The sequence below is a fragment of the Polypterus senegalus genome, chromosome 7 (assembly GCF_016835505.1).
Source record: "Polypterus senegalus isolate Bchr_013 chromosome 7, ASM1683550v1, whole genome shotgun sequence".
Taxonomy (NCBI): Eukaryota; Metazoa; Chordata; class Cladistia; order Polypteriformes; family Polypteridae; genus Polypterus; species Polypterus senegalus.
The window spans coordinates 43,775,735-43,847,823 of NC_053160.1; the positions used below are offsets into that span (position 1 = coordinate 43,775,735).

The following is a 72,089-nucleotide window of genomic DNA, read 5'->3' on the forward strand; positions in this document are numbered from 1 at the left end:
AAAACATGACCTAAATGAGCTGCTTGTGCATTCATTAGTTTGTGTGCCTCTTCTGGAAACAATGAAACAAATCTCTGAATTCTAGTTAATGTGCGTGAACTGAGCAGTTATTAAATAAATTATCACAGTGCACTGTAGCAGTAGCCTGTGACACACAGATCTTCACTCTCAATGCAAATTCAGCAGGATGGATGAAGCGTGCCTAGCGCACCCTCATTAGGATATTCGTTAGCCTCATTTTACTGCTGTCAGGGATAATATCTGTTATTCAGCTTCAATCAGACCAACAGGAAGGGATTGAAAAGGAAAGCTCCCAGCTGCATTCTGATCAGGCTACACTTCGTAAAACTTATGAAAGCAATTAAAAGCAACTAGACTATGGAGTCAAACATTCATAAAGTGTATGTACCTTTTGCAACTTAATAAGTAAGCAGAGAGTACTATCTTGGCAACTCTCCTCACCCAGAAAAATGCCAAAGGACAAGCCACAAATATCTCAAATGATGTGTTTATTTTAATTTCTAAAACAATTGAGAAGGGTTATATTAAAGAAATACACAAAGCAGAAAAGAACACAAAAAAATAAAACTTGAACAAACCACCTGCACACACGCACACAATCACACACACACACACACTTTGGCCTTTTATAAGCATTCTTTAATCCATGGCAGTTGCAAAATCTGGTGTCCTGTCAGAAGCAGATGTGGGAGTATTCCAGGAAATAACAAGAAGGGAAATGGAATTAATTTTGTTGTTGGTGAGGAACAAAGGAGTGAAAAATCAAACATATGTGTCTCATTATTTTATATGTAATATTTTCGTAATGAGGATGGCAGAATTTGACTTAACTCTTCCAAGGCCATTCTTGCCAGTACCTGGAGAGCTGCTGGTATCATTCAGTTGAGATAATGCAAAGATGGTAAGGACAAAGGCACTTTTTTGGACACTGCTTGTGGGTGGAAGGGCAGCATATTGTTTTAACCTAGGTTGTGACAGAACTTGCTGACCACATCAGCATAGAGTGTTGTCCCCAGTCATTTTCAGTATTGCCAGTGTGCTTAGCAATTTATCACAGCACTGTGTGAGCTTGTGCAACGCTGGTAACTTGGGTCACTGAAAGATGAAATAATAGGGGACCAATTGCTATTGGAACCAACAATAGGGACTTTAAGTAACATCATAGACAACAATTTGAAGTGATGACATCAAGTTAGGAGGTACAGCTATTATCACCATCAAGTGAAATAACACTGCAAACAGCATTTCCTCGTTGTAAAAAAATATTTTGCAACATCAATGGCATTGTCGCAACTGTGGCTCATTCAGAGACACCAGACCGCCAGAATATTTTGAGTTCAGGCTGTGCTATATAAATTATTAACAAATTAGCTTGGTGAAGTCGCTTGGATTGTAGTCCATCTCTTAATGAGACAGCTTCGTCTTCAGCAACTTCAGCAATTAACTCTTTGTTCAGGCCAGAAAGTTCTTTCAAAATGTGTGCCTGTGTAACCGCTGTTCACTGCACACCCTCTACTGCTGCATTCTGGCTTTGAATCTGTTTATTCTACAAAGCTTCTGTGTTGTGACTCATAATGTACCTTGTCATACAAACTGCCACAAAGGAATAAGCCAACAACACTAAGCTCCTTTCCCTGTTAACTTTTATTATCAACAGGCTGAAACATTAAGACAGAAAACACAAACTATGAATGCTCAAGCTCTGTCCACACAATTCCAATCAAAAAATAAGCCATTGGATACTCACATTAACACATAACCACATTAATATAAAAACATTCAAAACAACAAATGTACATTCTCAAAAAGATCATATTACGACTACTGTCACATACAAAAAATTAACTCAAATAATTTAAAATATTTTAATTAATTACACTATACAGAGAGTACATCATGCTTACCTCTTTTCACAGTTACACACATTGAACACTGGGCGAGGCTCATACTGATGACGTAACATAACACAGGTAACAGATTAAGGCAATACAACAGGAATTCAACTGGAAAACATACAACATAGTAAATATTACCAGGATTTGATGAAGCTTTAGATGGCTAAAATTAGTATTTTATACATCTGTTACACCTGGTAAGACTGCTCATTAAGCCAAGGTTTCCTTGTTGAATAAGATGATATACTGTATATTTCACTCAAATCCCACTATAGCACACCTCAGGACCACATGGCAACTTGCAGTAAAGTACAAAGATGAAGAACTTTCTGAATCCACATTCCCTGTATCAACTCTGTTGCCAATCTAATGGGATTGGATCTACTCCTTTGACTTATGTATTGCTACTTAATACAGTGTATAACACAGAGAGTCCACCATTGTCCCACCTCTCCAGTAACTCCCAACACATTCTCTCATCTTCTCGTGAATTGGACCTGTTCTTTCTGTCAGTAACCCTTCAGTTTAAAATCTCTTTCTGACTTCAGACTCAGTGGCAGCTGTTGCCTGAAGCAGATTTTAATCCCCTTCCAGAACCACTTCAGGGACAGGCCCCACAATAATTTTCAGGCTCAGGGAAGGCAGGCTTAAGTCATATTCAGATGGGATTAGTTGTATACCAGAAGATGCAGTAAAGTCAGGGTTTTAAGTGAGCTGAACGCACTGTTACTCTGTATCATCATTTTCTAATTTTTGCCTAATGGGGACAAATTAATGTATGTGTGTAGTTAATGTATGCATACTGGTGTGTACAATCAGTCCAGATCACATTAGCAACTCGTTTTTATATCAATAATATGTCCATCGAATCTCTAATATGAATCCTGCTCCCCACCTACTGCTAGTCAATATAAACTGTGCATTTCCTACAGGTTTTAACGGAGATTCTCTACCCTACTCCCATTATTCTGCACACAGAAAAGGAGAACACTGGCAACTTTTTCTTCTCCATTTTAGGCATTTGGTAAAATAGCTATTTCTAGAGGACCTCTGTAATTTTAATCATGTCCATATCACTCATGATGGAATTTCACTGACATGTTGATTCACATGGGACTAGCTTAACCTGGGTTATTTTTTAATGGATTTTTTGTAGAGGGTAAAAAGCTCATTAATCAACTGAGATGTGAATGCAGTCCATAAAAAGTTTCTGACATAAGCAATACGGACAGGACTAAAATTACTTTAAATCTTGAACTGTTTTCAGCATTTGATTTTAAGATTAATTCTTGGTTAACAGTAATTTCTGTCATTATACTAAAACTCATTCATTTTGACTTTTGTGTAAAGTTCTGGACACCTAAGAAATAAGTGGCAACACCAACTACAAAATGTCACCATGTGACCACCATTTAGGATCAAAGAAACAAAGTAAGATCGTTAACCAGGCAAAATGACTTGAGAAAACAATCAAAATTAATGATAAAACAAACAAAAGCAGTGCAATACATTTGACTGATTTGCCAGAGAGCGAAGAAACTCTGCTCAGCCACAGTTTTGGGCCACCAGAAGTACTCCCGGGCTTTTGACAAAAGGAATAGATATGCTTCATTAGGGGAGCCAGAATCAGGAGGAGGTGGACAAAGCTTGCAGAGAGGAGTGGAGAAAGCAGAAAAGATGACACAGAGAGAGATGACAGAGTTGCAGTATTGCAGTGTGCTTAAACTGTACTTGTAGTTGTAGTGTGGGAAACTCTTCTCTGTAAGAGTTTAACACCATAAAAAAATCTTTGTTCACTGGCAACTTATGTCTAAGCCTGTGTGTGTCAGGTGTTTGGGGAACTGCAGTGCCCCCGGTGACCATATATATATCTATACTAATAAAAGGCAAAGCCCTCACTCACTCACTCACTCACTCACTCACTCACTCACTCACTGACTCATCACTAATTCTCCAACTTCCCGTGTGGGTGGAAGGCTGAAATTTGGCAGGTTAATTCCTTACAGCTTCCTTACAAAAGTTGGGCAGGTTTTATATCGAAATTCTACGCGTAATGGTCATAACTGGAAGCAGTTTTTCCATTTACTGTAATGGAGATGAGCTTCAACGCCGGGGCGGAGTTTCGTGTGACATCATCACGCCTCCCGTAATCACGCAGTACATAGAAAACCAGGAAGACCTCAAAAAGCGCTGAAGAAAACATGCATTATATAATTGAGAAGGCAGCGAAACAATAAGAAGCGAGCGAGTGACATATACAACCATATTCATGAGTTCTGCTACTTCGGAAACAAAGCACGATGTAAACCTACACTTTAAATTAAGTTCATAGACAGGCTGCCGCTGGCATTTGTAATTTAGTGCCTGCCCATATAAGGCCGTCCGTCAGCGGCAATAGCAAACTGCCACGGGTAAATATTCACGGGTGAAGGACTGTGCTTATGGAGAGGAAGATGAGATGGTCAGGGTGGTGTTTGACACAAACTCAGCGAAACTGTGAGAGAAAGTTTTAAGTGCCAGGACTAAGGTAACATTAAATACAGCCATGGACATAGCACGAGATGGCACCAGCACAGCTGGGAACCTTCGATGCATGTACACCGAGCGGCTCACGTGAACTGACGTAGTGCACAGATAAAAGGCAACAGTTCCAAAGAGCTGAACAAAACCAATTACACAATTGAAAAGGCAGCAAAAATATGAAGCGCCTGATAAGCATATTCATAAATCCAGCTACTGTGGAAACAAAGCACACGGTGGAAAAAGTCAATGTCCCGCTAAAGGAAGACAGTGTAAAAAAACCCGTGCATGCAGTGTGTCAGGTCTCAGATAAAGAAGAAGACGAGCTGTTTATTGATGCAGTAAGAAACGAATCGATGAATGAAACCTGTCATCTTTACAACGATTGACAAACACGGAATGTAACTTGAACACAACACATCCTACAAATACGAACCTGATTGAAAGAAATAATGATAATCAAATCCTTGATGACAGCAACACTCAGTAACACTCACAAAACAAATACTGTATATTGACAGTCATGTTACGTTATTTTTAAAATGTTCCCTTTTCTTTTCTAGCTTTTTAACACACTACTTCTCGCTGCGATACGCGGGTATATATATATGTATATATATATCACGATCTACATACTCGAATAATGGATACTTTATTCGCCATCAGTGATTGTTTTGGTAAAGCCATACTCAGTGTATTCATTAGATGAACGGTAAAAAAGTAAGGGCGAGGGGAGGATGACTTATTGAGGCATGCAGGCTGTAGTGCTGCGTCAACTCTATCTGAATTGCGCGATCACATTTGAAAAATATATCTTTTCAAGTTCTATTTAGTCCATATGTGTCAAACTCAAGGGCCGGGCCACATCCGCCCGGCGTAATTATATCCGCCCGCGAGATCATTTTATATACTGTATTATTGTTATTAAAGCCCAGGTATATGAAGCGCTGGTAACACAATAAACTACAGATCCCATAATGCAGCGCTTCAGCTGCCTTGCCGAACACTTACCACGTTAATCAAGTCTACCTTAAGATGCTGCAAGTTATTGCGAAGCTAGCTCACACGATGCTGAAGAGAAAAGTTGATTCTGAAAATAGAGCCTTTAAAAACCGATGGGAGGCTGAGTATATGTTTACTGAACCCGTGTGTCTCATTTGTGGAGCTAATGTGGCTGTAATTACAGAATTTAATCTAAGACGGCACTATAAAACAAAACATCAGGGTAACCTGAAAGACCTGAATGCAATGCAGAAGATACAGAAAGCAGAAGAATTAAATAAGAATCTGACACTTCAGCGGACGTTTTTACCGTGCACAATCACAAAGTGATTTCAATTGAGGCTGCTTTTATGGGAGACACAACCACTTGCCCCACTTTCCCTATTACCAAGTAATGTTAAACCAAGTCATCACTACGGTGTTCCCAAATACGCACTTTGCTGATAAACTGAGCGCACTGAGTTTGCACGGCGCTTTGGTGACTTTGAAGAACAAAAAAAGTCCGTCTACATGCGGCTCGAACCTTGTGCATGTTTGGTAGCACATATCTGTGTGAGAAGCTCTTCTCAGTGATAAAGACTAACAAAACAGCACACAGGAGTCGCCTCACTGATGAGCACCTGCAATCCATCCTGAGAATCTCCACAACACAGAACCTCACACCAAACAGAAACGAACCTGTTGCCAAAAAAAGATGCCAGGCGTCCAGCTCTAAAATGACATATGAGCAAAGACAACTGAATGATTTGATTTGTTATTGCTGAAAGGAACACATTTTATTTATATTTCCAGGTTTTGTTATGCAGCATGTTCATATTTGAATTTGTATAATTTTGACAGGATATATTTTTATGGAGAGCAAAATCTTTTGGGATATTTAAAATCTAAGTTTATTTTTTATAAAATATAAAATTACATAAGAGTAAAGAAATTTGAATGTTTGTTCTTTTAATGTTTACTTTATTTCTAACTTGTATAATTTAGACAGGATATATTTTTATGGAGAGCAAAATATTATAAGTTGTTTAAGGTTTGAGTTGATTTATTCAGGAATAATATTCCTGTCTGTTTTACCATTCCTACCAAAGATATTTCTGTCGACTAAATAAAAATTCCTTCTATTTAAAATTTAAATAGAACTTGAACAAATATGATAGTTCATAATATCCACGCAGACTTGCACGTAAGAGCGGAGTCATCCGTTTTAACAAACAGCGTATTGCACTGATACTGAAATAGCTGTGTGTGTATATATGTAGATATGTATGTATATGTATATATATGTTTATATATGTGTGTGTGTATGTATATATATATATATATGTATTTGTGTGTATATATGTGTGTGTATGTATGTGTGTATGTATATGTATGTGTATATGTATAGATATGTATATATATATGTTTGTGTGTGTGTGTAAATATATATATATATTTATATTTATATATATATATATATATATATATATGACAGCAACACTCATCACTCACAACAGTGACAAAACAATAACATTGACAATCATGTTACGTTATTTTCAAAATGTTTCCTTTTCTTTTTCATTGCTTCTTTAACACACTACTTCTCCGCTGCGAAGCGCGGGTATTTTGCTAGTATATATATATATATATATATACAGTGTATATACTGTAATAAACTATATTGTACTAGCAGCATAATGCCACAGTTAAACAGGATCTACCCCTTTGTACTCAAGCCTACCTAAAGTACATCTAATTAAAATTTTAACTGAGGAGAGAAAGCAAAATGACTAATGCTGTTTTAAAGGAATCTAAAGAAAGGAATCATTGAAATAATTTTAAAATCACTATACTGACTGATATTGGAACTTTTTCTTTAAATTACCATTTAAGGGATATTCTCCAAATGAAATGCTAGTAAGGACATTTAGTCAGGAAGGCAACACAAATGCCCAGACACTGCGTTATGTAAATATGTCTGCCATACAGTAGACTTAAGTCACAATAAAGGCCATTACTCCAACATGATAAAGTGGTGGTCCATTTTAATTATTATATGGTGGGACATGTCTTGAGGCAGATGACATCAAGTAGAAGTAGTCGGTAGTGAAGTCTCCTTGTATGACAATACATTTTTAATTACTGGTTCAGCATGCACTGAGAGCATAATGAAAGTTGAATGCTTGTGTATTATTAACCATTTACAGTCAAATGATGGGATCTTTTTTAAGACATTCATAATATGCTGGAGTTTGTATTAAATGAAACAACATTGGCAAGATCAAATACAGCTGTATATCTATAGCATTATATGAAACACTTAGTGCTTGATTTTGTCATTATATGTAAGTCTGATGAACTGTTTATGCTTTCCTACATAAAGAGTTGTGTGACAACTCTTCTTTGCATTTTGGGTTGTCACAATGTTTCTCACATGAGTACAATATGTAGAAAAAAGAATGTGATAATTGTAGCATGGAATTTATGGTAATAACCCACAAGTTGGGAATAAGTGGTCCTCCATATCTTTTACTTTCACCAAGTGGTCTCACTTTGACAGTCACTGTGTTAGTACACCATTCATGGTTGGTTCCTGTCTAGCACCTGATGTAATTCTCAATTCTAAAACTGAAATAAGTAGTAGTAGTAGTAGTAGTAATATTGCCACCTGTACCAAGTGCAGTGAAAGTCTTATTGCAAAACATAGCTTTCCGGCACCATGATAAACAAAGAAGCACAGTGTTAAAAACATAACTCCATATTATTTAACTGAAAACACAAAAAAGCTTACTTAATGTTAATTAAGTGCATCTAGTCAATGGAAAAACAGGTAGTTTAAAACCTGCATTATTCTGTTAAGACACAAAAATAAAGTGAGAACTTAAATTTCATTCAGTTTGCTCTTGTGAAGTGCATTTTCACATAAGTTGAATGATCATTACACTATTACATATACAGTAGAGTTAAATGGAAATGCAAAAATACGTGCAAGCAAAACTCAAACATAATTTTGAAAATACAACATTACAGTTTGATAGATAGAAACATAAATTTGACAAATGAGAGAAGACCTTGCAGTCCATCAAGGTTGTTTGTTTAGATCAGGGGTCTCCAACATGTCGCTCGTGAGCTACCAGTAGCTCGGAACCCCTTTCCAAGTAGATTGCCAAAGGGTTAATGAATCCTACATAAATTTGAAAACTTGATTAGTCAAATTAGGGGGGGGGGAATCTTTCCAAAAAATTCATATCACGATCCTTTTAACACAAAATCACGATCCAAAATCTGAATTGCAATCTATATTTTCAATGTGGCATACACATAAGAGAATATCTGGACTCAAACTCATCAATACCTAAGTTACACTTTATTTTAAATATCATACAAAGTTCAATTGAATTGTTCTCTGTTATTCGCTAACTATGCGGAGTTAAGGAACATGTCCCGAAGCTGTCGAGTGAGTGAGGAAGGTCCCTCCCCTAGGCCCGCTGTGTGTTTCTCGGATTTGCACAAATAAATCAGTGCCACAAGCGAACTATGATACATAGCGAAATGAGAGAAGTCACAAAATCAACTGGAATGTTCAAGCAAATTATAAAAAAAAACCCGATCTAAATCCATTAAGTAGTTCTCTCGTGAAAAGTGGACAGACATACAAACAGACAGACATTGGATTTTATATATTATATATCGGTAAACCTTCAAAATAATGTGCGTTAAAGTCTCAACAGCATTCTCAGCATTTCTGGAGCTTAGTAGAGCCAGATAACTATAAGAATCTACATCTAGCAGCTCTGAAAATGTCTGCTTTGTTTGGGTCTACATACCTCTGTGAGTCTATCTTTTCTGACATGAATGTCATTTTGGTTTAGATAGATAGATAGATAGATAGATAGATAGATAGATAGATAGATAGATAGATAGATAGATAGATAGATAGATAGATAGATAGATAGATTGCAACAAGCTGCCCACTTTGGCACTTTGAAACTGTGCCATGGATGATGATTTAGGCAAACAATGATGAGGGTCTGGAAATGGGTTCTCAACTGGCCATGACACATTCCACCAAGGTCCTATTTTAAGGTTAGACTATGCAAGTGGTTCAAAATCAGATTTATACATTTGTATCTTTGTTGAATTAATTTGTACTTGTGAGTCACCAACAATATTTTTTTAATACAGAAAGAGCTAGAATTTAACACTATAAGGTTCTCACAATATGAAAACTTATTACTGCCTTTCTGACTTTTGCATGGGTTTAGCTGTTCTCAAAGCTAAGATACATGCTTCACATTTGAGTTCAGGTGGTATCCGCTTGTATTCAAACTATGACAAAACATGTTAATTTGGATATTAGTTAATTTCAGTGTTTAGCTTGTTTTAAAATTTTTGATGTAGTGAATTTATAGCTTTAAGATGGTTGTATAAATCAGTACTGAAGAATCACATCAATCCCTCATATGATTCTATTTCAAAACATCACATGCATGCTGAAAATAATTCAGGCGACTACTGGTTATTGAACTTTGTACTTTAAATTAATTCAGTGCGGTAAGACAGCTAAGTGACTCAGGCTCTTTAATTACTTGTGATACTTGAACTAGAGTGGCGGAATTGAATGTTTCTGTGCACCTGTTAAATTGTAATGCAGGTTGTTGACAATATAGAAGGTCATTGGCATATGCCATAGGAAATAAATATATTCCATTCCTTCAGTATTTTACTTGAATTGGTTCTACACTGTGACCTTAAAGTGTGCATTTAATAAATCAGATGAATATTCATGATGCCTTTACTTAAAAGAATAACCCATTTTATTTACAAAGTATTTGGTATGATTATATACAGTAAGGCTGGTTCAACTAAGCCAAAAAATATTGTTTTAAGAACACAGGGTAACCTTTTATTTGCACCAAAGATACCCTTCATGCCTTTTGCAGCAGAAACATGTATAGGCTAATGCAATCTGTCAAAGTTCTTTGACATTCCTTACTTAATTAAAGACATTATGAGAAATTTGGGACTATTAATTCAGTATTCAGAGTTCTATTTTATCCTCTTCAAGCTTTTCCATGTCAAGTATTATTGTGAAATATAATCACTCTTCACTAGAGAGACGAGGCCCTGATTTGGCTGGCTTCAACGGACACCTGCTGTACAGATTGTAGTTACACTTTTCTGGATATTTTTCAAAATGATTTATTGGATCAAGATCTGTGTGACCTTGCTCGATGTTACAGCACATCTTTTTCTAATAAGTCCATAAGTAAACTTCACGTCAGTTAGTGCAAAATCATTTTTAAAGTTATTATATTTCTCTGTGTTGTATGGGTTGTAACAGTGCAGCTTTGAGAGAAATATTGTAAACACTTTGGAATTTTCCAGATTTCTGTATAAATGGCTCATAAAATGGGATCTGCTTTTCAGTTTTCAAAAACAAAAATAATAAACAGGGGAAAGTATGATTAAAACAAAAAGCATACCAAAAGCTGTATATTTTCATATGATTATTGAACACATTGTTTTAAAAGTCCATAGTCTGCTTGTCATATAAACATGGTGACCACTAGGGGGGATGCAGCACCCCAAACCCCAGACACAACCCCACAAACACAAGTACCAGTACAATATAAATATTTACCTTATAAAGAAGGCTTTTAAATCACAATCCAATGTAGTTCTTCTCCTTTTTTTCTCTCTTTCTTGTTCTACTCCTCCAGGATGCTAACTCAACTGAATGAGGTCAAGCAGCTTCTTTTATGTTAGACCCGGGAGTACTTCTGGTGCTAGGGCATAGCCCAATAGAAGTACTTCTGAGTCGGTTAGAAGTCCCATAAAGTAGGAATGATGACTCCTTGCAGCACCCCCTGGTGGCACCTATGGATCCCGACAAGGCCCCCATACAGGACCACAGTTCCCAGCATGCCTTGCAGGCATCTTTACAGGTAGTGTTTCCCAGGGAGGCTGCCACCTACCCTGTTGGGGGAATGTGTAATCCTGCCAGGCTCTCTTCTCAAGACGTTCTACTACACTGGCCTCCCAGCTGCATATTGTTCCTTGGTCCAACCCTGCTGGCATGCCAGTGCACCCAATCCCATGCAAGCATCTTCTGCCTATCTCCTGGCTGAGGCAGGATGATCTTTGCCCTGTTTCTTTTGCCATTGAAGGGCTGCTCCAAGTAAGGAACCTTGGGATGCCCACCCATGCACTCCATCCATAACAACATCCTTTCATCTATCTTCAAGCCAACTCAATTTAGGATCGCCAGGGGACCGAGTCCCTAACCTGGGCCCAGCCCTTGTAATTATGCCAGTGGATCACAGAGTGTTGTAGTTAAAAAAAATGTTATTTTATTCTTCTTTTTGTAAAAACTTGATTGCTATGTATGGATTGTAATAAAATTAATAAAAAAAATGTTATTTTAACTGCAAATTAGCAGAAAGCTATTCAAAAGCTTCAATACACTAGGTAACAGAATGTAACTTTTATGTTACATGAATTCAAATATCTAAACAGATATCTCTATCACACCTGTATTTTAAGTGATTACAAATTGTAATAAATGTATATTTAACACTACATATAAATGCTGGGAGTGTCTCACCTAAGAGACAGAAGTGTACAATTTTCTGCTATACTTGGCCACAGGAATGTCCCACTTAAGGGTCCAGCAAGCATACTGGGACTACATCTTCCTTGGTATTGTTTGGTCCAGATGGAACCGTTCACCATGCTCATAGCTAACCACTCAAGAAATTTCAAGGAAAAAAGTGAGATGAGAATCCCATAGGTTTTAAAGATATGTTATATAATATACAGTAGCCCCTGCAAGCAGGTCCTCCAACCTACAGGGACAACTTGGGGGATGGTGGCAGGATTGACACTCCATTCCATTTGAACTAGTGTGGTGCTGAGGTGTCACTCATTGCCCAGCTGAGCTTGGGTCCTAATTTGGGATCCTGAAGTGGTTCACCATGTGTGGGTTGCGGCGATGCGCAGTGCACGTTCCCAACCTAACGACATAGTAAAACTTTGTACGTCTTCAAAAGGTCACCCACTATTTCTTGGTTGTTGTCGGCCTTGTGATTCCCCAAGAAGGTCAAATGTGTGCAGCCTGAAAGCTCTTATTTTATGCCCTTCTGGAAAGCTATAAAATGTTCAAAAACAGCAATAAAAACATTTTCATTTTTAACCTATCTTTTTAACACCCCTACATCTTGATAAAGATTTATATACTAAATATACAGCCTAACAAAAGATGTACGTCAAAATGTATCTAAGTACATTTCTGAAATTAACATGAAAAAGTACTTTTAAAACATCCTTCAAAGCCATTCCGGGACAAAATCTTTGTTGACCAGTGATATTTTTTCATGTTCTGAATTTATAGGACAAGCGTCACCAAAGTTGCAAAATTTAAGATACATACAATACAAATGAAAGTGTGTCAAATAAATAGGATTTTGACACCACTTCAGAGTTGAAACGTTACTATAAAGTTGCAAACCTAACTGTTGGAACACATCGGCTAATTCTTTTTGTCAGACTTTTGGTCTAGCATTGTTTTTTGTAGACAAAAAAAAATGTGTTGGTCAAGCTAATTCATGGCACTAATTTAACTGTTCTCACTGTGAACAAGTCAGAATCGGCTGAGCCTAATGGAAAAGGTGCTTGGAAATCAAAGTTGCTTCACACTTGATTTGTTTCTTTGCTTCCTGGATTGTTGACACTAGCTTTCTGTTCTTTGAACTCAGTTTTTGGTTTAACATTTTGTGCTTTGTTTTGTCAAGTTTCATCTTTTTGGTTACCACGTTTTCCATGCTTTGCTGATTGCTTTTTTGCATTACTCTTCATTTTTCAATTGCCTTTTTTAATGGTCCTTTAAAGGACAAGCTTTGCCAACAGTCCTTTTAAAGGAATTCCTTTGAACTGTCCTTTTAAGGGCAAGTCTTCTTTTGAGGCATAATCATTTTTCCCTGTATGAATAACCACTATGAAAGAACATGGAACAAAGAATAAACTTATTTGTGAAGTGAGATGCAGGACAGTAAATACTGTACATGCTTATAAACACAATACAATACAATTTATATTTGCATAGCCCAAAATCACAAGTAGTGCAGCAATGGGCTTTAACAGGCCCTGCCTTTTGACAGCCCCCCAGCCTTGAATCTCTAAGAAGACAAGGAAAAACTCCCAAAAAAACTTGTAGGGAAAAAAATGGAAGAAACCTTGGGAAAGGCACTTCAAAGAGAGACCGCTTTTCAGGTAGGTTGGGTGTGCAGTGGGTGTTAAACAGAAGAGGGTAAATACAATACAATACACAGAACAGAACACAAGTAATCCTCAATACAATATGATAGAAATATTACAAATACAGAGCAGAATTCAACAGTAGATGATATCACATAATATGATTCGGATTTGTTCAGAGTCCTGGAGACAAACACTAGTGTGGGTGCATTTTCTGTCCAGGGTTGCTTCCTTCCTCATGCACAATGTCTATAGGATTGGACCATGAAGTAGAATTGGTGAGTTTGAATATACTATATGCGCCACTGGGATCTTTTGCTAGTGTGACCAGAAAAAGGAGGTTGCAGCAATCAAAACCTTAAACACAGTCCCAGGTTCAAACACAAACATTTATTTTATAAAACTACATTTGGCAAGTCTCTCTCTGTGTATAATATAACACGATATCACAATGTATCTTCTCTCTTCTCCACTTCTCCCTAGCGAGTTTGTCCAACTCTTCCCCACACTCCATTCTACTAAAACTGAGCTGCTTCCTTTATTCAGTGACTCTGCTGCCATGGCACTGTCTCTCAGAAGTACTTCTGAGTTAAACAGAAATCCCATAAAGTAGGGACCATTAATCCTTTCAGAGCCCCCTGGCAGTCCCCATGGAACCTGGCAGGGCCGCCCCACGGGACTACAGTTCCCAGCATGCCTTTTGGGTATCCATAGTGGTACTGTAACCCGGGGATGTCACCATCTAGCATTTCAGAGGAGTAAATAACCCAATAAAGTTGCTTCACCCTCCCTTCCATTGTACTGGCACCCCGGCCAGTTAAGGATGCTTTATCAAGCCTTTCTAGAATCACAGCATATTAATTTTTTTCCATCTCCTGACTGTGGCAGGGACCACCTGACCTAGCTGGTTGTCTGGCCTCCCATTCAGATAAGGAATCTTGAACCAGACTTGCCAATGCCTGCTATCACTTACACTAGTTATCAACTCTCTGTATCAACAAGATGAAATACTATTTAGATTTGAATATTTATTTTCTTATTTAATAGACTCTGCATTCTGCAGTGATGCTTGGTTTGAGATACATAATGCTTTCCTTTAAGTAAACAGTTGTTTTGAATACAGTGTACTGTATTAAAGCTAATTGATTATTTGAAAGTGATTGCACTGCCAAACAGAAGGAATGCAAATTGCATTTATTTAACACATTATTTTATTTACAGAGAGAGGTTGGAAGAATTCGCTGAGACAGTGTGTTGCTGCACCCATCACACAACAAACCACCTCAGGATTCTAAATTAGGACCCGAGTGCATTCATGCAACAGGTGGCACCTCAGCAGCACTCTAGTTCAAATGGAATGTTTCAGTGTGAGGTATTTTACAGTCACTGGAGTGCCAGTCCTACCAACAACCCCCAATTCTCCCTGCTAGTTGGAGGACCTGCTTGCAGGGCTGGATGCAAGTTAACGTCACATCCAGGACAGAGCAATTGCAGGTTAAGGGCCGTGCTCAAGGACCTAACGGAGTGGAATCACTTCTGACATTTACGGGATTTGAACTGGCAACCTTCCGACTGCCAGCGCAGATTCCTTCCTTCAGAGCCACCACTCCACCTATTTTATTTAGGAATCTTGCAAATTTTAAGGAAATTAATACATAGTGTAAGCAAGGCAAACTGATGCAAAAGTACAATTATAGTTTGTAACAACTTCAGTGTTTTGTGTTTTCTACCCTGTCTAAAAATGTCAAAATCATTTAATGTGGTCTTATGGAGAATGAAAGAAATTAATTTCATATTTTTTTAATAAAAATATTTTTACTTTAAGAAATCTGCAGCTTAAGATGATAGCCTTTAATTTTTTCTTTGAAGGAAGTAAGCCAGAACAAATGTTAAGTCCTGAATGTAAAATTTCATATGAATTCTCGTGCTTCAGATCAATTGTTAAGTTGTTTGTTGGAAATGCAAATTTTGTTATTTTGTTGCTTTTTGTTAAACATTTTAAGAAATGAATAGCACTAGATGTAGAATCAGTTTGTGATTCTTTATATTATAAACTATCTGTTATGGGGAATCAACATCGTAAGGCTTAAAAGCGAAATACATAACATGTAAAGCATTATAATGTATATCTGGGACAGGACCATTTAGATAATTAATGCATACCAAAATGCATAAAATCACAATGAAAATCATACGGATAAGCCTATATTTTAGCTTTTTTGTGACATTTAAAGTCTGTATTAAAATTGTTGATACTGTAATTGAGATAAGTAAGTCTTTATTTACCGCAGCTTAAAAAGATTAAGTGTGGCATTGCTAAAATAGATTTTTTTTCACTTAATTCTGTATAAAGGGTATGGACATGTCAGACACATTCATTATATTGTTTCTTGCGTTTTCATTTTTTTTAATAAATGTACACGACAGAAGGAAACACTACAGAGTCAGAGGGTAAATTGTTGGTAAAGGCTCAACTGACAGGAAAAAGAAAAGCCAAGGTGTGAAAACTGAGTAACAGAGAGAGACAGTCAGGGAGTGAGAAAAGGTAAAGAGAGTTTCTGTATTTTATTTTGTGGTGGGCAAGCTTCCTAACTTGACATCACAGGCTTCAAGTCCCTTTATAGCATCATGTCCAGAAAAGGTTCATTTATACTTTGTTCTTCTCTTCCTTTAGTATTTTTGTTATACGTGCAATAGTTTTATACCTCTTTGCAATGAATGGGTTGCTCTGGGTGTGAACGGCTGCCACAAGGGTCACCTTGTACAGTTTCATCATTATCATTGCCAGTTTAACAGCCATTTTCTGGGTTTACCAAGGTCCGCACTTTGTCCTACGCTCTCCACTGTCCTGGGCATGCTTTGGTGTGAGACCAAATCTTTTCATTTCATCTGACAACGTCTTCTTTGGTCTCAATTCTTGGCCTTACCCATTTCACTTCTAAATATGAAATGTTTAAATTTCCATTAAGATATAACTTATACCTGATATATGTTCTCAAAATTCCTTCACAAAGGTGTATGCAGCAGTATTAAAAATGTTTTAGTTGTCACTATTTATTACCATATATACTTGCAGATAAGTTCTCCCACGGATTAGTTGGGACTTGATTTTACCATATAATTTCTGGTATTTTATAATGTCGGTCATATAAATCGAATTTGGAAAACTCACGCTATTGACCCAAGAGATAATAATATGCTAACGCCCACTTGAGAGAGTAGCCACGGAGCACACTGCCTTTTTTGTCTACGTGGGTGTGGCAATGCGCTGTGTCAGCATGTGCTCCTAACCTCTCTCTCTATATTGTGCCTACATGACCACACGGTAATACCCAAACTATTCCGAAGCAATGTTTGCACTGGTTTCCTCCGGGTACTCCGGTTTCATCCCACAGTCCAAAGACATGCAGGTTAGGTGCATTGGCGATTCTAAATTGTCCCTAGTGTGTGCTTGGTGTGTGTGTGTGTGTGTGTGTGTGTGCCCTGCGGTGGGCTGGCTTTGTTTCCTGCCTTGCGCCTTGTGTTGGTTGGGATTGGCTCCTGCAGATCCCAGTGATATAGCGGGTTGGATAATGGATGGATGGATGTTTGCACTGTTTTGTTTTTTTTTTTGTATCTCACACCCTCATACACCTTTATCGTAAGAGCATCCCTTATCTACAATGGAGCGTTCAAACAGAAGAGAATATGAAACTGGTTTTAATTTAAACGTCGTTGAAATAGCAAAAAAACTGGTAACTGCGCTGCTGCAACAAAATTCTATGTATCTGAGAAACTGATGCGAGATTGGAGGAGGCAAGAAGATGTAAAAAAGAAACATTTAAGTGTCGCATTTTTGAACGGGCGTATAAGTCTGGGTCTGATTTTAAGACCCGACTTATATGTGAGTATATACGGTATTTATTAGAAATAAAAAAGATTATGGACAGGATGAGACCATTCACTCCAGCTAGATTGATGATGAGTTCTGGGCTTGCATTCATCAAGAGTCTTAGAGTAGGAAAATGATCCTAACAGGTTCAAAAATTTCAGATTTGTGCAAATTTGGGCTTAGTCTTAGAAACAGTAATAAAAGCGTTTCACTAGCTTTCCTAATTTAGGAAACTACTTCTAAATTCACCAGGATTTAGGAGAGCTTGTCCGCTGTCCTAACTGACTAAAAGCTTCCAAAGGATGGTGTTCAGGAAGAGATCAGCACGCACATTCCAGGAAAGGCTAAATGTTTTAGAAACGCTATGAACTCATAAAAAGATATTAGTTTAATAGAGATGAAATAATATTCCTGACAAAACTTGCATGTTATGTGATTGCTCCATCAATGCTTGAAAGCCATGTGCTGTCAGCTAAAATGATAGTGTTGGTACAAGCGCAAAATGCAGCTTTGCAGCGCGATGATTTGGATATGTCACAACCAAGCATTTCTAAAATTTTGCACCAAACTTTAAACACCCTTACATAGTGTGAGGTAATGTGCAGATTCATAAATTTCCCTACCACTCCACATGAGGTAATGTTAAAGCAAGCTCTATTCATGCAAATCGGCACACACATAAAGACCATTGCTCCAAGTCTGGATGAGCACACATTTATGTATTGTAAGCAATGCCACAGTATCAACACATAGGTGCTCATGGGTGCAAGATGTATTGTAGTAGTCAGGATATTACCCTGAAGCCAGGCAGGACTGGATGGATGGACTGAGCTCTGCATTCCATAATTCCCTGGAAAATTGCTGTTAAATTTTATAAGCCTGTAAATGTTCAAGAAAGCATGCAGAGACTCTCAGGGCATTGGATAAATAGAAACTCACAGAAGATAAGGGGGGATCACGGAGAGGGAAATGGCATGTGTGGTCGAAATTTAACATCTTATTAAAGAAAGAAACATCCTCTAATAGGACAATTCGGTAATCAGACAGGAGAAAAGCTGTTCATTGTATCTTTTAATTACTCCTCAGCAAAATGCCTTGGAGGGAGCATTCTTCAAAAGCAGTCCATTACAGCCTGGTCAGAATGATCACAGAAACAAAGAATAGAGGTTCATTTTATAAACCGTTGAATTTACATACAGTGTCAATCAATGCATACATTTTACTCTGGTTGGTTCATTGGTTTACACCTAAATGATTTATATAAAATAAAAGTATGTTATATTATATTCTGGTTCTTCTTATACCTTTGAGTTGAGCCACCACCCTTGAAATTTCTGTGCATATAACAATTGTCCATTCTCATTTTTTATAGGACATCAGCTGATTTCTTAGTCATCACTTAATCATCCTTCAGTGCATTTTGCATATTGCCGCAACCTTTCTTCTGGTACATTATTTACTTGACCATCTCAGTCTTCTTCTTCTTACGGCTGTTCCCGTTAGGGGTTGCCACAGTTGATCATCTTCTTCCATATCTTCCTGTCCTCTGCATCTTGTTCTTTTACACCATCACCTGCATGTCCTCTTTCACCACATCCATAAACCTTCTTTTAGGCCTTCCTCTTTTCCTCTTCCCTGGCAGCTCTATCCTTAGCATCCTTCTCCCAATATACCCATCATCTCTCCTCTGCACATGTCCAAACCAATGCAATCTTGCCTCTCTGACTTTGACTCCAAACCGTCCAACTTGAGCTGACCCTCTAATGTACTCATTTCTAATCCTATCCATCCTCGTCACACCCAATGCAGATCTTAGCATCTTTAACTCTGCTACCTTCAGCTCTGTCTCCTGACCATCTCAATATTCTTCTTAAACCAATTCTTATATTTCAGTGTACATTTTGTTGTTCATCTGAACTTTATCTGGCTTCTGACACTTATTAAGCCTTTACGCTATTGCTTTAAGATGAATACTATTACTTTACTACTATTCTTCCACACATGCCACAGTGGAAGATGATAGAGAACACTGGAAGAGTGAGTGACAGAAAACAGCGCAAGAATAGCTGTGGGAAGTTTCCGTAACTGTTACTTTACATGGTGTTTCCCGTGGTCATAACAGCAAAAAGGTGAATTATTTGAAAGTGGATTATCCATCTATGTTCTAAACCCAAACCATTTTATCTTGAGCAGGGTCACTGGAAAGTTATATCAGCAAGTACAGGCTACAAAGCAGGAAAAATCCCTGACATGTTCATTGTTTAATAAACATGCCTGCTTTTGGGCTTTACTGTGTGTGTCTCGGTCTTTCCATCTTCGTGCTCACTGCAATATTACTGTTTATGTTGTTATGAAATGGCAATAATTACATGCAAGTTTGCCCGTTATCCTATCTTGTTATTTTTTTCTTCTACTTCATTTACTACTACTTTCCATGTTCTTATTATTTTTTACTATTTTCTTTGTGGTGCAGCCTTAGTGTTAGTACCAGAAAACTAAAAAATGTCATCATGAGTTCCAAATTGGACTTGGGGTGTGGTGAATTTTTGACATCATTCATTCTCAAACATGAATTCCTAATCCTTGTTGGGAGCGGGTGTAGGACACTTCATAACTACTTCTCATTTCTTACTCTGGGGTCTCTAGTCAGACTTTTACTGCAGTTCCTAAGAGTATTTTAGAGACACTTGACAAATATGACTCCTAGCATTCAAGTAAAACCAAGTCAAGTGGGGTTTATTGTCATACGATCTGTATGCATACATTAGTACAGTGGTGTGAAAAACTATTTGCCCCCTTCCTGATTTCTTATTCTTTTGCATGTTTGTCACACAAAATGTTTCTGATCATCAAACACATTTAACCATTAGTCAAATATAACACAAGTAAACACAAAATGCAGGTTTGAATTTTTTTTTCTCCCTAAATCATAAAAACTATCATTTAAAAACTGCATTTTGTGTTTACTTGTGTTATATTTGACTAATGGTTAAATGTGTTTGATGATCAGAAACATTTTGTGTGACAAACATGCAAAAGAATAAGAAATCAGGAAGGGGGCAAATAGTTTTTCACACCACTGTACATTATACAATGGTATGGAAGTATATGTAAAATTTTGAAAATAAATATTACAATATAACAATACAGAGGGGTGAGTAATTTTATATAAGGGAATAAAGAACAAGGAACAACATCTGCACAAATCATCATATTGACAAAACAGCAATCAGTAATGATAGGAGAAGTACAATGGACAAGGAATACAAGTGAATGCAGAACAGAACGGTAATTAGAAATGAGCCTATGATAATGGGGCACACACAGGGACATAGGGTAAAATTGTGCTCAGGAGCCTGACTGCATGTGGGAAGAAGCTGTTGTTCAATTTGGCAATGTTGTTCTGCAGGATCCAATACCTTCTGCTGGAAAAAAACAAGGAAAAGAGATTGTGGGAGAAATTGCCCAAAATGCAGAGGGTCTTACAGATGCAGTGTTTTGTGAACATGTCCATGATGAATGGGAGAGAATTCCAGATGGTCTCAACAGTGTGTTGTGTGGACTTGCAATCAGATGCATTACAGTTCCCATACCAGACAATTGTGCAACTAGTAGGTCACTTTCAGTTGTGCTCCTATACAATATGGTGGGGATTGAGTGTGGAAGGCTTGCCCTCTTCAGCTGGCACAGAAGATATATTGGTAGAACACATCAGGTCCTCTGCCAGGTGCACAGGCTAGCCAGTTCATCCTTGGCCCTTGGTGTTATACAGCTGTTTTTCTTTACTGTAAAACAAAAAAAATATGCAAAATTTTCAAAGAATAGCACATTAGGAAAGTTAATTGTTAAGTAAAAAAAATACTGTACATTTTGAATTTAGCCACAATGCCCTGAAATATGTCTAAATGTTAAACACTAGCAAGCACAGTGCATAAGGGTATATAATAAATCAAACCATTCCTCATTTATCATCCAAGAACAATCCTCATTATTAAAATATCTGACTTTATTAAAGTTCATATTAACTTTTTTCCTCAGTTTTGTTTTTTTTTACAGATTTTTTTTGGACTTTGTTTTGCATAGCAACTAATTCAGTCTAAGCAAAGGGCTCATTAGTCCTAATAAATTCTGTGACTGTGGGTTGTTTCACTGGAGCCTGACCTTTTGCAACGCACTGCCCGTAAAATCTCCTGCTATGATTTTCACTGTTTGATGCCTTGCTTAATTGGGACTGATCTCCTTTTTTTAGTTTGTTGAATTCAGCACAGAGCTAATGGCAAATGTCAATGTGAATTGTAAGCTACATTAGCCCAGAGAGCACTTAATTTTTATAGCAACATATAACTAACTAGATCATTGTTGCTGTTTCCTCATTAATGTGCTACTTGAAAGAGTGCAACAGTTGTGAGCATTAACAAGTAAGGAAAAAACATTATTATTTAGACCTCAGTGCATTCTATCATTACCCTATGACCCAAACATCTTAAAACACAGCTAATGAACACTGTGGGTTGAAGTAAAATTAGCTTGGAAGAGTCAAAATCAACATGTCTATCCTATCTAATTATACCTGCACACGTCCAAAAGCGTGTAGAACATCTGAAAGGTCAAGAGAAATAGGAACCCTTCATCTACATACCCGGTTCTTTTAAACGTCTGTCATATTGTAGGTGAATTATCCTGATGGTAAACAAGCAATTTGTATAAAAAGTTCAATTAACAAAGTTAAACATTTCCTTGGTACAAAAATGACTTGACAGACCTAACATGTGTCTTTGTTATTTACAAGGGATAAAAAAAAACCTTTGTTATTAATTAAAATGCAATTCTGCTTTTTCCTCCATTTAAAACTTAATATTTTTGCTCCATTAGTTTTTTGAAACTATTTCTTTTAGGATAAAAAAACAAATTTTCCTCTACATATTCTATCAATTCATCCTCTTATTTTTTTAGTCTCTTACCCAGGCAAAGGGTCATTGGACCCATGAGCTCAAGCACATCACAGCACAAGGCAGACCCAGACAATCATGAAATGCCAGTACATTTACTCACACAGCTCACATACCTCTAATGTAGAACTTTGAGTCATTGAAGACTTGCCAGTCAAAGTAATCACATGTCTTTTAATTATGGGACAGAATTGGAGTTCCCAGAGGATACCTGAAAAATACAGAGAGATCATATATCTAGCCTTGCTTTTACAAATCTGTATATTCAATTATAGGTTCTCATGAGTAGGAATCCATCCCTGAAGTGAGGCACTAGTCCATAACAGTGTACATTCACATCAAACCCTTACCCACCAAAACCAGGCCAAATAAACTCTTGAAATAGAAAGCATCTTTTGGATGTAGGATGAAAACCAGAGTACACAGAAAAAAGCACTTTCAGACAAAAGGGAATCCATGCAAACTCCCCATTGACAAGTACCATGAGGCAGCAATACCATTTATTGGACCATTGAGTTGCCCTAAATGAGAACACACTTATTCATATGAATCTATATATATAAAAGCCAAAAACCACTGACTCACTCATCACAAAATCTCTGAATCCCCAAACCATGAGGACTTGGGACTTGAAATTTGGAATGTAGGTTATCCTTGGCCCATTGGTGCTCTCTAAGAAACGGTTTTAAACATTTTGTGGTCCAAGCGCATTTGTATGTCTGTCCGCTTTTCATGACAGAACTACTTAACCGATTTAGATTGTTTTTTTTTCTATAATTTGCATGAACATTCCGTTGATTTTGTGACTTTCTCATCGCACTAAGTATCATAGCTTGCTTGCAGTACTGACTTATTAGTGTGAATCCGAGAGAGACTCATTAGGCTGTGGGGCGGGGCCCTCCTCACTCACGCGTGTGCCTCGGGATGTAACCTTAACTCCGCTTAGCTAGCAAACAAGAGAACTACTTAATAAATTTAGATCTTTTTTTTTTCTATAGTTTGCTTGATCATACCAGTTGATTTTGCGGCTTCTCTCATTGCACTAAGAACAGGGGATGGCTAGTATTTAATCTATACTAATCAAAGGCAAAGCCCTCACTGACACACTCACTCACTCACTCACTCACTCATCACTAATTCTCCAACTTCCCGTGTAGGTAGAAGGCTGAAATTTGGCAGGCTCATTCCTTATAGCTTACTTACAAAAGTTGGGCAGGTTTCATTTCGAAATTCTACATGTAATGGTCATAACTGGAACCTATTTTTAATACATATACTATAATAGACTTCTTCTCGATGCCCGTGGGAGGCGGAGTTATGCCTCCCACGTAATTTAGTGCCTGCCCATATAAGGCCGTCCCTCAGCGGCAATCCAATAGAAACACTGCCGCTAAATATTCACGAGTGAAGGACTGTGCTTATGCAGAGGAAGATGAGATGGTCAGGGTGGTGTTTGGCACAAACTCAACGAAACTGTAAGAGAAACTTTTAAGTGCCGGGTCTTAGCTAACATTAAATACAGCCGTGGGGTGAAAAAAAAAGTCAATGTCCCGCTGAAGGAAGACAGTGTAAAAAAAAACCCGTGCGTGCAGTGTGTCACGTCTCAGATAAAGAGGAAGACGAGCTGTTTATTGATGCAGTAAAAAACGAATCGATGAATGAAACCTGTTATCTTTACAATGATTGACAAACACGGAATGTAACTTGAACACAACACATCCTACAAATACGAACCTGATTGAAAGAAATAATGATAATCAAAGTAAAGATAATCAAAGCGGAGTTAAGTAAAACAACAGGAAAATAATGAAAAATCTTGGTAATAAATATGAAACAATGGAAAATAATGTTTCTTGGAACACACAATGACAAACCACTATAAAATCATTATTTAACGTCAAATACAACAAATTTCTGCCATGCTTACGTTTGTAAATATTGATGAAACACACCATGCTGCTCAGTGTTAAAGTTCATAAACATGGCCTGTGTGATTACATATTGTTTGATTACACATTGACTTATGTAGCATGTACATTTACTTTCAAAGTTGTACAGCGTCTTTCTATTACATTACCCATTTTACAGCAATTAATGCTTTGATTTTCTAGACATCCTATAAAACAAAAAAAGATTTGGTTTGTCAGAAAACTGAGAATACTCTTTCAATTAAAATCTGAAAAATGAACACACATGCACTGAACTAACAGAAATTAATACGTTTAAAGAAGTAAATACATGACAATATCAAAAGGAGACAAAGACATATACTGTACATTTCTGTGCTCATTAGGAGACATAGGCATTCATCATGTTGGCTTTGCAATCATCAGTTCTCTTTTTCTGTACATCCAGCCCAACCACCCAAACCAAGCCTTTCAGCTCATGGAATGAGGTTGATTAAATTTGCTCGTCTCTGTAACTTCCATACACATAGCCTTGTTTTTTTGTGTTTTTCCATTAGGTACTCATTTATAGCTCAGTGAATTTGGGGACAGGCAACTAATGAGAACATGGGTCAGAAGCTTATGACACTGTGCATTTCATAGCAGCCTCATAATACCTCCTGCTTCCGTTGATTCAAAAATTGGTAGGAAGGTTTTTCTTTGAAATGGTAAAGTCACAGGAATTGGTACAACAAGAAAGAAACCATAATAGTTATAATTTACACCAGAAAAACAGAAATGCTTGTTCAGTACATTTTATAGAAAGGCCAACCAGTCCACAATTTTTATCAACAATAATAGGAAATAATAATTATAATGTCATTGCTAAGGGTGATTTAGCATTATGTTTTATTATGAAATTTAATATCTTCCCACCACCAGCAAAACAAAAATATATATTTTTTAATTTGATCCTCAGAAAGACCTCTAGAAATATCCTAGTTCTAATAAGCATAAAGGCACATCAGTTTCTTATAATACCCCTCAATTCACTCTTGCCAGGTGTGCTGCATGAGCAACATTTGACTTACACCTTCAAGAAGAGAACAGGAAAAGAACTGTAGTTGTCACAACACTTGCTATCATCTAAAACATCCAGCGTAACTTCAGTTATTTTGTATTAGCTAATGTGAACATTATATTTGTTATGGTGAAGGAAATATTTTCAGAATTAGATGATGTTACAAGTGGGGCCCCAAAGGAGAATAACTCTGGGGCCACTGCTCTTTTTAGGGTGTACTCACACTAGGCACATTTGTTCCCTACTGTGCCCAAGTGTGATTGTCCCCCCACTCTGCTCACTCGCTGGCCTGCACTCGCACTGCGCTTAAAATTCTGGGCCAAGGCACACTTTCATCATGACCACACGACTTTGTGTAAAGCCAAAACAAGATCAGAACATGGTGTGGCAGTATGCATGTCAAAATGATTTTACTTATTTTTTGGTTGTTTTGGAGTCATGTAGGGCAGGATAACATTCTACCCTCTTATAGATTTATTGAGTGTGCAGTGCAGTGTATTGCTGTTAATAGTGCTGAAAAGATTTTTATGCTGACAAATGATGTTAAGGAAGCAAATGGCAGCTATTCTTGCCAACTACAATTCACGTTCATGTGTAAGGTGAAAATAAAAACCTGTCTTTAACTCAAAAGATATTGAATGAAATGAGAATTGTTGCATCATTGATGTCATGTCTATTTTCCATGCTCTGGCACGTTTAGCAATCACACTGTCCCCAAATGCTACTGAAACATGCTTGGGCTCACCTCTTCCAAGTGGGCCAGGGCACGATACGTTTGACCCAGCATGGAGTGATCACATTAGTCTAACAAACTTGACTTTGCAGGGTTACGTGTAGACAAATGTGCTCAGGCACGGAACAAATTGCCAGTGTAAGTGCACCCTGAATATACATATAATATACACAAGTTTAAAAAAACAAGCTAGTTAAGTTTGCACATGATACCAAACTAGGTGCTCAAGCAGGTTTAATGTAGAGACCCCTAACATGTTTCAGAGGGACTGGACAGCAATACAAGCCTAAGCAGATTTGTGATAGATAAAATAGTTTGTAAGTAAATATAAAATATTACACATAAGTAGAAATACTAGATTGGATTACACAATGGGAGGTCTAAAACTTTACATTTTACTTATTTTGTTGATGTCTTTATCCAAGGTAACCTACAACATTTGATATACAATTGGTTACATTTCTTTAATTTTTTATCAAGTGGAGAAAAGGCAGGTGAAGTGACTTGCTCACACAATGTCAGTAGCAGGATTTGAACCCACAACATCAAGGCTTGAAGTCCAAAGCCTTAACCACTACGCCTCACTGACAACTATGCTTCATGAGAGGGATCTAGAAGTCATAGTGGGCTCATCATTATCAACATCAAAACTGTACTGAAGTGATCAAGAACCCTACATAGGTTGTTAGGTTATATATCACAATGTGTGGAGTACAAGTCAAGGGTGGTTACACCTAAGTTATACAGTATAACACATTAGTGAGGCCTCACCTGGAGTACTGTGTAATACGTAATATGTGTATTATGGTTTCCATATAACTAAAAAGATGTAGCAGTGCCAGAGAAACTCTAGAGGACTCCAGGAGTGAGAGGTTTGAGAAATGATGAAATGACTGAGGGAGCAGAACTTTTTCAATTTTGGCAAAAGGAGATTGCAAGGTAACATGATTGATGTGTATCTAATTATGGATATGAGCTGTTACATAAAAACAAATTATTCAACAAGAACACAGGCACATGGTTAGAAAAGATTTAAATGATTTCACGCAAAGTACCATAGTCACATGGAATAAATCCCCAGGTAGTGTGGCAGAGATTGGATATGGACCTTTAAAACCCTGACTTGATATTATTTTGTACTATCTCCATGAATTGGATGAACAAGCTTTTTGGGATGAACAGCCTGTTCTCGTCACAACTGTCCTAATGTTCTAATTTTAAATCAAAGGTACTCTATTGTCTGAAATATGCCGTATGGTTAGCAATACGTAGCATGCAGATCATGGAGTACATGCTGATGTGCCCTTTGTGACCTTCTGTTCTGGTAATTGCTACACCAGCTTTATTCTATATGATTCGCAATTGCAGTGACAACCTCCAGGGTATGAACAAAACAAAATTTGGGTTTCCGGAGAATTGCTCACAGAACCAATAGACAGACAGATAGCTAGAAAATACTTACGTCGCAAAGGGGAAATGTAGCATTTTACAAAAGCTAAGGAAATATTACAAGAAACAACTAAAACAATCCCTTAAATACACATAAGAATTACATAAAAGAAGAAAACCTCTGAGTTTTGCTGTTGTTGAGTTGCAGACAATCCGATTTGCACCAAGAATCAAAGTTCTCCACTGGAGTCCTATACTTTATCTCATTCACCTTGTCAATATGCCCCAGAATTAGACCACTTTGTCACTAATTGCTGAATTGTGTGTTTATAGGAGCACTAGGAATGGAATGTTGTTCCACAAATTCCTCATGTGTCAACTTAAATGTACCTGTAAAAATGTACAGTTCCTCAATAAAAACACACAGTTGCAATGAATACAATACGTCTTCCCTCCAGCAGCTACACTGAGAATACAAGTAACAAAACATAACAAAACACGCATGGTGACGGCCTTCTAGCTTCATCTGTCTACTTTTTTTGGGTGCTAAAACCAGGGTAGGGCTACTTTTTCATTTGCTACTCTGTATATATCTAAGCATGGCATTTTATTTTCTGAAATCTCACCAATCCTTCAGTCCTATGCAACAGCATTAGTCTGGATTCAGTCTTCTCACACTTGTAATTCTATTTGATAAAAATAAGTTTTATATGGTTTTTGGTCAATATACACAATAGCTAGAGATATTCAGATTGTCGACTTGTAGAGCCATTGGAGGGGCCTGCATACACTTAATCAAGTCTAACATGCTTATATACGTGTATTGTAGCAAAATGAAATGGCAGAAGTTGTAATAAATTGTCAATTATTTGAAAATTTACTTGGTTGAAACTGGAATATGCCTCTGGAGAAATTTGCTTCATTATAATCAGAATAAATGCGTAGAAACATCACCACTGTTTTCTTTCTACACTAGTACTAAAGGCATACTTAATCATATAATGGATGATTAGTTAAAGGCAATGACACTAAACCATCCACGTCCAGCATTATGTGAGCAATATGTCAAGAGTACTATGTGTTGGATTGAGACTACACAGTATAGACTACAGTACTGTATGTTTGTACTTCTATAGCACATCATTAGCTATTAATGACAGCAGATATAATTGTAAATGTTGCTTAAAGCCCCAGAGGTACTAAAATGCATGCATGTTGCAATCCACTAAAGGAAAATATTCTCTTCCAGTAAAAATGAAAATTACGAAGCATACAGTGTTTTTTGTTGTCAGTCTTAGCGTGTGCTGTGTTGGTAATGTGTGGGTTCTCTCACATTAAAGTTGGTGTGTATCTAATTAGACTATAAAATGTTTAATAGACCTTTGAAAAGAATATGGAACCACCAGACCACATAAATAATGTAAAAGGTGTCAACTAAAAAGGATTTTTATACAGTGCAGAAGAATACAATGCAACACAACACAAAACAACAATCACCAATTCATTGTAATAATAATAACAATACTTTATATTAATATAGCACTTTACTCGCTACTCAAAGCACTTTGGGGAGTGAGGAGCCACTTCAACCATCACTAATATGCAGCATCCACTTTTGTACCAGTACGCTTACCACACATTAGCTGTTAGGTGGTAAAGTGGTGAGAGAGTGATAGCCAATTAAAGAGCCTAAATGACAAGGCCATGGAAAGCAATATAGCCAGGACATGGGGATACACCCTGCTCTTTTCAAAGGATGCCCAGGGATCTTTTATGACCACAGAGAGTCAAGACCTCAGTTTTATGTCTCATCCAAAGGACGGCACGATTTTTACAGCACAGTGTCCCCCTCACTGCATTGGGGCATTGCAATTCATGTTCTAGCAGCAACCCAAGCTTTTCCCAGATGGTCTCCCATCCAAGTACTGGCCAGGCACAAACATGCTTAGCTTTTGGTGGATGAACTCTTGTCTCTTGGCCTATCCAGCTACTTTCCACATAAACGTACCTTGCCTCCATCATGTTCTCCCTTTTTTCAGTAGAATGTGCTCCATAACTGTTACATTCTGGCTCAACCATACTGATTTAACACCCTTTTTATATCATGTAAAGGATTTGTGGGTGCCTTCCTGGAGATAGATAGATAGATAGATAGATAGATAGATAGATAGATAGATAGATAGATAGATAGATAGATAGATAGATAGATAGATAGATAGATAGATAGATAGATAGATAGATAGATAGATAGATAGATAGGTAGGTAGATAGATAGATAGATAGATAGATAGATAGATAGATAGATAGATAGATAGATAGATAGATAGATAGATACTTTATTAATCCCGAAGGGGAAATTCACATACTCCAGGAGCAGCATACTGATAAAACAATATTAATTAGTGATAGAGTGATAAAAACGCAGTGCAAGTTAAAAAATGCAAGGTGGAGAGTGCAAGGCAGGTATAATAGACAATAATCTTATATAGTGTTACCATTTTACCCCCGAGAGTGGAATAGTGTGGGGGAGAAACAATCTCCTCAGTCTGTCAGTGGAGCAGGACATTGACAGCAGTCTGTCGCCGAAGCTGCTCCTCTGTCTGGAGATGATACTGTTCAGTGGATGTAATGGATTCTCCATGATTGACAGGAGCCTGCTCAGCACCCGTTGCTCTGCCACAGATCTAAACTGTCCAGCTATAATAGAGCCTGCCTTCCTCACCAGTTTGTCCAGGCGTGAGGTGTCCCTCTTCTTTATGCTGCCTCCCCAGCACACCACCGCATAGAAGAGGGCTCTCGCCACAACCGTCTAATAAAACATCTGCAGCATCTTATTGCAGATGCTGAAGGACGCCAGCCTTCTAAGGAAGTATAGTCGGCTCTGTCCTTTCTTACACAGAGCATCAGTATTGGCAGTCCAGTCCATTTTATCATCCAGCTGCACTCCCAGGTATTTATAGGTCTGTACCCTCTGCACACAGTCTCCTCTGATGATCACAGGGTCCATGAGGGGCCTGGAAACAATTACATGGATTACTGAGTGTTACATTTCCAAACAAATCCAATGCCTCATGAAGGCAGCACTCAAAGTAGGGGTGGTGATTTTGAACAGCAAAGAGTGGTGGAACCTTTGTTAACCAGAGAGCTGACTTCTGGTTATGATGAAGTGCCTGCAGCCGAAAAGTCTCCTAAAAAGACTTGCTTATGCAAAAAGTACATTGCACGTGTTAAAAATAAACATAACCCGTTACTAGAGAAGAACATTTCTGTAAAATCAGATTATTGGCATTGGGATTGAAAGACATAATTGGACTAGTTGTAGAAGTGAATGCAGGTGCTGAGTGTGGTCACTATTGTTCAGCTACGATGAAATTGTTGGAGTCGACATAAGCTGTCACACATGTGCACAAAGAGGACAGCTTAAGGGCTCTGGTGATTATAATTAACCGCTAATGTTCTAATGCCTTTTCTCTTCCTCCCTTTACAGACCAATTGATAGCAGTAGTCTCTCTGATGTCACTTCTGGAGACTTTCTGCCTGGATCCACCTCTTCCTGCTTGAAGGACATATGACTAGAAGTTTGGCCATTTTGTATTCAGTTCACTTTGCAACTCCTGTCTGACAAGACATTATTTCTAATTACCGTTTTTTTCTTTGCTCTACTGCATTCCAATTATTTGGGTTCGCTTTATTGTGGTCTGTCTAATCTTATACAAGGGTTAAAAGAATCAGCAACTATGTTTGTGAATATAGGAATTGTCTTTTCAGTCACTACACTAATTACAATATACAAATTAATTATTAAGTTTCCATTACATAGTACTACTGAGCTTCTGAGTTGGTAACGACAACTTTATGTTTTCATTTACTCTCAGTGTCAAGTTTTTGTTCTGTTTCTTTTGCTCACTTCTTGTCTTTTTTGTAGTTCATGTATGTATTTGTTTAATACATAAGAGACATTATAACCCAGCTGTCTGAAGTGCACAGACTGGTGGAAACTGGGTGAGGGTTTTTAGGAAGAAACCTTTTCAGCGACAGAGTTTTCCATTATTTACTACAAAAATTTTTTGGGAGTTGTCCCAAACGTGTATTCTTGCTCGAGAATCATGTATGGTCCTACAAGACTAATATCAATTTGGTGACATGCCACATTACAGACAGGCAAAGGTTTCCAATGACTTCTTTTCCTAATGAGATAAAGAAAAGTCTGCCTTGACAAAGAATTAAATGTTTTGTGTATAACAAAGAATGCCAGGATCTTCATTACAGCACCATCTTGGTTACGATTCTTGCTTTGCCCATCACAAAGATTAACCTGATCAATCTACCATTTGTAGTTTCTGGTTTGTGTGTTCAGTTTTCCCAAAATAAACCAACCCTTTTTATGCCTGTCATTCTCATTCATCACTGACATCACTCTAAGCCTCAAACTAGAGTGGCTGCAGTATATTTTAGATTGTGCCAGCTGTGTCTTGCTTAGGTGAATCCAAACGTAAGTTGAAAAGAAACTAAATGCAGAGTTAAGGCTCCTGGGGGATAAGCTCAACCAGATCCAACAAATACGCACTAGAGGAGTGCTTCATGCACAGCAGCACAAAGCAGTACTAAAGTGGATAGCATACAGGTTTTAAGGATTTTGTCTGCACTCCAACAATAATTGGTTTTACATGCTAAGAAAATTGCAACACTTCATTATAGCAACACCTTTGGGTTTTGAAAAGGACATATTCATTCCACATGTACTGTTCGCCTGCCAGAAAAGTTAGCTGCACTGAGACCAAGCAGGCTTTCAGCCAGGGAATATATACTGCAGAAAAGAAAATATAACCACAATGTGTTGTCCCAACTCCATTTGCTTTCCTCTGCCCTGCATTTCCTTTTGAAAACTCCAGTTTTAGGTGTAATGTGTTGAACAGCTGGGCTCCATCACTTCTCATTGCATGCCTGGGAGAGACATGGCTGACAGAGTGATGCACAGAGCCTGTCCTAGCTAATGACTGCACCATTCTCCATCATTATCCCCATCATTAGGAAATTAAGAGGACAGAAGGTATTTACTGTAAACCTGCCACCTCCCAAGGAGAGATAAATAGAAACTGATAAATGGGATCTCATGATGCTGTCTGTCTATTAACCTTCTGCTTCCCAGCTCCAGCATATGCAAGTTTAACTGTCATTAATATTCAGTAATTGGTTTAAATTTCAAGTCATATGCACCTGAAATAACTGGCTTCCAATTGAAAGAATATTACAGATCTGTAAACGTGCAATTGTCATATTGGCAGAGTTAAATTTTCTAAATGTAATGAGAGTTCTTTGTTTTGCTGTAAATTGCATCAGAATGATAAAAAAACAACATCCTACATTTTAAATGAGAATGGACAAATCATTATACCTATAAAAGACAATTCCTTATTATGTGTTAGTCTCTACTGCTGCAATGTTAAAATATTCACTGTTCCAATTAGTTCTATTCTGCTGTGCTTTTACCCACTGGAAAGGGCATGGGGCTGTCAGTGCCTTGAGTCACCACTAAACAGCTGGATACTTTCTGCTGATCTGGAGAAAAGTGATGCAAATGGTGTCATGCATGACATGCTTCAAATGTGTCTCCAAATTCTGTAACTTACAAAGTAATCAAATCGATCTGTTCATGATCTGTTTTCACGGTATATTGATAAATCTCAGTGTGACACATCCATTGTCACTATGCTGATATATTGATATTGTCTTTATAAAATGCTGGCAGTTCTGTGACAAGATACTTTAGTAGGATACTCTGGTAATGTTAGGGATAAATATACAGAACTTGACATTTTCAGTAAAGAAGAAATTTTAAATTCTTTTTGAAGATAAAAAAACTCCAGTTTTACATTGTTTGTAGCTTCTTTTATTTATTTTTTGTATTCTTGTATCATCCTTCCATCCCTTTTTATGAGTCTATTTATTCTAATACAGGGTTACAGAGGTTTAAAAAAATAATCTTATTCACCTAGATTGTCCAATAAGAACATCAAGTTGATATTTGAAGGTCCCTTAAGGTCTAGTGTGTGAAAGGGGTGCAGAATGTTAATGTAGTGAGTGTAAATGTAAATACGAAACAATGACGTTGTTTTGGAGAAAGGAAGAAAGTTCTGCTACATAAGTGAAATTTTGAGTGATGATGGAGATATGGGCACAACGTTGATAACCATGGTAAGAGGAGCATGGAAGAAGTTCCAAACTCTGTCTCCCATGCTGACTTCTAAGGAAATCTTTCTGGCACTGAAGGGTAAACATTAATAACAAGTTATTGAAATGTTATCTTATAGCCAGCCTCTTGGTGTCCTTTCTTTGTTTTATTTATATTAATATCTTTTGTGTATTCTTTTGTAATTTATATTTCAGGAAATGTTTTGTCTTCTGCTTTTGGGCATTTTATTGCTCTTTAAAGAGTGTTTTGTATATTGATTTTTCTGTAATATTAAATGTAATTAAATTATTTTGAGAAGAAAAATAGATTAGGAGATGTAAAAAATACACCAGAAACATAGTTACAGTGCAGGCAAAGGTCAGAACCAGGAGAACAAAGAGATCAAGACATTGAAACCAAAGAGCAAACCAAAAATCAAAGTCGAGGAATAAAATGGATTTCAGGAAACCTAATACTAGGTTTTACTTGTAAATCATAAATGTTATGATCTGGCGTCACAAGCACATCGAAATGTAAATCCTCCAAGAATGCCACAAATAGCTGGGTCAGGACCTTTATTAGCCAGCCCAGCAGAAACTCACTCAAATACAGCCAGTTCCCAACTACTAGCTGATGCTTTGAACTAAGCTAGGCCCAAAAAGGAACACTGATGTAAAGTTCAAAAATATACTTTAAAACCTCAAAATGCCAAAAATCTGTCACAAGCAGGAGAAAACATAAGTCTTTAGCTTATAAAGACACACCAAACGATGATTAATTATAAATTAAAGATTTATTAACTTAAAAAAGAAATAAACAACTAATGCTTAAAAGAGCCTAAAAGGAGTTGCCCAAAAGGTAATCCTATGTAAACAAGTCCCAATATGCAAAACAAATAGCAAATCCAAAAACAAATAAATCACAAAAACCAGGAAATCCAAAGAAGTAACAATATTAAACACCATCCAACCTTTGCTCCTTAGAGACAAGCTGACTGAGATGGGAGTAGAGTCACACCTGGTGGCATGGATTGTGGACTATCTTACAGACAGACCTCAATATGTGCGTCTTGGGAAATGCAGGTCTGACATTGTGTGCAGCAATACAGGGGCGCCGCAGGGCACTGTACTTTCTCCGGTCCTGTTCAGTCTATATACATCAGACTTCCAATATGACTCGGAGTCCTGCCACGTGCAAAAGTTCGCTGATGACACTGCTATTGTGGGCTGCATCAGGAGTGGGCAGGAGGAGGAGTACAGAAAGTTAATCAAAGACTTTGTTAAATGGTGGGACTCAAACCACTTACACCTTAACACCAGCAAGACCAAGGAGCTGGTGGTGGATTTTAGGAGGCCCAGGCCCCTCATGGACCCTGTGATCATCAGAGGTGTCTGTGTGCAGAGGGTGCAGACCTTTAAATACCTGGGAGTGCAGCTGGATGACAAATTGGACTGGACTGCCAATACTGATGCTCTATGTAAGAAAGGTCAGAGCAGACTATACTTTCTGAGAAGGTTGGCATCCTTCAACATCTGCAGTAAGATGCTGCAGATGTTCTACCAGACGGTTGTGGTGAGTGCCCTCTTCTACGTGGTGGTGTGCTGGGGTGGCAGCATAAAGATGAAAGACACCTCACACCTGGACAAACTTGTTAAGAAGGCAGGCTCTATTGTAGGATTAAAGTTGGACAGTTTAACATCTGTGGCAGAGCGACGGGCATTAAGCAAACTCCTGTCAATCATGAAGAATCCACTGCATCCACTGAACAGGATCATCTCCAGACAGAGGAGTAGCTTCAGTGACAGACTTTTGTCACTGTCCTGCTCCACTGACAGACTGAGGAGATCGCTCCTCCCCACACTATGCGACTCTTCAATTCCACGGGGAGTAAATGCTAACATTAATTTTATTTTAATTTTTTTCATTTTTATTACTATTTAATTTAATATTGTTTCTTTGTATCAGTATACTGATGCTGGATTATGTGAATTTTCCCTTGGGATTAATAAAGTATCTATCTATCTATCTATCTATCTATCTATCTATCTATCTATCTATCTATCTATCTATCTATCTATCTATATCCACTATTGACTTCAATCAAACACAATGATCCGCTTCCTGATTCTTCCTCTTCTCTGTAATATCAGGGTGGCCCTGCCTCCTGAGGCTTCACCCACAAATTACATAGAATGAAGGAACACTTAAAGTTACAGAACATTATTATAAGCATAACATATATAGCAGATTTTTAAAAATAATAACTCACATAAAATACACAAAATTTCAGACCATTACATAACGGTAAAGTGCATCCACAGAGGGATATGGAGAGATACAAAATGCTACCATATTTATAGTGTTATATTCTGTGTCATTAACAACTCGACTGAATCAGTCATGTGACACTACTAAGAGCATTGTGTACACAACAAAAACAACAAAAAAAACTGTCAATTTAAGTCGAAATAAAATTTAATCCATCAAAAAGAAATCCTTAACATAAAAAAACTTAGTAAAATTATCTGTATAAAATGCCCTTAAACACTAACGACTGGTAGCTGTTAAGGCTTCTTCTGTTTGTCTAGCTGCTGCATTGTGTCTTCGCAAATGTGAGCCAGCCTGTTTCCCTTTAAAATATATTAATTATGCTGTGTACATGTTTTTATGAAATTTAATAGATTAAGTATTTTTTTACCAAGGTTTTCTCACTGGTTTATGTTTACAATTCATTTTTCTGTTTTTTTGTTTAGTATAGTTTGTTCGTTACTGTCATTTCTGTTAATGTTCTGTCCATTTACTATTTTTTAGATGTGTTTAATGTATTATGTTTGGATTATTTGTCATTTATTTATTATTTATTTTATATGTACACTACCAGTCAAACATTTTAGAACACCTCAGTTTTTCCAGTTTTTGTTCAAATTCAATCAGTTGAAATGCAATAAAGGACATAAAATGGTGCCACAGGTGTAAAATTTAACGGTTAGATTAACAAAAACTGAAAAAAGGAAATTTCAGAATATTAAAAATAGGCCTTCTTCAGGGAACAAGTAATAGGTTAAAACATTCAGATGTTCTGCAGCAATTAAAGTAAATTAAGCCTTGAAAGTTGAAGTAAACAATTTGCACAGGTGTCCCAACTTCTGTTGATTACTTAAAAACCCTCTGACTGTCTTAAAGCAGAGTTGGAACAGACTGCGTTACTACACCCCACACTATGTGGACAATATTATACTGTAGAAAGTTGTAAATTCCAGCGCTAATGGCAAGAAAATGGCAATTAACAAATGCAATAAGACAGAGCATTATTACCTCTTTAAATGTAGGCCTTTCATTTAGAGAAATTGCAAAAAATATCAAAGTGGAAGTGAGTACAGTGGTGTCCTACACAATCCAAAGGCAACAAGACACTTGAAGAAATTCTAATAGAAAGAGCTCTGGCAGGCCCAAAATCACAACCCAATCAGAAGCCAAGTTTCTGAGGGTCACCAGTATGTGTGATAGGTGCCTCAAAGCACAACAGCTTCAAGAACAGCTGAATAGTGGTTGAAAAAAGCAAGTCTCAGTTTCTTCTGTGAAGAGGAGACTTTGTGCTGCAGGTTTGAAAGGGCGAGTGGCACTACAAAAGCCATTTCTTTAAAGAGCAAAATAGGGCCTAGAAATACCATCTGTGGACTACTGCAGACTGGAAGGATGTCTGTGGAATGATGATTCAAAATTTGAAATCTTCAGATCATTGTGTAGGGTGTTTGTATGCCGTTGAGTTGGTGAGAGGATTGTTCCTCAGTGTGTGACACCAACTGTAAAACATGGAGGAGAAAGTGTGATGGTCTGGGGTTCTTTTGCTGGAGGCAGAGATGGTGACTTGCATAGAGTGACTGGCATTCTGAATCAAAAGGGTTATCACAGTATGGCTGTTATATTAGCAGGGGGCTACTTTGATGAATGAAATATTTAAATAAAATTTTGTACACTTTGTACACTGACTCTTATTTTTTTAATTTGCCACTGTTTATTTGTTCAATGCTTTGATTTCATGAAACATTAAGACAGTAAATGGCATGTATTTCCATATATTTCCTATTTTGACTGTCATTTTGTTTTCTTAGTGGTCACTTTCATTTTGAACACGCAATATTAGGATAGCTGCCCATGTTCCTAGGGGTGTGTCCTCAGAGGTCGCAACCTAACGGTATTCTACATAACTAGTTAAAAGGTTGGTGCTGTGGTTTGAAAAACCTTTTCATAACCATCCTTTTTCTGAATTTCCTATTTTGTTACTCTGGTTTTGACCTATTGCTGTTTTTCACACAGATTCACAGATTTTCCAGTTTTGACTCCATTTCTTTCTTTCCACTATTCTCCCAGTCTGCTCTCAAAACCTTGTTAGCTTGCTGACATTCTAAAATTAAATTAAAAATTTTGTGGGACTTTGATGGTGTTGTGAATCTGCAACTTAATAAGTTCAAACAGGTGAATAGTCCTCCAAAAATCCACACAGAAAACCAGACCAATACCTGATTAAGATGTTGTGTTTTCAGTAAAAAAGTACAGGGTTCTACACTCAGCAGAATAAGAGTGCATAATAAGTTACAAACAACACAGCAATCTGAAAGTGGCAAGACCTGCTGATGCATTAAAGGGTGAGTCGTGTCCATGATGAAAGATCAGAAAGCAGAAGAGACTGATACACCATGACTTCTCTGTGTGGAATAGGAGGTTACCTAATTGCAAATGGCCTACTTTCCATAATTCAAGTTTTTCAAGGAGCAGATGGTAATAGCCAAAGCAAGTCTGGTTAAGAAGGCGTGAAAGCCAAAAGTATTTTTACAGGAAGCAGAACATCTAACTACTGCCTATTAAGTGTTATTGATTTTGGCCAGTTTATAAATTTTGTTTTATTGAAGCGGGTTTTCTTTATTTGGAAGGCTTAACACTTGTATTGCATCCATGATTTCGTTATGAACCAATTGAAAATCTTTTCTTGTTCATTTTTAAGAGTTTCCCATTGCCATTTCGTAGTCTCAGCATTTTGTGACTGTGTTGCTAAGTCACACTGCATCATTGCTAGGGGCTGCTTTCCACTGCGTGCCACATAACAGATGCCCAGGTCTGTGACCCTTCCTGACATTCAGTTCAGTATTAGAGCTTGCAACAAGAAAATAACTTCAGTGTGATTTCTAGTTTACAGCAATTCTCATTTTGTCTTCAGTAACAGTTATGTTCGAAGATTTTGGTAAGAGCTTGCCCTTATAGAATGGTGCTGAGTTTGGAATTTTGGGGGCAGTATGCCTTCTAATTGCTGACATCTAACAATTCATTAATCATAATTTTGCACTTCGCTTTTGAAAATAGTTCTCTGTCTTCATTTTGATAATAGTTCTCCTGCATCCAGCCCTGCAAGCAGGTCCTCCAAATTGCAGGGAGAACTCGGGGGTTGGTGGCAGGATGGGCACTCCAGCCACTGTAAAAAAAAAACACACACTGTTCCATTCAATTCAAACTAGTTTGGTGCGGAGGTGTCACCCATTGAATGGCTGGACTTGGATCATAATTTGGGATCCTGAGGTGGTTTGTCATGTAGTGGGTGCGGTAACGCACTGTATCAGTTGTGAAGTTAGCACTATCCAGCGCCCGACCCGGTACAGACTCACTCCAGAGGCACGTGTAAAATTGCACAAGACTTTTATTTTCTTCACCTGTGGGGCACGTCTTCCCTGTGAACCCCACAGGCAATACACAGTCCCACAAGCACTTAAAGATAAGCACCAAACACACAAAAGCACTCTCTTCTCAAACTACCACTTCTCCCTGGCAACCTTGTCCCCTTCCTCCCGATTCTGACCCTTGAGTAGTGGCTGCAGGCTCTTTTTGGTGGTAATTGGTAATTGGGCATGGGACCCAGCCGCCCGTCACACAGTGCATGATCCCAACCTCTCTCTGTCTCTCTCTGTCTTTTGATATCAACCCTTGCTACAGTTTTCCAACTAAACATGTATCTCCTGGTCTGGCTATGCCATGCCCGCAGATGGCAACTTTCCCTTTTGCCAACAGATAATTCAGAGGAGTCAGCTGGAACTATAAAAAGCATGTGGGTATTTTCTATGCTGTGTTCCAGAAAGCAGAATACGCTGGCTAACATGAGTGCAACAACATTACGATCAAGGAAAATAATATCTCATAATCAGAGAAATAAACCACTTCTGCCACTGATCCAAGAAATATACTGTAAGATACTGTATGGGTGGATTCTAATGGAAGGTGCTCTTGCTAGTGGACAAGGACAGAAACCAGAAGTGGGCAAATATACCACCCTAGGGGCTGTTTAGTCTTTTCAGGATAAAAACGTAACTGGGAGAAGCCTCACTTTAGAGCTGGAGTGGCAAGGTGGATGGTGGCATACATCAACTCTGCAAAAAGCTAGGTGACGAGTAGAGCTGTCCACAATAGCTTAATATGCATTGGATTAGAGCAAAGTAAGTTAAGGGGACTGTTTTGCCATGTGCAATATATTCTGTTGGGATAGCTCATCCTTGGTTCATGTTGGTTTGTATTTTTAGTAATATTTTGCTACTTTTCACACACACACTGTAGAAGATATTCCACTTCTGAACTCTACAATTATTTTTCAGTGAGTTCCCTATACCTTGCAAAAACTTTAAGAGTCAACAATATAGCAAGCAATCATTTAAGTTGTTACTTTTTTAAATGCTTGCCTTCATTTTGCCTTCCTGTTCCCAAAGCAAGACAGGAGCAGCACCATGGGTGAAATCATTTTTTAAATTGACTTTGCCCCTATAGTTCTCCATTAATGACGTAATATTCAAGTATAATTTTACAGTACAATAGATAGATGTCATCACAAGCCTCTTTTTCACAACAGTCTCTATGGAGTCTAACTGGAGCTGTGAGAATTTTAAAATGATGCAGGGTTTATCAAATTAGATAACTGTAGTATAATTTTATAATAATAAACAAAACACTGATGTGCCTTTGATGCAGCAATTATGACCCTAATGATGATAATTTAAGTTTTAATTTTGATCCCACTAGTGACTGGCAGAGTCTATCAATTACTGCATTAAACCAGCCACCAGCTGCAGAATCACAAACCCAAATTGCTGTTTAAACTGCTGTCATCTCCTTCTGATTTTCACAGGCATAATTGGGATTCAGATTGTTCATCCCAATCATGTTTCTGCTAGAAAATATGTTTCCAAGGGGAGGCCTCTTTCTATTTCAAAGTTTGTTCACAGCCTACTGAGACTAAAGTCAATGGCATACTCTGGTTAGGTTAATATTTAAACCGCAGTGAACCAAACTGCTTATAGGATTTGAGAGTTTAGATGCTGCATTTACATTTGCCATAAGCCAGAATAACTGTTGATATTGTAAGCTTTTTAGTGCTTTTGTACTGGGCAGGTATAACTCAAACAAAACAAAAAACATTATTCCTTAAGGCTACCATTTTATATCACCTATTTAAACATGCATATTTCTATAGGGAAGTAACCTTGAAGGAGTTAATCTGAGACAGGTAAAAATGTTATTCATTCTTAATTTGCATTCAGCAAGGTTTTCAACAAAGTAGGGTGGATTTAATTTTTGTGGTTCTAGTACCTTCTGGGCAACACTTCATTTCTGCACCCTCCTTATAAATTTTGTTTCTGACAATACTCTTGAGACACTGCAGATGCATAGCAGTTCACTAAAGCCAGTGGCACATTACATTACTTCAAGTCAGAGAGGATGTCAAATGTGATGACTGCAGTTACTGATCTCGTCACCTGCCAGATTACAGAATTGGAAATTGCAAGAAATGACAAATTACACAATCCCATAATAACTTTTCAGTACAACTTCACATTTCCAAAGTACTGCAAGCTACTGGTCCTTTTTCTGACAGCTAATAATGTGCTGCCTGACAGAGCTAGTGATACTGTATAAGAATGCACTCCAAGTTTGGCGACTTCAGCCACAATCTCTGCCCCTTTCGTTTTTTCCAGGTACATAACACTCTAGTCATCAGACATACAAGCCTCTCTTCTGTTTGTGAGGTCCAAAATACATGCATTCTTTATTCCCCATAACTGCATTTTATATATTGAACTGCAGAATGAGGACTCTTTGGTTGTCTACTCTCATGCATACAGAGCCTGCCCTTATGACTTAAGACAAAATCAAACCTGAGTCATTGACTAGCTGGACTGAGTTACTGGGTTGTGTCACACAACGTGAGTAGTGGTCACAGGAGTGTACTTCGACTGCAACCAACTTGCTAAGATTTTGTCAATGTAGTCTAAAACACTGAAAATTGCTGGAACAGTTATGTAATGTGGCAGGACCTTAAGGCGTTTCTGTCTTAAATGCTCATATGCAGTTTACTGTTGGAATAAATAATGCAAACCTCAATGAACACACGTTCAGCTTTCACTAAATACAATAAATAAACAATAATAATAGTAGGAACAAAGTAGCAGTTCTTGTTTAGCACTCCTTCAGTTTTTTTGAGGCCGCCTCTTGCAACAACCACTGCTTGACACCTCTGGCATATGCAGTCAACAAACCTCTGAATCTGGAGCTGTGGTATATTATTCCATTGTTGCAGAAGGTCCTAATGAAACTGCTGGCCAGGCAGAAAGTATCGTCCGTGCTAATTACAACCCAGAACATGTCAAAGATGCTCTATGGAATTCAGCTTGGGAGGAAAGGCAGCTCCTTCAAACCAATGTTCCTCAGGACAGTTGTAGCCACACCAGCTATGTGTGGCCTGGCAATCTTCTGCTGTAGTTTCAGATTGTGTAGAAGGAGGGAGAAGAAAGCCACTGATAGGATGCCTTACTCTAAGGTCAGTAGCATGATGTCTGTCCCTCACTGTCCAGTCCAATGTGGACTAGTCTGATGTGTCAGTCCTGCTCTGGTGTGGTCACTTCTTGGTGACCAGTTCTTGGATGTTCATGTCTCCTACCATTCTGCTAAAACCTTCCCTTTAGTCTCTAAACAATGAAGTCACATAATCTGTAGTGTTTGGTAATTATGGTACAGGATATCCTTGCCTGCAGTATGCCAATGGTCCTCCCCCTTGCTTGTGGTGACATCTGAGCCATTAAGACATGAACATTAAAGTGTGACAATTGTCATGTTGTGAATTTTAAAGGTGACTTGATCAGGTATTGTTTCACCTTTAACCACATTAGGTAACAGTACACCTATGAAGCTTTTGTATTTGACAAGTTGTAATGCGTCACTGTACAAGCTGGATTGCTTTTTTAGAGGGAAAAAACAGATTTACAACTTTTTGTGAAAGTACACAAGCAGTAGGTATAGTTTTCTCACTGAAGAAAATTCTGTATTTCTTTTTGCACTAGCATCCTCTAAAAAGCTTCTTTTACCAAGTCATTTGGCTTCCCTTCTCTTGAATTTTGTTTTTGAATCCTTGAATTTTTGGATCTGTAGCCTTCGATTTTTGACCAAGTCTTGTATTAAAGATTCTACCTATGCATTTTCATATACTCTTTAGATGTTTTGTCTTAAGTCAGTCATTCAAGCTTCTTTATTTTTATTTAAGATCTGATCAGCTACTTCACAAAGAGCAGCCAGATTCACACATGCTCATCTTTTTAGTATTTACTTAATTCTTATGCAGTTGCTGTTCACTTTAAGGGTGAAATTTTATGGGCGGTTAACATTGATTAACAAATATAAAACAGGATTTTAGCAAACAGAAGCAAGGTTTAGCTAATATAATGAAAAATTAGAATATAAGTCCAAATGGTATTGATGAAAGAGAGTCAAACTGAAATATATTTTAACAAAATAAAACCTGTGAACATTCATATTATTTTGACGTAAATTCTGAATTGCCAATGGTAACTGACTGCCATTCCTTATAAACTACAGTCTATAATTATGTTGTGTATATAAACTACTCAAGAAATTTAAAGGAACACTTTTTAATCAGAGTATAGCATCAAGTCAATGAAACCTCTGGGCTATTAATCTGGTCAGTTAAGTAGCAGAGGGAGTTGTTAATCAGTTTCAGCTGTTTTGGTGTTAATGAAAATAACAACAGGTGCACTAGAGGGGCAACACTGAGATGACCCCCAAAACAGGAATGATTTAACAGTTGGAGGTCACTGACATTTTTCCATCCTCATCTTTTCTGACTGTTTTTTTTCACTAGTTTTGCATTTGGCTACAGTCAGTGTCACTACTGGCAGCATGAACCAGAAGGCACCTGGACCCTACAGAGGTTTCACAGGTAGTCCAACTTCTCCAGGATGGCACATCAATATGTGTCATTGCCAGAAGCTTTGCTGTGTCTCCCAGCACAGTCTCAAGGGCATGGAGGAGATTCCAGGTGACAGGCAATTACTCTAGGAGAGCTGGACAGGGCCATAGAAGGTCCTTAACCCATCAGCAGGACCGGTATCTGCTCCTTTGGGCAAGGAGGAACAGGATGAGCACTGCCAGAACCCTACAAAATGACCTCCAGCAGGTCACTGGTGTGAATGTCTCTGACCAAACAATCAGAAACAGACTTCATGAGGGTGGCCTGAGGGCTCGATGTCCTCTAGCGGGCCCTATGCTCACTGCCTGGCACCATGGAGCTTGATTGGCATTTGCCATAGAATACCAGAATTAGCAGGTCCACTAATGGTGCCCAGTACTTTTCACAGATGAGAGCAGGTTCACCCTGAGAACATGTAACAGACGTGAAAGGGTCTGGAAAAGCTGTGGAGAATGTTATGCTGCCTGTAACATTGTTCAGCTACTGAACTACTGAATACAATTCTGAGTTGCTGAAATGAAATTTCATCAAAATGGACTAGCCTGCTGCATCATTTTTTCACTTTGATTTTCGGATTGTCTGTCTTTGAATTCAGCCCTCTGCAGGTTGATCATTTTCATTTCCATCAATGTGGCATCTTTTCATTCCTAACACATTACCCAGTCCATATCAGTATAGATATCCAGCTGATTTTTTTCCCATTGAGATCTGATGTGTTTTCAAAGTGTTCCTTTAATTTTTTTGAGCAGTTTATATACCTGATATGCCCTGCTGGAACCCATGTGGGGATCCAAGCCTGGGCTTGCTGCCATCTAGCATCCTGGCAGAGACAAAGCCCTGTATAAGCAGTCTCCCCATGTCTTTTGACTCTAAGGGCATCCCAGCCGCAAGTATGCCAGCCATCCCTTACAGTTGCCCCTACCTCAGCTGAGCCTTGTAGGGCAAGGTGTCCCAGGTGAGCTGATAGCATTGGCATATCCACAACCCCATCCTGAAATAGAAAAGGAACAGTTTAATGGGGAGACACTGCACAGGTGTTGCCCTTCATAGTCCCTTTCTGCCACATAAGGGCAGCATTCCGAGCACCACCATCACCGAGCTTCTTCTCTTCCCCCACTGCATGATCACTCATCACACCTCAGAAGTCTGCTGGACCCCTCGCTACTCGACATCCATCAAGAGTCATTTCCATAGTCAATTTATTTTCTATAATACAGGACACACAAACCTTTACTGCCACATCTACAGTACTTGGCTGGAGAGTCCCCTGCTCCATCTTAAATGGCAGTTCAGCTGTCTCATCCTGCCCCTCAAGTACCCTCTTTAGAATCCTGATCAGCTGTAAAGCATCCCGTACAAGCTGGAGTACCCTTTTCAGCTCACGTATGGCAACAACACAGTTAATTCAGCTGGTGGTGGACTCGGGCATGGATTACACCCACCCACTACCTGTGAGCCAGGAAGCATGTGGCTAATATGTGAATGCTCTGGGTTTCTGCGAAGCTCACAGTATTTGTAGTCCCAGGGTTTGGCACCTAGCAGGAAGGGTTCCTCTGTTCTTAGGGCATCAGCAGCTACCTCATCCACCCCCTATGACTCCTTACCTGCTCTGGGGAGTGCAACTCCGGCACTCACTGTTCTCTCTGCCCTTTGTGGTACCCCATTCTTTGGTTCTCTGGACTTCATTGGAATCCTTTGGGCACCTCTTGGGACCTACCTGGGTAAACAGCTGGGCAGGGTCCTCAGGGCTCGGAGACCTTTCAGAGTCACCATCGTCTTCTGGCATGTGGCTTGCCTCCAAATGGGCCTTCAGACATTCTTCCTATAAGAGGTACGAGCACCACAAACAATCTACACTGTCCTGTATTACCTTGATCGCAGATGCTGTTGAACGGAGCTCCTTTGTCCCTGCAGGTATGGCTACTCCATGTTTCGGCTCCAATGCCAATGATGCCGAGCGCTGAGCTCCTCACAGCATTGTCATTCTGCCTCCTCTTCCTCTTTCCAATTTTGAATAGGCAAGAATTTCTGACGTGCTTATTCATCATGCAACACTATCCTGTCAGGGTTTGTGCACAAGCATATTTATAAAACAGGTTCTTGCCATCAGATGGCCAATAACCTGCCAACTACCCCACTATTGGCCACCAGGGGGAGCTCCAGCTCCCAAAACCCCTGACACGAAGGCTTTGACACAAGTGTAAAAGCACAAGAGAGATTTATGACACACACAGTCTTCAAGAAAGTGTTTCCAATGCACAACAACACAGTCCAAAGGCACAAATAAAGCCCACAATACTTTGTCTTCTCTTTCTGTCACTGCCTCCTTTGCTCCTCCCAGCAATCTCCATCCTCGCGACACTTGCCATTATGTGAGGCAGGCAGCTCCTGAAGTGCTTCCTATTTTCTGGGTGAGGCAGAAACCCCACGATGTATGGTTGCCCCAATCCTGTAGCTCCCAAGGACTACAATACCTGCCATGGCCTGCAGGCACTCACATGGGGATCTGAGATTGGGCTTGCTGCCATTTAGCGTCCTGAGGAGACACAAAGCCCTGTGTAAGCTGTTTGCCCATGTCCTTCCACCTTCCATCCTAGCTGCGAAAGTATGCTGGCGATCCCCATATATATATATATATATATATATATATATATATACATATACAGTAATCCTCCTCGATCGCGGGTTGCTCCAGAACCCCCGTGATAGATGAAAATCCGCGAAGTAGAAACCATATGTTTGTATGGTTATTTTTATATATTTTAAGCCCTTATAAACTCTCCCACACTGTTAACATTATTACAGCCCTCTAGACATGAAATAACACCCTTTAGTCAAAAGTTTAAACTGTGCTCCATGACAAGACAGAGATGGCAGTTCTTTCTCACAATTAAAAGAATGCAAACATATCTTCCTCTTCAAAGGAGTGCCATCAGGAGCAGAGAATGTCAGAGAGAGAGAGCAAGAAAGAGAGCGCGAGAGTAAAGCTAACAATCAAAAAATCAATACATGCTTTTAAGTATGCCGAAGCACTGCGATAAAGCAGCATTTTGTAGAGGAGCATCCGTATCCTCTAGGCAAACAGCCTCTGTGCAAACAGCCCCTCTGCTCACACCCCCTCCGTCAGGCACAGAGAATGTCAGAGAGGGTGAGAGAGAGAGAAAAGCAAACAATCAATCAAGTTTTAGTTAATATGTAATACATGCTCTGATTGGGTAGCTTCTAAGCCATCCGCCAATAGCGTCCCTTTTATGAAATCAACTGGGCAAACAAACTGAGGAAGCATGTACCATAACTTAAAAGACCCATTGTCCACAGAAATCCGTGAACCAGTGAAAAATCCGTGATATATATTTAGATATGCTTATATTTAAAATCCACGATAGAGTGAAGCTGCGAAAGTCAAAGCGCAATATAGCAAGGGATTACTGTATATATATGTGTGTGTGTGTGTGTGTAATATATATGATCCTCTACATTCTTGCACTTAATTTTAGAAACTTTAACGATGCACTCAATTTTTATTTGTAATCTCATCTTTACTTTTGTGTTTGTAACATTGGTGGGCTTTACGGGTATGCACAGTAGAGAAAAAAAATGAGAGGCGTGATGCACACAAGTTTGAGGAACAGCTAATATTCTACTAGGAGCTTCACCAGTCTTATTCACACTACTTTTGTGCGGTAAAAAGCTCCCTGTTTGCATTCATTGCATATTTTCATTGTTTTAAAAAATCAACTTTTCTGCTGCAATCATGCCACCAAAGCACAGTACAACTCTTTTGGGCCCTAAGCCCAAATGTACAAAGTCAGTGATGTCACTTAGTAAGAAAATAAAGGGGTTGGAACGTCGGCAGTCACTGTCAGTCATGACCAGCTGGCTAGAGACATTGAGGCTGACAATCCTATCTTAGATCGCAGACTGAAGGTTAAACATCAACTTGCCTTTGCTATGCTCCCATACTTTGAAACCATAAAGTATCTCAAGTGACGCACAAAGCCAACATTGCTGACAGATTATTTAAGCCTGTGTGTTGTTCGCAATCTTCAATGCCATCCGCAGAGATAATGTTGAGACCTCAGCAGTATTGTTTTCTTCCGACAGCAGTGACTAAAGTTTTTTTTTATTAAGATGTTAGTGCAAGAGGTCATCAAATTCTAGGGAATGACTAGTTAGAAACAATGTTTTGCATGTTACTCATTTTATTTTGTGTATCATTTCATGGGTTATTTCATTTTTACTGTTTAATGAAAAGTGTATATTATCAGAAATAGTGTTCTGTTATAAAGAAATATGTAGGAAAGTGTATTTTGAACAATCTCTAGAGAAAGTATACATTGTGAACGGAACCCGGGCACAGACAGGCAGACATGTTGTTTTTCCACCACAACACGTTTATTTACAATATTTACACAATTTTTAAGTGCCACACAAACCCCAAACACAGTCCTGGCCACACAATGCCTTCCTTTTTGGGCCGCCTCCACACTCTCTCTCCTGCTTTGTCCTGCTTCCACCCGACTCCAGCCTTGAATGAAGGGAGACGGCCTCTTTTATTTCATCCCGGATGAGCTCCAGGTGTATCCCGGCACTCCTCCCTGGACACGCCCCAATGTGGCAGAAGTGCCGGCTGTTCTCCTGGAAGCTCTCCGGGTGTCCCTGCTTCTCTTCCCCCCAGCACTTCCTGGTGATGGTGGAAGTGCTGAGATCCAGGGTCCCCAAGGCATTGGGGCGCCCCCTGGAGGTGACCACGGGTCCCTACAGGGTTGGGCCTCCAAGCCCTCTACCCGTGGCCCCCAAACCAACCAGGATGGCGGCCCCCACGTGATCCATGGCGGGCGTAGACCCTCTTCTGATCCCTCAAGGCATCCTGGCCGGATCGTTGCCCCTGGCATCCCTGACAACATATATGAATATATCTATTCATATAATAGAATATATATATTCATATAATAATTTAATATACATTATATGAATAACTATATTCATATCTGGTTTTGATAAAGTAAAAGTGCTGAAGCCCTAATTAAGTTTGAGTATCTGTACCTTATTATAAACTATTATTATATTGTAGTTTATTATAAATTACTTTGATATAAATTGGACTACTTTTATATATTAGTTAAACACCTGTTATAAAGCTTAAATGCACTTGAATTCTCCAACAGAATAATCTGAACCATCGTGCAAGGTATTTGTGCTTACATACTGTATCAGGAAGTCATGTTTGCTTGTGGTTTAATTCTATTCATTTCATTCCTTTTATGGTATAAGTTGTTTACTGCTGTCCTTATAAAGCACCAACACTGTTCCTGCTTTTGAATTTGACTACAAGCATGTTGGTGTTTACTTGCTGTCTTCCCTCAGTGTTAAGCTTAATAAAAGAGAATAAGAATGAGGCCTGGCTGATCTCAATTTTTCCATAACAGCTCAGCTTCATTCTTTACTTAAGTGCCCTGAACATACAACAAGATGACAGGACTACAAAGTTAGTCCTTGAATTGTATCCTCAGTGTGCTTCAATGACCTTTAGAGCTAAGGTGTAAGGTGGAAATACATACTCTTGCTAGCATTAAAAAAATGCCATATTTGGTTTAAGCGGTGGGTCAAGACAAAGTACAATCCAAAAATAAGATTTTCATAATAGTTGTAAATATATTTGCAGTAAAAGGACCTTGACTGGATCAGGGATACCTGAATATAACTCCTGGAGCAAGGCATATGAATTGTGATTGCCAGAGAGTACCTGGTCTCCATGTTACCCATGTAGCTTGATCAGGGCTGCCCTGACAAAGACATATGGCGTCAACACTTAGACTTACCATCAGTAAAGCAAAGGGTGAGGGCTGACTGCAGTGCCATTCGGGTGACAGGCAACAGTAGGACAGATCCAGAATAAACTGAGTGAATCCAACACTAAATTCTTAATCTGCATAAGCAGCTTGAGTCTGTCAGCTGATTCATTCTACAGCATTAGGAATATTAGTAGCAGCGGACACTGATGCCAGATACTGTGGCTTTTTCTGTTTTTTTATTTGAATGAGTGGGGTGCATTGAACAGAAGGTCTTATACTGTGGTATGGCTCCATCTTGTGCATGCAGTTCATTTAATTTTTTTAATAGATAACATGTAGAAATACTCATTTTGTGTTATTTGGAGGCTTTTGAATTGCAGGTTTTGTCACGAGTTTGGTATTTACCTACAATTTGCAATGGTTGCAAACAGTGGACTCTGTGCCATTAATGGTGTGCAGTGTTCAGTTTGATCTAGCCTTGCGGTATTATAGGTCTCATATATGGTATTGTTCATTGTTCTTGTGTAATACTTTCCAATGTACAGATTTTTTTTTTTCTTCACTGGTTGTCATCCTTTGGTTACTCTTATTTGACTTCATGGGACACAAATGGAGCCAAGACACAGGTCTTTTTATTTGCTTTCGATTTAAGGTCTATTTAAGAAGTTGATGTAGGCTATGATTCTTAACCATTTACATTCATTAATATCCTGCTATATTTACACAGAATTCACAGAATCACTTCCTCATATAATGAATGTGGAGTGTTCAATCCATTCGTCCATTTTCCATGACTCAGAATGCCAACCTTTTGGAGAACACAAACACGCCCAACATTATTCGTACCAGTACAATTTTCAGAATCACTAAATATCCCAAAATGAGAAGTCGGAATTGCCAAAAGAAACCCTCAATAACAAGGGGAACAATTACAAGCTTCACACAGAAGATCCCCACTTTGTTAGACCCAATATAGATTTTTGTTGGTCTTGTTATACATTAAATATGATGCCGAAGCATTGTGGTCAGATTGGCATCGTTTGAGTCATGAGTGTTGATTACAGGGGTGTACGGCAACAACTTATTTTTAGCACCACTGAACACTTCAGTTCACTTCATGTTGGCTCTCACTGGTGTAGTTAACTGCACAAGTAGTCACTCATGAATATGTCTAACTGCGTACCTCTAAAGTTAGTACACTGGAGCGGATCAGTGTTCAGAATGTCAGATAAGTACAGGTAGTCTTTAAACAACAAGGCGGTAATGGCGCAAGAAGTTTGTATGCTGTGGAGTGAAGACAGAGATGTTAAGACCCAGCGTGTGCTGCTCTTAGGTGTCAAACTTTATGATGCCTTCCATTATAAGAAAATAAGCAAAGTAAGAACTGAAACCGCAGGTGTCATTGTCACTGTGCCACTGGGTGTGAGTCTCAATGTCAGTGTACAACAAATGAATACTTGAGAAAAACAGAACAATTAATGGACAACTTTATTATCCCAGTAGCCGAGTTTTTAGTCTCTAATTTGAATTTTATTTCCTGCTCAAGCAGGTGGCAAAATGCATTGGTGGAATTAATGATGTCTTAAATTTATTCAATATTTACAGCTTGTGTTGTCCACCAAAGCAAGCATGGCTCTTCTCAAAAAGAACAACAGCAAACGCTTGTTTCAATATACGGTAAATAAAAATGATTTCCTATAACAGACTAGCAAATTGGCCAGTGTTTTTCCTACTCTGCTTATGATTTCCCAGTGATAAACTTTAGACTCTAGTGCCATTAAATTGGATTGGAGAGGCCATAAAATGTCTGGACAGAAGAAAAATATTACTATGATTATTTTCAGCCTTTGTTAACTTGTAGTAGTAGCAGTACTAACACTAGTAGTCGTAGTAGTAATGTTGCCACATGTACAAAGTAACATGAAATTCTTGCTTGTACTGCATGTCTAACTGACATGAGACACCTCGATACTCTCCAGTGCCATTCATTTGACTTCATTTTAAATAATAGAAATCAAAAATCCGCTTTCTTGATGTAGTTTAAACTATTTTTAGAAGGCAATGTAAAGAACAGCCAAGTAATATTATTTTAAAAAGAACTGTATGCTAAAATAATATGAAAAATGAATAACTTCAGAAGGATGGCATCCAATCCAATGTTAGGCTGGCTTTCTTTGTTAACATGCTAGATAAATCAAAATCAAAGAGGATTGACTAAGTTACATTTTAGTACTCTTTCAGTGTACTCTTCAAAAATGCAATACTGAATCATCTGTAAGTGATAATATTATTTACATAATATAAAGACAAAATAATATGCAGGAGTTGAGTCATTAAATGAAAAGATGCACTTACATATTATTAGCATTAAAGGAGCTAAATAACCATTATACAGTATAGCTATTTTTGTATTATCTAAATTTTGTAAGTTAGATACGTAATATATTTTGCTGTGCTCAAAATTAAATTACTTTTATTTGCACAGCACATTTACACACAAATAGTGTAGCTCAGAGTAATTTTCAAAAGGTAAAAGAGACTTAAAATTACAGCATAAAAACAATATCCTTGAATGGTATGCTTTAAAGCTCAAACATTTCTGCATGTGTCTTTCCATTTCATACCCTTAGGCAGAAACTTTACTACTCGTCACTCTAGCACTGTGAGTGACATGTCTGGAACACTGAGGTAAAAACATGAAAAAGCAGATGACTTATTGCTTAATGCTGCAGCAATTCCAAAAAAGTCAACAGAAAATGTGTAATTGAATTCTTTTTAATGCTGATCAGTACATAAATGAGGACACGACTGCTAAAGAGAAGGTGACAGATTCAGATGAAAAGACATGGCGAGGAGCTACAAAGTGGGAAATGGTACGCTTCACACATTCACAGGTTCACAAGCTCATAATCAAAATAAAATAACTATATGTGTGCCTTTTAGCTAGAAAATTAATCCCAGTGCACCAAGACTCAGTTCTTTCTATAACTCTTTCTTCATTTTCTCCCCTTTACTAACTTAAAGTTTACATTTAAAATCAAATTACATTTCTTTTGCCACATACAATTATACACACAGTATAAAATTTGTGGTGAAATGCTTGGTTGCACAAGCTCAAGGAAAGTATTTATTAGGAAGTGTTTTATTTAACAGGTGCACTATTATCCTTTAAAATTTTCTCTGCCAGCAATTTTAATTTCAATTAAGCACTACATTTTGGTTGAATTATTATTTTTTGTGCAGATTAATTATTCATGCTTTATCTAAAAATACGCAGCTCCCACTCAAAGCTGCTTATTACTTCATACTTTTTGTGTTGATTTCTCCTTAAGTCTTTTCTCGTCTTACGGCAAAAAGGATCAGATTTTCTTATTTTAATTGAATTGTACTGCAGTGCTTAAACTGTCTGTCACATACAAATCCTTAAGCCTTAAAACTTTCGTACCTCATTATGTTTTTGTCACAAAAAACTGATGTACTGCCAAGTGTTATTGTACTTCATTCTATTACAATATTTCTTAGTGTTACCTGAATGTGTAGATCAGTACAGCAAAAGGTCATATTCCATTATTATTACATTCAGAAATATTCTTGCTCTTCTTTATATTTATTTCTTAAATGGGTATATTGTTACAGCAAATATTTGCCATATTTCTATTAAAAATTAGTTATATTAAAATTAAAAATAAACTGAAGTCTGTTTTATGGTAGAAGGGGAATGACTTTAATACGAAAAGGATAAAAAGTAAAAAAAAAAAAAACAGCACTGCTCCTCTCATCTTTTTTTTCTTCTCACCTATCATATATTGTGTGTATTCTCTGTGAAGCCGACTACATATTGTACAGTTAGCCTTCTTCTCATTTTCAGGGGAGTAAATGCAAATATCATTTTAGCTGCTTCCCTGCAGGAAAAGACTCGGCTCCTGCTTGCTGTAGTGTGTCATATCTGAGCTGCTGGCTTTTACACCACTCTTGCTGATGTAGTTTAACACTATTATCTAGGTACATATTTTCCATCCTGTAATGACTGCAGGCTATTTTGTGTGTGTGTGTGTGTGTTTCATATTTGAGTGCAGTGGACTGGAAAGCTATGAGAAATCCACGTGCATTCAAAAGTTTCCAGAAGAGCAGATGAAGGAAGTCAAAATGCGGATCAGCTGGCCTACGCTCTCTGGTGTGTGCCAAGCTGTCTGATTGGCTGCGGGGCGGCATGGCCATGTTGCCTTTCTGGCAGGCATAAGACTCTAACAGTTTGATTGAAAAAAAAAATCAGAGATGTGTGGAGGTTGGGAGGGGGGTAGGGTGAGAGAAAGGGTAAAAGAGAAAGATTTATCAAGCCCAATAAACTGTCCCTGAGCAAGATGTTCATTTTGCATTTCAGAAGTGCATTAGTCCAAAGTTTACCCTTTGCCAACCAGCCTGTAAGTTGCTAGCTTTTAGAGACAACTTCAATGCATTGACGGGGTCTTTTCAGTAATTTCTGCAAAAAAAAATCCTTCTCAACATACTTGTTGACTGTTCTATATATATTAATTAATGTTAACCAAATGTGTGTGTGTGTTTGTGCTCTCAGATCTGTTATAAAATTGAGTCTTCACCTATACCTCTTGGATTCACACATCCTGTTTTCATAGCACTTTTTTCGGTTAATGTCCACAGACTAATAAAGTATATTAATATATTTTTTAATGCTGTATTATCTTCCTTTATTATAAACAATCATTCAAAATTTTTTAAAAATAATATATTAACATTTCTCTTGCATCCTTTAATTTTTATACAAAATAACATTAATTAAATCTATGAATATATATTTATATAATGCTATTTACATCAAATAATTAATGAATTATGCAACAATAACACCCAAATAACAATACCAAAAACAAGAACTCTTTTATCCATTTTTGAGAACACTTGAGAACATTTACATCAATATAAAACTTGTTTGGATGGTGGCCTATCCCAGCATCATCATGTGCAAAGCAGGGATCAACACACGGTCTTTGCCAAGAACACTAAGACACACGCACACAAAAACACACTCTCATACTGTACATGAGGCCAGTTTACAGCCACTCTAATGGACATTTTTGGGATGAAAAGTACCTGTACTTCGAGAGAGCATGCAGCCCAGATACAGATGGAGACCTGGCCAGGATTAAGAAGCTATAAGACGGCATTCGCTAACCACAGAGGCGATGTCTCTGTTTTTATTTTAAAATATACCAACAAGTGAGTTCTTAACATGCAGTATATACTGTACAACACTACTAATAAAATTTCAAGTGCTACATATTACTGTGCTTTTTATACCAGCTTGAACACTTGCAATAACAGAACAATAGCAACATGCTGATTTGAACTTGATTCCTTAAAACTAATTTTAAAACTGCTGTTGAATAATAAAATTATTTATCAAAATATTATCTAAAAACTCAATGACATCCTAACATGACAAACATTAAAACTATAGTATGCTGGACCACTCAGAAAAACCTTACAGTGCATAAGACATTTTTCTCCTAATTACATAGAGTTTAATTGTTTCTCACATGTAGAAGAGTTGTTTTAAATTAGATTGATTTTTTTGTGAAAGATTATTTCTTGCGTAAAAGTAATCTAAACACATCCACATATTATCCATAATTTTTTTTCTGCATCAATAATAAACTTTAAATGATGTAAAATGAAATGGAATATTTAATGTAAATGTCCGTAAAAAAAAATGTCATTTGTTTCTACTTGTTACTTAAAGATTTTAATAGACAAGTAGGATCATTTGGATTTTTTTTTTAAAGTCAGTCCTGCATTGTATGAATTAACCAAAAAAAAAAGAAAGAAATTTTTGTCCGAGTTCAAAAAGAATATTTACATTATTGGTAAACTGCTTGTATGCAGCAGCTTCATCTGATTATATCATTTTATTTAAAAAAATGACTTGTTTGGTAAATTCAGGTGTCAGCCTAAAAAATTAAAATCATAGCATTACACTGAGGATTATAAATGAATCTTAAAAAGAAGATGCTACTAAAATTTTAGCAAATCCATTAAATATTTGGAAAATGAATGGCAACACATTAAAAATATATAATTTAGCACATTGAAAAAATTCACATACAGTACATTTAAGGGGAGTAACGTGTACAGCCCTGAGAAAAGTCACCACAGACTGAAATGCAACTGATCCTTGAGGGCAAAACCTCCATTTTAAGGTTAGTCTGTTACTCGAGCAATAAATAAAACCTTTTTGGATATGTACGTTTATAATGTGTCTAATTCCCAAAGTAACAGTAGCAAAGGAGCAAATAATGTGATCTTCTGAATTCAAACCAAGAGATGAATATCAGCACTTGCGCCATATGATGTGAAAATAAGAAAACATTTCACTGCAACGTCTTGCACATTAAGTTTTGTTTATGACCTGGTAATAAACGTTTTATGTCATTTACATTTTAGTAAGATGTTCAAGAATATTAATAAAACTAGAAAAAATAAACATTACAAATATAAGCGTAATAAAAATGACATTCTGAGTCTCACTCTTTAAGAAAACATTGCTTCAGTTTTATTCATTGGAGATTATTTTTTATCTTTAACTATACCAAGACAATTGCTAATTCACCTTGACAAATACATGCAAAAGACATCTATAAGTCATATGATCTTACGTACAAAAAATGTGCTGAGACCAAATGACTAATTTTTACTTCTTTACAAGAAAAATGATACCTTTAAGAAATTGCTCATAAAATAAATAAACACAGCAAAGAGCATCAGGTTCACAGCTTTTGTGACTCACACTACATCCGTAGGTGTTCCGCCTTAAACAGTATGGTTTTGCTGGAAAGGCTTTATAAGGATTTTTTGAAATGTTCTTCAAGTGTGAGTCAAGCAATCTCAGTTTATATAGTTCTATCTGATTTAATGTTCCTTAGAAACATACTTTTGTCCAGAAGGAGACATTTTTGCCTTGCTTAATACTGTGTAAATGGTGCACTAATGACTTTTGTTAGGTTTAATAAAATTAAATATATATACTTCCAGCTAAATGCAGGCAATCAAAAAAAGAATATTTCCAATTAAAGGAAATAATATACTGGAAAAAAAATGTTTCTTACTTACAGTTTTAGTTGCTTCTATATTGTATTTAAAAATTACTAATAAAAGTTGCAAATCTTCAGCATTATAGATATGTGCACTACACAGTTGTGCTTAAACTCCATAAAGTGCTGCACTTGCTTACAGTGGTAAATGTAAAACAATGCACTTTAAAAAGCTCTTCTCCTCACCTTTCTGTAGTGCTGCAGTGATAAACAACTGAAGCTCATTTGTCTCAGGGTGGGACTGGGTTCAAGTGTCAGTCAGTAAGATGCAAGCCACTTACGTCATCAAGCATGAATGCAATGTACTGTGCAATGGCATATCTCATTTCTTTATGTATAAAAAGCTTTCTGTTCTGTCCTGCCCTGAATGCTATTCCAGATGAAGGGATGAAGGCAGGAATAATCCTTGTTTACTGTTTCGAACAGCTGAAAATTTGACAAATGGGAAATCTGAACGGCCATGCAAAATACCCTTACCTATTAGCAGCAAAAGCTTTCTCAACTTATTTTATGGAAAAATGTATAATATAAGAATCCGGATTTAATGTCTCATACAATTAACATTGTTGTACCAAGCACTGTCCCTGTGCACCCCGCCTTAGTAATTTTAATTTCATAACAGTACAAGAAATCAGAACTTAAATTTCTAAACTGAAAATTACTACCTGTCCTTATATGCGGCTCCAACACAACTACTCAATTCACCTTCGCTTTTCTGGCACAACCTATTCTTTACATTTTCAATAGATCATCATGGACTTGCATTCATTCTAATATACTGAAAGTGTCATTTACCACACCACTACTGGAAATATCTGAGATAAACACAGATATGCTTAATATAAATAAGAAGGACAGACTTCCAGGACAGATCACGTCATTTATTATCATTGTGGCTTGGTAAACAAGAAAGGGCAAAATAATTTGCTCTTCAGCTACCACTTGACTGATGTCATCTTGATAAGATGACATCAGATGTCATCTTGATATGTCATCTTGATAAGTCATCTTGATAAGTCTTCTAGCTTCAATAACTTGGAGACAAGAAGGGTTGTGTTACTAACAGGTAGGTTATAGAAAATCTTTGAGGTCCTTCCTTCTCTAAAGTGAGCATTGTTACAACAAAATCATTTCCCCAAGGAAATGGTGTTATTATACACTTACTTCCGATTTACTTTTCTTCCCCAAATAAGTACAGTAATAGTCACAGGTTGTTAAAGTGCTCAGGCCTGAAAATCAAATTGAGCTTTCAGACAGTGTCCTTACATGGCTTAGCTTATACTTATAGCAGGCAGTGTGGTGTAGTGGGGTTCATATCTCACTACTGACATTACATGACCACAAGCAAGTCACTTCACCTACCTGTGCCCCAACTGGGAAAACAAAGGAAATGTAACCAGTTGTATCCCAGATGCTGTAAGCTGCCTTGGATAAAGGCATCAGCCAAGTAAGAAATAACAGTACAGAAAAGTGACAGAAAAGTGTTAGATTTGGTGTCCTTCAAGGTTCAAGGTTCAGAACTCAGAACATTATTATTTTCCCTTTACATTTTGCCCCAGGAGATGTGTTAGAAAACATAATATCTGTTTTTACTCTTTTGCAGATGATCCTCAGTAATACCTTTCATTCCAACCAAATTTTCTTCTGCTGTGTTCTTAATTGGGTTAAAAGATTGGATGAATGACATCTGTTTGTCTTTATTAGAGAGAAAACAGAAATGTTATTAATTACCAAGAATAATGCAGATGACAACAAGGTTCTCTGACAAGTTTTGACAAACTAGACCTAAAGATTAGATTTGCTGGATCAGCGTGTGATTAAAGTGTAATCTTTGACACCAGTTTTCCTTTTGTTACATGCGTCACAACACTACCCGTTTTATCTTGGCAGAGTAATATTTTACTCTACTTTCCCCTTTTGTATTATTAATATGTAGCCTGTGTTAGAATTCCTCAAATCTCACAGACTTACCACTGTTTATAAGGTACTAGGCTGACCCGCCTTTTAAGGCGACCGACTTTTAAGTTGACCACTTCTTAAGGCAATTCAATATGTAGATCAATTTGATATTTTATACAAACTCATTAATTTGGTTATATTGAATTTGAGCAGTAATACTTTAATACTTGTAGTTTCTGTTATTTTTGTGATGAAATGTAAACTTTTTTTTCTATATTGAGGTCACCCTTTTGAACCCCCCTGATATTTACTACACCGTGAGGCATTTATACTCCATCAACATTAATTATTTCCAGAAACATAATTTTGTCTATTTTTCCAGCGCATCACGCACAAAAGCAAGGGAACGATGTGAGCACCAGAACTTCGTACCGCAAGCTGCAAGTAGTAAGTCTGTGATAAGCGGAATACCGCTACGCTTTCCACTCACGGGACAGAAGGACAATCCCGACCGCTTTTATATAGTAAGAAAGAAGAAGAAGATATCGCACAGTCTGGAGTAGAAAATCATCTTTTACCTGGAAAAACGAAACTACAAATCCCATCGTGCATTGCAAAATGGACGGGGTGTGTGTGAAACTCCGCGCCTGCGTAGCACTCACGGAACGGAAGGACAATCCCGACCGTTTTTATATAGAAGGATTGTACCATATAATTTCTCCCCACCTTCCCTTCTACATCTATAACCTTAGGCAATTAGGTGTCGTAAAGACAAGCAGGAGTTAAGTCACACTTTAAATTGATAATATTCATAAATAATAACAATATGCAAAGTACATTTGAATATTGGAAACTATACAACCTGATAAATGGTGATGTGTAGTTTCAGGCGGCACACAGACTTGTTAGTTACTTAAAAATGTCTCAAGTTAAGGAACCATTGTGGTCAGCTTTCTTCAGAACAGACCACACGCCTGTCTTAATATGGCTGCCGAGCTGTACTCTTCATTGTCTTGTCCTTTTCAGTTCATGGTGTGAGATGGTCTTTCATTAGTTTGGTAAGAGAGAGAAAGGGTGAGGTAAAGCAAGAAAATGTATTGGTTTTCTGTCCAACCCCTAGAGCCAATAAGGTGTTGTGGTACTTAAAGGCTTTTGATACAAGACAGTTCCAAACTGCCATACTTCAGAACAATAGGGGGCAGAATACCCTCACACCTGCCCTCCAAACCATGCGTTAAGGTAAAGCTTGGCAGTTAGGCAGCCAGGCTTTCCTGTGGGGGTTGACCGAGAGACTTTAGCAGAGAAATATTAGCCAAACTCAAAATTACAAAGAGACTCATTCCTAAAAGGGGGGAAGGGGTTCTTAAACCATCAAACCATTGCTGTTATTATCTATAATGTACCACTCATATTATATTGCTTTGTCTAAGTTACAAATAAAGACATACAAAAGACATGCAAAATTTCACATCACAACACTAACTAACATGCATTTTGGGGCATTTCAATGTATAGGAAACTGTAGACAATAAAGCATAACTCTGCCTGACTTTGTTTCTTTTATCCAACTGTGGACCTTCCTGAAGTTTATTTTCTGCAGGAATATTGTTGACAAGTTTTTATTTTCCTCTCATTCATTGTCAGCTGGCCATATCTCACTTATAATGTGGAAAAAAACGATATTGCCATGATTTGTTTATGCCAGTCAAATTGAAATGTGCCTTGTTTTACTTTGTGTCCAATGTAATGTGTGTGTGTTCAAGTAAGTAAATGATATATTGTTTAATCATTTCTGTCACTGTATTATAGCTGGGAAATTGTGCATGCATATTGAGTCTGCATTCTGTGAAGAATGCTGTACAGAAATAAATTGAATTGAATCTAAAATACATGTTTTCTGTGCAAAATGCAGAAGGGCTGACAGGTCTTCACACATTCAGACACCCTGAGTTTGCTGTGCTTGTCTGAGGACGTTTAGCAGATACTGTAGAGAGGGGGACAAACATCATCACTGCATGTAGAGCTGCATACTATGTGCACATCACAAGTTACTAAAGTATGACATTACATTCTTTGATTTCTCTATAATTTTTAAAATAGATAGGTATGTTTTGTTTGCTATTAATAGAGATGTTATATTTTTAAATTCCAGCAAACTTTTTCAATTATCTTGTACATAACCAATATACATCTAAAACTATTGGATACTAATTGCCTGTATTAATGGGGCACACATAACAGTAAAACAAAGTTAAAACAAAAAAAATCTAAATTTGGCACCAAAAAGATTTAATGTAATATTGTTTGATTAAAAATACATATAGTAAAAACAGTAATACCAGTATAATACTGTAGATTAACAACATAAAACATACATCATGTGGTACGACTAGAGTCACATAGGTTGTTCCAGTCTTAGGGGTGCTCATACAACATTCCCATCAACTATTGTCACACACGTGTGCATGGGAAGCAGCTGAAGGGCTTAGACAATACTGTTTATACATCTGCCCAGGGGGGGGCGGGGTACGCTGACGCTCTTTCTGAGTTCTCTGCAGGTCTTACCCGGAAATCCCACCAGGAGCCGCCATTTCCAGGAAGGACACACCACCTCCGGTTCCGGCCCCAAGAATGAGGTCACTTCCGGTTCCGGCCCCAAGGGTGATGTCACTTCCAGTTCCGCCCAGAGGACGACATCATTTCCGCCCTCTGAGCTATAAAGCTCACTGCCTTTGCTTAGGCAGGCAGTTCTGTTTTGGACTCTGTTGTGTAACAACTGTTTAAATATGCCTCAAAGACTTTTGCAGCCGGGAAACCGAATTAAACGGGTGGCTGCCCCAAACCTTTCGACGTCTCTGGTCTCCTCTTCTTACAGTGGCGTAGTCGGCAGGATGGTGTCCCGATGAACCGGGACACGAACTTCATGGAACCAGGTGGGTGAGTACGGGGCCGAGTTTCAGGGCAGGGAGTGCGCCGGAGGGTCAGGAAGGACGCGGTGCAGGCTCTGCTCCATGAGCATAACCCGGGGTTGACCACCCATCTCGTGGAGAAGGTAGAGGGGACCCACAGGCGTGGGCTGGCTTCTGGGGAACACACTCGAGTGGCTCAGTATGCTCTCCTTGGCAGGAAAGCCGAGCTGCCCATCGGGACCAAGGTCCCTGTTAACGATGGGTTGTCCCCAGGCTGGCAGGTGAAAGAAATAATAAACTGGGAGTTTAACCCAAACAAAGGGCTGTCAGAGCAGGCTATGGCTCTCTGGCAAAAGGTGGGTGAGTGGCTACGGCCATTGAGTTGACCCCTACAAATAGTGCAGCAAGTGGCCTGTTTTTGCTGCTAAAAGCTACCCAGGATTTTGCCCAGCCGCCTGGGGCGAATTCCATTCTATGGACGAGCTGCTACAGCCTTGCAAACCCAGAGGCCGGCTGTGAAACCTGGGAGGCAGAACAGCCGCTCTGTGGACTACCGGGAGCTATGTCCTACTAAAGCAGTCCCTTCCACGCAATCCAGAGCCTGTTCGAAGTCGCCGGGCCGTCTGGCTTGCGACCTGTCGGGAACAAGGCGGACCGTAGGGGACAATGGCGGGTTGTTTGTGTGCCCTTAGCAATCCCTGGCGGATAAACATACGGGGGAGCTTCTTATTAATGGTCATAAAATAACAGCGCTGTTCGATTCCGGCAGTAACGTGTCTGTCGTTGCTCGCCGTTTTATTCTACCGCAACAGTGGATTAAAAAAGACCAGTCTAAAATGTATACACGGAGATATCCGCTCGCACAATACTCGCCCTGGTGTTACGTATGTCTCGGAGGAACCCTTCGCTTACGTGCGGTACACCCGGATCCTCCGTTTCCCGTAATCCTCGGGCGGGACTGGTCTGACAGTAACCGCGGTAGTTTAGAAAGCATTCCCCGAAAAGCTTTTGGCCTCGTTATAGATGATAAAGACTCATCTCAAGCTGCTTCCACACCGTGTAATCAGCCGACAGGGAGTGGGGCGGTAGGCCAAGAGAGTGACGAAGATACTCCCGGACCGTCGCGGGCTACTACGTCATCCACTAGCGCCCCGGCAGCGAGGGAGGATTCTCCGCCTTTGAGGTCAGACCGACCCGCTCTCTGAGTTGCACTTTCAGTTTAGAGCGACCGGCTTCTTTCAAGAGAGAACAGTGGAATGACGACTCTCTGAAGCACATAAAGAATGCAGTGGTTCTCGTTAACGCCAACGCGCATTTGCCCATGCCACAGGGACCTCACTTTGTCATGGATAATGAATTATTGTATCGGGTTGCTGAACATGAGGGAAGGTCCGGAAGTTGTTGCTAGTCCCGCGGACCTACCGGCGGCAGGTTTGCGAGTTAGCCCACTCTCACCTTCTTGGAGGCCATCTCGGCTCCGATAAAACATTAGAGCGCATTAAGCTCCGCTTTTTGGCCGGGATTAATGAGGAGGTTCGCGCTTTTGCATTTCCTGCCGGAGTGTCAACTGCGGCAAATTCCTAGGAAGGACCGTGCTCCTCTGATTCCCCTTCCCCTTATTGACGTTCCCTTTGACAGGATTGGGGTGGATATAGTAGGACCCCTGGAGCCCTCAGCCCGAGGATATAAATATATACTCGTCCTCGTGGATTATGCAACCCGATTCCCTGAAGCCGTTCCATTGCGCTCGGCTACCACTAAAAATATTGCACGGGAACTAGTAGGAGTCTTTTCACGTGGGCATTCCTAGAGAAGTCCTGACGGACCAAGGAACGCCTTTCACCTCGGAAACGTTCAAGGAGACTGCCAAGTTACTGAAAATAAAGCATTTAAAAACCTCGGTGTATCATCCTCAAACCGATGGGCTAGTGGAGAGATTCAATCAAACTCTCAAGCAAATGCTACGTAAGGTAGTCAGCAAGGATGGGAGGAATTGGGACCAACTCCTCCCCCTTGTCCTCTTTGCCTACGGAAGTCCTCAAGCCTCTACGGGTTCTCTCCCTTTGAATTACTATACGGAAGACAGCCCCGGGGCTTATTAGATATTTTAAAAGAGGGCTGGGAAGGGGAGGCACAGCCCTCCACTAACATTTTGGAGTATATCGCCCAGTTCGCGATAGATTTGATGTAATAAGACCTATACTAAAAGTCATATCGAGGAGGCACAATCAGCACAGGCCGCCTGTATGACCGTGTACGACTCTCCGGGAGTTCCAACCGGGGATCGTCATGGTATTGGTTCCTACTTCACACTCTAAACTGCTCGCACATTGGCTAGGCCCCTCTGAAATTAAGGAGAGGAAGGGATTGGTGACTATTTGGTGAAACAGCCCAATCGCCGACCAGCTGAGCGAATATATCATGTAAACCTGCTGAAACCGTGGAAGGAGAGGGATCCCGATCCCTCCTCCGGACAGCCCTGCTCTCTCTTGAAGTAAGTGCCCTTAATTTCGCGAACAGCTATCTCCCAGACAGAGACAGGAGCTCGAAGCAGCTATCCGCTCGGTCCCAGAGGTGGTAAGTGAACAACCAGGTCGGACCTCTCTGATTGCGCACGACATAGTGACTGACCCGGGGGTGATCGTCCGTGGCGACCCTACAGACTCCCGGAGGCAAAGAAAGTAGAAGTGGAACTGGAAATCAAGCGAATGCTGGCACTAGGAGTGATCGAGGAAAGTAGTAGTCCCTGGTCCAGCCCCATCGCCTTGATTGCTAAGCCTGGCGGCAGTTGGAGGTTTTGCAATGACTTCCGTCGGCTCAACCAAGTTTCCGATTTGATGCTTATCCCATGCCTCGCGTGGGCGACCTCCTCGAGACTGGGACCAGCCAAATTCTTGACTACACTTGACATGACAAAGGGGTACTGGCAGGTTCCTTTAACGGAGTCCGAAGGAAAAACGCGTTTAGCACTCCTAGCGGACACTGGCAGTATCGTGTCCTTCCATTCGGGTTACACGGGCCTGCGACTTTTCAGCGTCTGGTGGACAAAGTGCTCCGGCCCCATAACTCGTTCTGTGCTGCCTATCTGGATGACGTTGTCATCTATTCCAGCACCTGGAAGGAGCACATACAGCAGGTCACAGCAGTATTACGGACATTGGGAGAGGCGGGCTCGCATCAACCCCAAGAAATGTTACTTGGGTTGAGAGAAGCCAAATATTTGGGCTACCTAGTGGGCGGGTACTGTGAGGCCACAGTGTTCCAAGTTGCAAGCCATAATGGCCTGGCCCGTCCAAAACCAAGCGGCAAGTCCAATCCTTTCTCGGTTTGGCGGGTACTACCGCCGGTTTGTGCCTCGCTTCTCCGAGAGAGCGGCGCCCTTGACCGACTTGACAAAGAAAAGAGCTCCTAATACGGTGGTATGGTCTGATAAAGCGGGGGCTGCATTCAGTGACTTAAAAAGGGCTCTGACTTCAGCACCTATCTTAATCTCCCCTAACTTCTCTCTCCTTTTGTCCTCCAGGCGGACGCGGACACAGGCTTGGGAGCCGTGTTGAGCCAAAGCGCCGACGGTGTTGAACACCCGTTATGTACCTGAGCGGAAACTGTTGGACGGGGAGACCAGGTGCGGGCGGTGGAGAAGGAGGCTTGGCGATCAAATGGGCGGTGGCGCGCTGCGGTACTACCTCTTGGGTCGCGTGTTCACTCTGGTGACGGATCATGCGCCTTTAAAGTGGATGGCCCTTCACAGGGAGTCGAATCCGCGGGTCACGAGGTGGTTTCTTGACCTGCAGCAGTACAAATATACGCTCGTTCATCGACAGGGGTCCCTTCATGCCAACGCCGATGCCCTCTCCGGGCCCACCCTCTCGGTGCAGGTCGCCCGACCCGGCGGGTCTGGGCTGAGGGGAGTCTTGTCACACTGCGTGTGCATGGGAAGCAGCTGAAGGGCTTAGACAATACTGTTTATACATCTGCCCAGGGGCGGGGGACGCTGACGCTCTTTCTGAGTTCTCTGCAGGTCTTACCCGGGAAATCCCACCAGGAGCCGCCATTTCCAGGAAGGACACACCACCTCCGGTTCTGGCCCCAAGAATGAGGTCACTTCCGGTTCCGGCCCCAAGGGTGATGTCACTTCCAGTTCCGGCCCAGAGGACGACATCATTTCCGCCCTCTGAGCTATAAAGCTCACTGCCTTTGCTTAGGCAGGCAGTTCTGTTTTGGACTCTGTTGTGTAACAACTGTTTAAATATGCCTCAAAGACTTTTGCAGCCGGGAAACCGAATTAAACGGGTGGCTGCCCCAAACCTTTCTACGTCTCTGGTCTCCTCTTCTTACACTATGCATAGCATAATTACAAAAGTAAAAATATTAGGATTTATTGCTTTAAATGTTCCTTATAAATCAAACAATATTATGCTTAGACTATACAATTTAATATATTATCTAGAGTATTGTGTGCACTTCTGGAAAAGTCATGGTAACACTAAAGACTGAGTAAATTAAAACAAATACATGAATTCCAGGACTAAAGGGCATGTCCAGCTTTATTAGGCAGTAATCCACGTTAGTCTCAAAGAACCATGACTACCTCAAGACCTAATTTAGATGTAAAAAATGCTAAAATGCATTGATAAAGCTAAACAAGGAGAATTCTTTCAGTTAAATAATGAATCATGCCTTCTTCTCCAAAAAGATGGAAAAATAATAGCATCAGGAGGAGAGGAGGGGAGGATAAGCCCACTATGCCTAAGCCACCCCTTTCTTGCCACTTCTGTCCTTAGGTCTTTGGTTCAAGATGTGAACCACTTCGCCACCTAAAGTCAAACGTATGGCCTTAATGGGTGTCATTCTTATTTTGAGTGACCACCAAGAGAAGGTCAGAATCACATACATGATGACCTCAGTAAATGTTGAGGGGAAGTGCATTCAAGATGAAAGCCACAAAGGACTTCTTCACAAAAAGGGTTATGAAGATGAAGCAGAGATCCTAATGGCTTCTGAAAAACAAATTGGAACAAGTTATCTATCCACAACAGTATCTAACTGAAAGAGGGTAATGAAATCAATGGCTTCCGTTTATTTATAAAATACATTTTGTCTTTTAATATGAGACAGGAAGGGTTGTGTTGTTGATTATCTATTGGTGAGGCAGAGCACAGTATGAAGCTATCTATACTCAGGGAGGTTGTAAACATATACTGTAGGTTTTGAACATGCAGTGCAATTCTGTGCTGTGTTTTTCTTTTGTGGAACAATGCTACCATCTACTAAATCTACTGTAAGGGTACCAGAGACACAGAAAACCCATATATATTCAGTATATTCAGTAGTTGCAGCCCTCCACTGTTAAAATGCCACAACCACTGCATCCAAAGGTCATTGTTTATGTCCATGATCACTGACATTCACACCCCTTTAGGCTATGAAATGGTAAAGGTGTTTGTGCCTTTGTGCCCAATAGATCCTCTACCTCCAGATAAAGCATTCAGTGTTTGTGAAAAAAATGGACTCCATTTCAAAGAAATCCACTTTGAGGCATATTTGCTTTAATCTGAAATAAGCTCATAAATGTTAGGAATTTTTGCTAATTTTACAATGAACCAATGCACTGCCTATTTTTAGTACTCTTTTACTGCACTTAACCATTGATAGCTGTCTAGATTTTTGCTTAGTTTTTTGGTGTTAAATTGAGAGCAATGTTTCCATAATAATGTGGTGACATACTTTGGGGTAATTTCATTAGCTCAAACTTTACAAAGTTTTTAAAATATCTTTTATAAAACTGAAAAATACAAAATTATATTTTTGGAAAATACCACATTTTCTCCTCGTCTACTCTAAAGACTTTCTTTTTTCCTTTTTACCTCATTAGGATTAAGTGAAAAGTTAGTTAAGAACGTCTTTTGCAGTCATTGTTTTAGATTATTCCACATTGCATTGCGGTGTGTAATCGTTAAGTCGAAACAAGGTATATTATAAATATATATTTTCAGAAAAAAAGGCAAAGGGAGTGTGAAAAAAGCTACAGAGCAGGCGTACGCTCAATATCCCTATTGTAGCTGCACAGTTTAAAAAAAATTATTCACCTTTAAATTATTAAAATAATATTAATGTATTGAATGAGCAGGTGACTGTAGATCTCTTAATTATTTAAAATACATTGGACTTTATAGATAATTCAACCAAGAAGATGCAATTTTATGTCATGCTTCAATTGATTACAGTGTATTTGGCTGGTTTGCAATGTAATCAAAAGAACAGATGCTGCCTTGATCGGCCTAATCCACTATGTACAATGTTGTGCCTATACTATATACCACACACTGATGCTGTCTTTTTTTCATTATGCCCTTTCTTCCTTGGGCTAAAATAAAAAAGGTTCTCATAGCAAAGCCACTGAAGGATTAATACAATTAAATAATACACAGACAGTTGGTTACTTACATAAAAAAAACATTGACCTGAGGCTATTTAGTTAAAATGACTGTGTGAGAAACAGACATTCTCATTCTTAAGCAATTATTAAATAAAATATTTCAGAACATTAATGTTAAAGTTGTATATTAAGCATATACCAATTTGCACATTTAAGTGTAAATATATTTATATTTAAATTAGCCCTGTAATGTTTTCCATCCAGGGTTGGTTTTCCTTTTGTGTCCAATGCTGTCACAATAAACACCAGCTCCCCAATACCTGGAACTGGAATAATTGAAAGGTATAAGTCCAGTATTGGTAATATATTATGATTTATTTTTATACAACAAATCTAAACACTGCCAGTTGTTCATTCAGTTGCTCTTTTTCCTGTACAGGATCACAGCAAGAGAAGAAGCCAGGACATAAACCATCAAATCAAAAAACATCAAATTGTACCAAACCAGCCTCAGTTATCACCCACATGGTTTTTTGGTTAATGTTTGTTCAGTATTTGACTGTCTCCATCACTCTTTAAGTTAGAACGCAGATTGAGTGTATGCACTTTACATGTTCTGTTGGGATTTTGGGTTCTTGTTTAATTAACAATAGTATATAACACTTCTCTAGCTGGATGGTCTTAAGAAACTTTTAATAATTTAATTGATGTATTGAAGTTATTGGCACACCAGAACTTGGTTTTAGTTTAGTGTTCTTTAAATAGGAGCCTGATGTCCTTTATAAGTAAAAGTGAAGCCTGTTTGCTTTTGGAGTGTTTCAGAATCCTCGATTGCTGGTAAGGCTATATTGTGAATACTCCTTCCAGAACATATTTTATATGTAATGTATAAACTTCAATTACAGGTAAGCAATCTGTTTAGGTCCAAGTCTGATGAAGGGGTAAGAATCTCAAAATGCATGTACAATGGGGGAATATTCAAGGATATAAATTTCAATTGTGGATACTATGACTTCATTGAGATTTGGCATTTTGCTACTTAACACCACGAAGCTAAGAACTAATTACCTGATCTGGTTATGTTTTGAAATTTTTTTTAAATGTAAGACTTTGTGCCCAAGTAAAAAATGTTGAAGAGTCCTTCAGGTGCCTTTTTTCATAATGCAAATGTGCTTTTATGTATCGCCTGGCTGCACTGCCATAAAACCCAAATGAGTGGAGTGCTATGGTGGTGTCTGTCCTTCTACAAGTCTCTACGATCTCCATACAAGCCCTCTGAAGCTCTGCCAGAGTAACCATTAACTTCTTGGACACCTCTCTTAAAAAAGGCCAGTCTCCCCCATTAGCTCAGTTTGGCCAGGCAGCCAAGGAAGACAGAGTATTGGTTGTTCCAAACTAATTTCATTTCAGAATTATAGAGGCCACTGTGCTCTTGTGGACCTTCAATGTGGCAGATATTTTTGTAGCCTTCCCCAGATCTGTGCCTCAATACAATCTTGTCGCTAAACTCTTGAGGTAATTCCTTTGACCTCATGGCTTATTTTTTTGTTCCTTTACACATTGTCACCTGTGGGATCTTATACTGTGTAGACTTTCCTAATCATGTAAAGTCACTTGAACTGGCCATTGGTGGACTCCAAAGGAGGTGTAGAAACATTGCAACGATGATCAAAAGATATGGGAAAGCTAAATTACATGTGTCATAGAAAAGGGTTTGAATACTTGTGTCAATATTACATTTAGTTTTTTATTTTTTAATAAACTTCTAAAATCCTGTTTCAGCTTAGTCATTCTGGGGTATTGAGTGTTGTTTGATATGGGAAAAAAATAATTTAGGTTATTTTAATATAAGGCTGCAACATAGCAAAATGTGAAAAAAAACTGAAGGGGCCATGGATGCATTCTAAATGTACTTTATATATCATACAGTATGTTTTGCACTTGGAATTTGTGTTCTCTGTTTATTGGGAGTGCATTAAAATTGTTGTGTGCTGGTTGGGGAGGGCACTGATCAAGCAAAGCAATCATCACGGAATCAGCAAAGTATAAAGCATTTTATATGCCCAAGTTCTAAAAGTAAAGCAAAAAGTAAAATATTTTAAATAATAAGAAAGAACAAATAAAATAAGGGAAAATAGACTTTAATTGTTCTATCCTGTTTAGATGACAAGAAGGTTCAATCAATGTAGACTCAGCAATTCCAGCCTGGGGTACACTCTCATCATCACTCCTTGTTTACATCACAAAACGTCCTCTGCAGCCACCCCATGAACGCAAATGGGAGGTTGGATGGCCTCCATCAGTGCCTAGGCTATATATCTTCCATTGCCAAGAGGACATCCGCCAAAACCAAGTCTTAATGCAATTCACTCATAAATCATTTGAGAGTTCATCAGCCAAAGTGATTTCATTCATTCCAAAAAGCATGTGGAGTTGTCCAGATTATTAAGTAGTAAATACAATTAGAGACAGTTTTTATCAGTACGTGCAAATTCCTGTTTCTCTTGGTAGTGAAAGACACTTCCAAATAAAAAAAAGAAACTAATTGGCATAGAAATATCTTTAGTTCTCCTTTTTAATAAATTTTTCACATTTGTAAATATGATAAAAAAGAGAAGTTTAAACAAAGACAATTCATGTTAACCTACTGTATATATAATGTTAATAGTGTTAATATAGTGAATATGTACAGTCAGGTGACAGAAATGTAGTGGGTAGCATGGCTCCTTATGTTTGATTTCAGAATAATGTGCCTTTCTTTATGGAGTATGTATTTTTTTAAGGTCCCTATATGAATTTATTAATTCCAAAAACATGGAATTGGGGCAGATGATGTTTGTAAATTACCATAACAAGGGTGTAAATGTATGTGTATTTTGCAGAGGACAAATGCCCCTGAAATACGGCTCTGTTATCCCAAAGTCTAATGCTACCCCAAAAGTATGTCCATGCACACACACACACAGTATTTTGGGGCCTTGTAGCTGAAAGCTCAAACTCCCACTATTATTTTATTAATGCTTGGAATCTTTCGTAGGTAAGTATCTTCAAATCTTAATGCATGCTTTGATATATAAGTAATGATACACTCTCATAGGTAAGCAGGGCTTTGGCCATTTAAGGCTTTTTATGTAAGACACAGGATTTTGAATACAGCCATAAGTTTAACTGGAAGCCCGTGTAACAACCTAAGAACTGAAGTTATGTGGTCATACTTTTAAGTTCTTATATTGAATATATTTTCAATTAACTGAAAGCTGCATATAAACTGGTTTGAATTTCATTGTGTTGGACAGGTCTACTAGAAAGAAATTAATTAGCTTCCCAGTATCCCCCATATTTAGAAAGCATTTTAATTTTTAAGTATCTTTAAACTGAAAAAATGTTTTGGATTGTTTTATAATGCTGATTCAGTAATCCAAATGATTAAATAAACTAAGTGATAGAACATTGTTGCAATTTCCATCACTTCCCCAATAAGTAACATTTTTGTATTTGTATTTGTAGAGACAAGTAGTTATCATCCATTCACTCTTTTAATTCATCAACACAATGAATGAACACATCAGTTATGCATTTTTATGCTGTATTTTGAGATAAAAGATTCCTCCAGATAGGATGAAGGCTGTGTCTCTTGAAATATCCAAAGACTTCCCAAAAAGCATCCCAAATATTCACAAATGGTATTCTTTTGTTAACACATTAGATAACTAACCAGCAGTGAATAGACTGCAATCTACTCTGAAGCACACCACCTCTCTATTAGCTTGGTAAGGGGCCAGACCCAATTAGGTTCTGACATTTTCTTCTAGTTTTGGTTTACAAAGATATGAAATTCCCTTTTATTTCTTCAGATTGCTATAAAGTGATATCTTTAGTGCCAACATATAGAAATAAGTTGTTCGCCATGTGATGGACTGGCACCTTGTCCAGGGTATGTTTCTTGCCTTGCA

At 38.5% G+C, this 72,089-nt stretch overlaps 1 long non-coding RNA gene across 3 annotated transcripts; it reads right to left on the minus strand.

Annotated features, from left to right (window-relative positions):
* Positions 1–20,691: 20,691 nt before the first annotated feature.
* LOC120532500 lies at positions 20,692–57,214 on the minus strand. Of its 3 annotated transcripts, XR_005634309.1 has the most exons (4): positions 57,136–57,179; positions 44,971–45,039; positions 22,610–22,704; positions 20,692–21,329 (listed from the first exon to the last, which is right to left on the minus strand). It is a non-coding gene; the product is annotated as an uncharacterized LOC120532500 (long non-coding RNA). The 3 variants fall into 3 exon arrangements; XR_005634308.1 differs by lacking the exon at positions 44,971–45,039 and having other exon boundaries at positions 57,136–57,214; XR_005634310.1 differs by lacking the exons at positions 44,971–45,039; positions 57,136–57,179 and adding an exon at positions 56,969–57,119.
* Between the last annotated feature and the right edge of the window lie 14,875 nt (positions 57,215–72,089).